The sequence below is a fragment of the Hippopotamus amphibius genome, chromosome X, assembly GCF_030028045.1.
Source record: "Hippopotamus amphibius kiboko isolate mHipAmp2 chromosome X, mHipAmp2.hap2, whole genome shotgun sequence".
Lineage (NCBI taxonomy): Eukaryota > Metazoa > Chordata > Mammalia > Artiodactyla > Hippopotamidae > Hippopotamus > Hippopotamus amphibius.
This window is the reverse complement of record NC_080203.1, coordinates 74,990,479-75,062,567: the sequence shown is the minus strand read 5'-3', so window position 1 is coordinate 75,062,567 and position 72,089 is coordinate 74,990,479. Positions and strand designations below refer to the sequence as shown.

Here is a 72,089-nt window from a genome sequence, read left to right as displayed (position 1 = left end):
ATGCAAATCTATAAAAACAGATTGACATTTCTGTGAGTGGATATTCTTTTATTTTGTCAAAAAATGGTTACAATTTTTGTGACTTTCTACATTCACAGAGCAGGTCAACACATGTAGATTAATTCTGTTTTATTAAAATCTGCACTAGGGGACAAACTGGAATTTATGCAACAATGCCCTGATGGTTTCAGGTGTTTTATTTTTAATTTTTGCAGACAGCATGACAAAAGTCATTCTTACCTTTGTTCCCCTTTCTGTAATGCATCCTTTTACTCTCAGCCTGCTTTTAAGTATTTTAACTTATTTTTGTTTCTAAAGCAATTAATTAATGGTGGGCCTTAGTGAGACTTTCATTCTGTATCCTGCTTGGAATTCATAGGCCTCCCTGGAGCTGTGAGTTAATCATTTTGCCTCATATTTGGAACATTTTCTACCATTAAATGCTCAAATGTTTTTCTGTCCCTTCCTCACTTCCTCTTTTTTCTTCAGTGACAACAATTACATGCAGGTTTGGTGACTTGATGTTGTCCCACAGGTCAGTGAGGCTCTTTCTGTTTTTGTTTGTTTGATTTTTTTAAAAGCTTTATTGAGGTATAACTGACACAACAAAATGCACGTTTACACAATTTGATTTGTTTTGACACATGACCCATGACATTATCTCCACAATTAAGATAAGAGACATTTCCTCATGCCCGTTGCAACCCCTACCCCCTGTTCTCCCTGACACTTCCCTCCCCATCACCAGGAACAAACTATTAGATTACTTTACATTTTCTAGAATTTTGCACAACTTATGACTGTCACTCACACACACACACACACACACACACACACACACACACACACACACATGTATGCACATGCATTACGGTATAAAGTTTTCTTGGTCTGGCTTCTTTCAATCAGAGTAATTATTTTGAGATTCACCCATGCATCAGTAGTTCACTACAATTTACTGCAAACTAGTATTCCATTTTGTAGATGTACAGCCGTTTACTTATGCCTTCACCTGCCAACAGACTTTGGGATGTTTCTAATTTTGGGTTATTGCAAATAAATCTGCCATGAACATCCATGTAGAAGTTTTATGTGGATGTGTGGTTTCATTTGGCTTGGGTAAATACCTAGGAATGGAAAGCCTGAGTAACATGGTAGGTGCGTATTTAACTTTTCAATGAACGACAAAAAAAAAAAAAAAAAAAGTTTTCCAAAGTGGTTGTGCATTTTACATTCCCATGAGTGGTATATGATGGTTCCAGTTCCTTCAAATCCTAGCTCACACTTGCTATGGAGAATCTTTTTAAATTTTAGCCATTCTAATAGTTGTGTAGTGCTATCAAATTGTTATTTTTAGTTGTATTTCTCTAATGACCAGGGATGTTGAACATGTGTTCATGTGCTTATTTCCCATCCATGTATGAATGGTGAAGTATCTGTTCTAGTCTTTTGTCCACTTTTAACTTGGTTGTTTGTATTCTTAACATTGAGTTTTGAAAGTTCTCTCTGTATGTTCTGGATAACTGTCCTTGATCAGATTTATTTGTGTTGTTTCTAAGAAAACCTGGCCCAACACAAGGTCAGAACAGGTTTTCTTCTAGATTTTACTTAAGCTTACCTTTAGGTCTGTCATCCATTTTGAGTCAATTTTTGCTAATATATATAATAAGAGATATTAATGCTCATATTTGAGGGATAGGCATATCCAATGTCGCTAGCATCACTTCTCGAAAAGACTACCCTTTCTACACTGAATTGCCTTTCTATCGATGCTGAAAATTAGTTGTCCTTATGAGGGTGGATTTATTTCTGCATTATCTATTCTGTTCCAATGGTCTATTTGTCTATCTTTATGCCAATATCACATTGTCTTGATGACTATTGCTTTACAGTGAGCCTTGAAATAAGGCAGTGTTGACTCTCCAAATTTGTTCATCTTTCTTAAGGTTATATTGGCTGTTTCTGGATCTTTGCAATCCCATGTGAAACTTAAAATATTCCTGCCAATTTCTACCAAAAAAAAATCCCTTCTGGAATTTTCAATGGGTTTATGTTGAGTCTACAGGTCAACTTGGGAGGAACCGACATGGTAACTATATTGCATCTTCTGACCAATAAGCATGGAATATCTCCCCATTTAAGTCTCCTTTCTTTTAAATAAATAAATTTATTTATTTATTTAATTTTAGAGGCTGCGTTGGGTCTTTGTTGCTGCATGTGGGCTTTTTCTAGTTGTGGCGAGCAGGGGCTGGCTCTTCGTTGCAGTGCACAGGCTTCTCATTGCAGTGGCTTCTGTTATTGTGGAGCATGGTCTCTAGGAGCACAGGCTTCAGTAGTTGTGGCACACGGGCTCAATAGTCGTGGCTTGCGGGCTCTAGAGCACAGGCTCAGTAGTTGTGGTGCACAGGTTTGGTTGCTCCACAGCATGTGGGATTTTCCCAGACCAGGGCTTGAACCCATGTCCCCTGCATTGGCAGGTGGATTCTTAACCACTGCACCACCAGGGAAGCCCATTAGGGCAGTCTCCTTTGATGTCTCTCAACAGCAGTTTCATGGTATATAGCTTGAAAGTGTTATCCCTACGTATTTCATATTTTCTGATGTGGTTATAAATTTATTTTTATTTCTCACTGCCTGGTACAAGTGCATACAAATACAATTCAGTTTTCTATATTGATATTGTATTATATCCTGTGACCTGGCTAAACTGACTCATGAGTCCAGTTTCTTTTCTTTGTGGATTCCCTGATTTTCTGTATATAAGACCATGGCAACTTCAAAGAGAGATTGTTTTACTTATTCCTTTCCAATCTGGGTCACTTTTATTTCTTTTTTTATTTTCTTTTTGCCCTGAGTAGACCCTCCATGAAAGTGGTGATTGTGGACGTCCATGCCTTGATCTCAGTGGGGGAATCATTCAGTGTTTCACCACTAATTAGGGTGTTAGCTGTTAGATATTTGTAAGTGTTCATTATCTGGTTGAGTAAGTTGCCTTCTCTTGCCAGTTTGGTGAGAGCTTTTATCATGAAACAGTGTTGGATTTTTTAAATGCTTTGTTAAGAAGATGATATGGTTTTTGTTCCTGGTTTTAGTTTGTTAGCATGGTGAATTACTGTCTGGTTTTTGAAAAGTCAGGTAACCCTTGTATTCCAAACCCCAAGTGGTAATGATGCATTAATTTCTAAATATATTTTGGATTTGACTTGCTGAAATATCATTTAGTAATTTTCCATCTTGTTCATGGGTGATGTTGGTCTACACTTTTCCTTTCTTGTAATGTCTTTTTCTGGTTTTGGTGTCAGAGTGATGCTGGCATTGCAGGATGAGTATGAAAATTAAATTAAAATTAATATGAAGTTATCTGAAAGAGCTTATGTTAAAATGGTATTATTTCTTCCTTGAGGGTTTGGTAACTTTCACCAGTAGAGCTATGTGGAGTTTTCTTTGTGGGACTATTTTTACTTATAAATTCAATTTCCTTGGTAGATGTAAGACTCTTCAGTTTATCTATTTCTTACTGAATGAACTTTGGCAGTTTGTGTATTTCAAGAAACGTGTCCATTTTATCTAAGTTGTCAAATTTATTGGCATAGAGTTGTTTGCAATGTTTCTTTATTATCATTTTAATATCTACAGGCTCTGTCATGATGCCATCTGCCTCATTGTGATGTTGGCAATTTGTGTGTTCCCTTTTCCCTGAACTGTTAACCTAAAGGCTTATCAGGTACAATGCTCTCCAAGGAGGTAGCTTTGGTTTCATTCATTTTCCCTATTCTTTTCCTGTTTCTGCTTTACTGATGTCTGCTCCGATCCTCACTATTTCCTTTCTTCTTTACTTTGGCTTGAATTCTCCCTCCTTTCTTAAAATGGCATCAGAGGTCACTGATTTGAGACGTGTCTTCTTTTCTTTATACGTAAAGAGTGTTTCTTGTAGACAACATATGGTTGGGTTTTGCCTTTTAATCCACCCTGATGATACGTCTTTGAATTGGTATATTTAGACCATTCACATTTAAAGTCGTTATTGATGTAGTTGGATTAACATCTACTATATTTGTAACTGTTTCCTATTCATTACATTTGTTCTTTGTTTTTTCTTCCCCTCTTTTTATGTCTTCCCTGGGCTCACTTGAGCATTGTATATGATTCCATTTTATCTTCTCCTTTAGCATATCGAGTACGATTTTAAGCTAATTTAAGTGGTTACCCTAGAGCTTGCAGCAGACATTTATAGCTAATCGAAGTCCATATTCAAATAGCACTACACTGCTTCATGTGTAGTACAGGTACCTTATAACAGAGTCTTCCCATTCCTCCCTCCCGTTCCTAATGGCAATACTGTCATTCATTTCATTTATCAGTGTGATATAGTTATTGAATACGTTGTTACTATTATTACTTTAAACAAGCAGTTATCTTTTAGATCAGCTAAGAATGAGAACAGTAAGTGGTTTTATTTTACTTTCATTGGTTCCTTCTTCTATGTTCTTCCTTTCCCTATATAGATCTGAGTTTTTGACCTTTATCATTTTCCTTCTCTCTGAGGAACTTCTTTTAATATTTTGTGCACAGCAGGTCTGCTGGCAATGAATTCCTTCAGTTTGGCTTTGTTGGAGAAAGTCTTTACTTTGCCTTCATTTTCAAAGGATAATTTCACTGGATATAGATTGCTTGATTGGCGGATTCTCCTCTCAACATTTTAACTGTTTCACTCCACTCTCTTCTTGTGCACATGGTTCCTGACCAGAAGTCTGATATGATTCTTATCATTGTTCCTCTATACTTATGGCATTTCCCTGCCTCCCATGGTTTCCTTCAAGATTTCATTCATTGTCTGTCCTTCTGCAGCTTGAATATGATACTCTAGGTTTTTTGGTATTTATACTGCCTGGTGTTTTCTGAGCTTCTTAGATCCATGTTTTGGTGTCTGTCATTAATTTTGGAATATTATCAGCCATTATTACATCAAATATTTATTCTGCTTCATTCTCTCTTTCTTTTCCGCCTGGAGTTCCAATTAAGCTTGTGTTGCACCTTTTAAACTTATCCTACAATATTTCAATGGTACGTTATTTTTTCCAAATTCTTCTCTTTGTATTTCAGTTTACAAAGCGTTTATGAACATATCTTTAAGCTCACTGCTTACTTCGTCAGTTGTGTGCAACAAAGATATTCTTCATATCTGTTAGCGTTTTTAGTTTTCAACATTTATTTTTGATTCTTTCTTTGAGTTTCCTTCCTTCTGCTTACAATACCCATCTGTTATTGCATGCTGTCTATTTCTCCCAATATGTCACTTAATATCTTCATCATAGTTGTTTTAAATTCCCTGTCTCTGTGTGTCTTTAAGTGCATAAGCTGTGACTGATGGCAGGCTCAGGGGAAAGACCCTAACCCTGTGACCAGTTGGTTGTGTGTCTCTGACAAGACTTTGGCCTCTGTTCTATAGAGCTCTCAAGGGAAAGCCTTATACCCTGTGCAATGTACAGGCCCAACAGGTGGTTGCTCATGAAAAAGCAGTAATTAGAGAATTTTAAAAATAAAAGACAGAAACTAGTGTAAAAAGCAGTCATGCTGAGCTCTACATTTATAAGAGCAGACAGCTCACTGGGACTCTTAAATGCCTCTGATGCTGCTGCTCAGGTTTCTTTCACACACATCCTGATCCTCGGGCTTGTGCATTGTAGGAGAAAACACCCGTGTTGTCCTATGGCACAAATGTTTGTGGGGAGTGGTGCTGAATGCCTCATCTCAAAACCTCCTAATAGGCCAGAGAGCACCATGATCTTACTGCTTCATTGTAAAACAGGCAGTGACTGTGGGTCCTCTAAGCACTGAAGCATATCAACAAGCCAGAGGGCTACTCTGCACTCTGCTATCCACTTAAGCCCAAGGCCTCTGAAGCTAATTGGGTGGCAACCACAGAGGATTTTCCTAATCCTGATGATATTGATTGGAACTCCCTGGAGGAGGATGCTGCTGCAGACTGAATAATGGACACCCAAGATATATACATCCCATTGCTGAACCTTTGAATGTCACCTTATATGGCAAAGACCTTGCAGATGGAATTAACTTAAGGATCTTGAGATTTGGAAACTGTGCCAGATTACCCAAGTTGGACCTTGGGTAAGTGCAACCACAAACAACCTTATAAGAGGGAGCTTAGGGATATTTGAGACAGAAGAAGAGAAGGCAGTGTGATCACAGAGGCAGAGATTGGAGTGATGTGGCCGCAAGCCAGGGAATGCCAGTAGCCACCAGAAGCTGGAAGAAGCAAGAAGGGATTGTCTGGTAGAGCCTCTTGAAAGGAGCGCAACAACCCTGCAGACACCTTGATTGTGGCCCAGTGCAACTGATTTCAGACTTCTTGCCTCCAGAACTGAGAGGAAATAAACTTCTGTTGCATTAAGCCATTAAGTTTGGGTAATTCATTAGAGCAGCCTCAGGAAACTAATACAGAAGCTCACCAACGTGTGTTGAGTAGAGACGATCCCCCTGAAGCATATGTTATAACCACCGCAAAATAAAAACTACAAGGGAGAGGAAACAGAAACAGAGGTCTAGGTTTGATTCGACTAGAAATTCAAATTTCATTAAGAGATTTAAGCAATTAGCAGATATAAAAGGTGCTGATTGGCTTCTGTGCCTATATAATGCTATCTTTGAATTAACTTTAAGTTCTACCAAGATGAGCCAATTGTCTGCCATATTCGTGTTCCTCAAATTAATAATTTATTATGGGTTCCACTAGACCTATGGAAATAGGTGCACAGTGTCCATTCACCTAAACATTCATGGGCATGGCTCGTGGCATTTTCCTTGCTCCATTGGGTGTCCATAGCATATAAAGCAGCTCACTCTACCGTTTTAGTAAAAACTGAGCATGCCTTCATGAACTAGAGTACATTGAGGGGGACGATTATTAAGGAAAATTGGTATAGTTCAATCAGTATATCACTATTCTAAGCACTCCAATGGGCAGGAAACCAAAGCCAGTCCTGAGCAGTCTCCTTTTGAAACCAACATCTGGCAGTTATTTCTCATGGGAGCACCTCCAAATTATAGAGCTTCCCCACTGCCTTTAATTAGTCAAGTGGCTATTAAGGTGGCCTTAGATGGCCTAGAATCAACTGACTGCTCATGACGAGGGTTCTGAGATCTCTCTCTTCACTTCCCAAGGTAACTACTACTGAGGTGAGTTCCCATTTCAGATTTTTCCTGCGCCACCTCCCACCACTGCAGAGCCCTCACCAGAAGACTTGGTATTGGGTGAGCCTGTTACCTGAGCTTCCCCACCTATCTGATTTGGAGTAATATCCCTGAGGAGCTCCAGATCTTCTATGACAAGCTCCCAATACCCAATCTCCTTTTCTCTTGAACACATCCCCATGGTACAGGGCCAACTGCCCTATTCCCTAACAAAATGCATGTCCCCAGGTCCCCAGTGACTTCCTGAGGAAACTCTCCTGTGTTAGTCCATTAGTTGTGGCACAATACCTTTTATGGCCTTGATTGATACTGGTTCCCAAGTTACATTAGTGATCCCCAGAAACCCCACTAAATTTAAAGGAAGAACCCTCTGAGTTTTCCAGGGCATTGCCAGACATAAGATGGAAAGTAAAGAAGTCTGCCTTACATCAGCCATTTGCACAATAATTTGACTAATTTTTCAGTGGTCACAGCTCCCAGCCCCCCACCCCCCCCCCCCTTGGATTTCCCTTTAATGGGATGGATGTTCTAAGTAGCTCAGTAGCCTCCTGGAATAACATTAACACTTAAGTCCATACTGTTAATCTCACCAAAGAGGACCCTGTAGACCCACCTCAACTCCTTACAATTGTTAATATGGCCCAATATAAATTGAAATAGTGCTTTCAAGGATTGGGACCCATTATACGAGATATATAAAGCAGAGGGATAATTACCTCCACTGTTTATGTTTCACAGTCCACTTTTGCTTGTTGATTAACCTGAAAAGAATAAATGGTGCCTCACAGTGGATTATCACAAACTTAATGCCACCATCTCACCCATTAAGGACCCCACATCTAACACAATTTATATGACCGAGGCCATTCAATCTTCAACTGACAGATATTTGCTGTTATAGATCTGGCTGATGCGCTCTATTTTCAAGGCCTACTGTAATACCTTCTAAGCCTCAGGTCACACTCACCCTTGAAATGACACAATACACTTTTAGTCAGTTGTCCATGGGGTACCTCAATAGCTCAACCATAGCATACAACCTCTGATGGCAATACCTTAACCCAATCCACTTGTCCCCAGATACCCAAATCTGGAACTACAATGCCGACATCCTCCTGCAAGGAGAATCAGTACAGACTCTCACACAAGACATAGAAACACTCACCACTACAGTTACTGAGAGGAGATGGGCTGACATTTGTTTCAAGGGCTGAGCACCTCAGTTAAATGCTTAGGCATCCTCTAGATTACTGAGGGTTGATGCATTCCTGATGTAGTTAAAAAGCAACTCTTAACTTTGTCATCCTTAACCACTCGCATGAAGGCCCAACACTATTAAGTCTCTGGCTCCTGGAGGCCGCATGGTCCCCATTTACAAACACTATTACAGCTTATTCACACAATCTCTCACAAACTGGCTCACTGTGAATGGGGCCCTTTAAAACAGAAGTCTCTAGAATCGGTATACCTCATTTAGTGCTCTCTGGAGACTCCTTTATGGTGGAAGCTCTGACAACCACCTCCTATGATTCTTGGAGCCTATGAATCACATATGATAGCTACCACAAGTTTCTCGTGGAATAGACTGCCCCTTTTGGTCCCACCTTATATATTAGAGCAACTTCTGCTTGCATACTAAGCCCTCCTGGAAATGGAGGCTCTCACAGGACTTGAGCTTATGACCCTCTGCACCAAGCTGCCTATTATACCCTGGCTCATGGAAGCAGCACCACACAAGCTTTGCATTGCAACCAAGGTCTTCTTGCTGAAATGGAATTAACACATACAGAGTAGAGCTATACCTGGCCCTCTACCCTGCAGGAAGAGGTAGTCTCCCTTATTATCATTTCCTGGCCAGATGCTATGGTGCTGGATGAGGTCACCTCTCTCTCAAAACCCCTGGCTACCTGAGGATCCCCTTGCAATCAACGGAGTGAACAGCAAAGGAAGTTCATATATTTTATGACATCAGCACCATCATCAAGTGTGATGGAACTTGTTGGAGGTATGCTGCTTTTTATCTCTTAAGCAGAATATCCCTGACAAAGGATGGCACCCACAATCAACACAATTGACCAAACCCCTCGAAGTTGTATTGGTTTTGGAGGATACACTGACCAACCACTGGTCTCAATTACATATCTTTACAGACTCCTGGGTCACTGCCAAAGGTCTAACGATTTGGTCTGGCCACTGGCAACAACAACAATTTCCCATTCCTATTCCCCTTTGAGGCAAATAATGTTGTAAATTCCCTGCCTTTCAGGTGGGAGAGATATGTATGTATGTATGTATATGTGTGTGTGTGTGTGTGTGTGTGTGTGTGTATGGGTGATGGATACCTCTGCCCACACCAAGGGTTATTCCACTGATGCCCAATTTAATGTCCAATCTGATAGATTAGTACAAATTTTAGAGACTAGGGTCAAACTTCCTTAGATGACACTGCAAATGCCATTTTCTTAAATTTGACCCAGTGGCCTCTTAAACTGTTCATAGAGGATTCTCTGCCCTTGAAGCTTGGCCTGAATGCAAAGGGCTTACCTCTCTCCTCTGCTATGGCCTGCATGGTGACAAGCTAATTCACCCTCTACAGGAAAATCTGACATTAGCAATATAATCCCTGGGGTGCCACCCCATGGGGAACCTTCCAGTATAGTTGTTGACAAGTAGGTTTTATTGAGCCACTCCTCCCCCAACCCATCACTGGTGCTGCTCATTATGTTTTTTTTTTTTTTTTTGCTCATTATGTATTGATCATGGTGAATATATATACCGACATCTTACTCATGCATGCTAGACATGCTACTGTTGAAGTGCACAGGGCCCCATAAGAAGACTCCTCATTCCCTTTGGAGTTCCAGATGTTACTGACAGTATTCAATGCACTCGCTTTAATTTTTCAAAATGCACAGCAAAAATACAAACTCTTGAACAAGGTGTTCTATGGAACTTTCGCCTTCTCTGTTGGCCCAAGGCAGTCACTCTTATAGGCTATCACAATCCTGCGCTTAAACCTTACAGAAAGAAGAAGAAAAAGTGCGATGACCAAAATGGGTCTTTCTCCTTCCTTTGGCCCTCATTATACTAAGTCACCAGACTTAGGGCCCCCTCCTCCATGTCAAAATGCACTGAAAACACACCAGTTGCCTTTCCTTGCTCTCTGTGGTGACACTTGGCATATCAGTGTTTGCAAAGTTCATATTGGGGTAGACATTGCTCCTTGTCTGTCTTCTCCTTTCATCTACCTCTTTTTCTTTCTTGTCCCCATCCCAAGTCAGATGAAAGCTCCACCAGGGATGGATTGCCAGTTCTGATCCAGAGTACTGAATGCCCTCTGGCATCTGCTACAAATAGTCTGGCACCCTGATAATGATATTGATGATGTACCTAAGGCACAAGCTTTGTCAAAGTTTTCTGGCTACCAAGGACATTTAATTAATTCCGACATGATGATCTCACTCAGGAAGTAGAGATCATCACTCCAGGACCCACATCCACAAGAGTGTGGATCGCAGAGAGAGTCAAGAAAGATTAAAATGGTTGTTATTCAAGAGCACCCTCTGCCAGGGAATGCAGGCTACCCCTAACCACACAGACCAGGAATAAGGCCATCAAGCGATCCACACTATTGACCAATCTGGTTCACCAGCCCCACGTGCCTCAGGTTGTAGCATCCACATGGCTCATATGCTATTATTTGGCCTTCTGGCTTTTCATAGCTTAGCTATGCCTACTTTGGGTAATATTCTGGGCCTGGGACTCCACAGGCCATTGAGACCACTCCACCTGGAAACAGGAGAGCCAGCCATTGGACTGAATTGCAGCCATGCTGACTTCCACACTTACTTGACCTCTTCAATATCACTGCCATAGCCAGTCACTAGATGGAATGTAATTTCATTCGCACCTCACTGGCAATATTTTCTACAATGTTCAAAGCGGCCTCTATAGGCTATTCAAAACTCAAAAGGAGTCACACACCCAGGAGGAAATCTACATATTTGTGGCATGCCATACTCTTAAGCATCTTGAATTAATGCCAAGCCCTCACCTCTCAAAATACATGTCAGATCACTATGAAAAGGGTGATGGAAAGTCTCGTGTGGGGACATATGCAACAGGCTCCTTGGAGATTATTATATCCCCAATAAGATGCCAAGATAGAGATCTCTTTTGCTGTTCATTGTGTGCCTCGTTTTCCCACTACATTCATACATTTCTGCGACTCTGGGACAAGCAACATTTTATGCCTTAATGTCCTAAATTTGGCCCAACATTATTACAAACCCAAGTGAAGGTTATGACCTTGCCCTCAACCAACTCCCTCATGGCCTAATGGATCATCAGATGACCTCAGCTCAGCTGGTGGACTCCTCCCCACTTAATACCTCAGCCCACAAATGGACTCATTCCCCATCCGACTCTTGGACTCATCCCAGATTGAATCTTCCAAGCCCTCATTCCACCCCCTATCAAACATCTCCTGCACCCCTCATACCTCTTGCTGCTCTTCCCAACTTTCATTCTTCCCCAATTCAGCCACAACCACCACAGGCTACTCTCCCTTCTGCTTCGACCCTCACACCTCCTGACTTCTGCTGTTCTATTCACACTCCCTAACACACCATTATCCGCCAAGTAATTTTTATATAAGCCTCAATGAACAAACAGCCCGTGTCTTAAAGCATACCAATTGTTGGGCATGCCATAAAGGCACCCTCTCAACTGCCTGGCCATATTGCAGTCTGTCCAGCTGATCTTAAGGAAACCTTCACAATAGCACATTCCATCCTCTCATCAAACAAAATACCTGGCCACATCTCCAAACCTGAACGGGGATAGTTCTCTGGGACTTCCCTTTAAAATACCAACTGCAACTATTCAAAATGGCTCCCTATGATGCCCTGACCAAAATGTTTACTGGCAACATGTTAATTCTTGTTTGCTCATGCAAAATGCTAAGTTTAAGTCTTTAGCCTCTGAGGTTTATTGCTTTCATTGTCCTAAATGCTTTTCGCTTCTGCTTTTACTTATCCTCCTACCTCAAACTTCTCCTCTTAATTTGACTTACACCATCTGTAGCTTGGGGTCAGATATGCTCTTTTAGGCTCATGCCCCTAAACAAACTGCATCAGTCTTGTCCCCACACATGAAGCATGCTTTGTTCTTACCAACTGAGCTAAATCTGCTGACTACATTGGGAATCACTGATGCTGCCTTAGGAGCCCACAATATTCTACAACACAGCTAAATAATGAGTGCCAATTACAAAATGTTCAAAATACTATCCAAATAGATGATTCAAAGTGCCACGACCCTCAAAGTCCTAATTGAGGGCCAAGGCTCTTTGGCAGATATGGCTGTTGATAATCACCTAGCCTTGGACTCTCTACTGGCCAAACAATGGGGTGTTTGTTTTCTCGATGGTAGTACTTGCTGCATGTGGATAAATGACACCGGCAAACTTATTCAAATAGCTCAACAAATAAGACAACAGGTTAAGATGGTTAATATCACTCAGATGACTTTTAAATTGTGATAATTTATTCAAGACATTAAAAGTACCTTTCTAAGCATTTCTAAGTGTACAATTCAGTGGCATTAATACAGTCATAATATTGTGCAACCATCATCAGTACACATTTCCAGAACTTTTTCATTATCCCAAACAGAAACTCTGTATCCATTAAAAAATACCTCCCCTTTCGCCCCTCACCCCAACCCCTCGTAACTTCTATTCTGCTTTCTCTCTCTTATGAATTTGATGGACTATTTAACATCATTAATTTTTCCAGCATATGAACATGGAATATCTTTCCATTTCTTATTGTCTTTCTCAATTTCTTTCAGCAATGTCTTGTAGTTTTCAGTGTACAGTTCTTTCACATCCTTGGTTAAATTTATTCCTAGGTATTTTATTCATCTTCTTGTGATTGTAAATGGGATTGTTTTCTTAATTTCTTTTTCCGCTAGTTTATTGTCAGTGCATATAAATGAATAGATTTTTGTGTATTGATTTTGTATCCTGAAACTTTACAGAATCATTTATTAATTCTAACAGTTTTTTTGTGGGTGTTTAGGTTGTTCTATTAAAAATTGTCATCCATAAATAATGACAACTTTCTTTTTTTTTTCCAATTTGAATGTCTTTCATTTCTTTTTCTTGTATAGTTTCTATGGTTAGGACTTCCAATCCTATGTTGAATAAGTGTCGCAAGAGTGGACATTTTTGTTGTGTTTCTGATCTTACCGGGAGGGATAGGTTTTTGTTTTTCATCGTTGAGTATGATGCTAGCTGTTGGTATGTCATATATGCCCTTTATTATGTTGAGGTATGTTCCTTGTATAAACATTTTTTGAGAGTTTTTATCATGAATGGGTCTTGAGTGTTGTCAAATGACTTTTATACACCTATTGAGATGATCATATGATTTTTATCCTTCATTTTGTTAATGTGGTGTATCACATTGATGATTTGTTGATGTTGAGCTATCCTTGCATACCTGGAATAAACCCCACTTGATAGTGGTATATGTCTATTTTAATGCATTATTGAATTCAGTCTACTAAAATATTTTGAGGATTTTTGCATCTATGTTCATCAGAGATACTGGATTGTAATTTCTCTTGTGTTGTCATTGTGTGGTTTTGGTATAATGATAATGTTGACCTCACAAAATGAGTTGGCAACTGTTCCCTCCTCCTCAGCTTTTTGAAAGAGCTTGAGATATCTATGTACTAATTCCTTGAATGTTTCATAGAATTCACCTGTAAAGTCCTGGACTTTTGGTTTTTGGGGAGGTTTTTGATTAGTGTTTCAATCTTTTTACCAGTGCTATCTTTATTCGGGTTTTCTATTTCTTCATTATTTAATCTTGGAATGTTGTATGATTCTTAGAATTTGTCCTTTTTTTTTTCTAGGTTGTCTAATTTGTTGGTATATAGCTGTTCATAATATTCTCTTATAATCCTATACATTTCTGTGGTATCCATTGTTATTTCTCCTCTTTCATTTCTGATTTTGTCAGAACCTTCCATTTTTCTTTGCAAGTCTAGCTAAAGTCATCAATTTTGTTTATCTTTTCAAAGAACCAGGTCTTAATTTTATTTATTTTTTTCTATTGTCTTTTGTCTTTTCAGACTACTTCATTTATTTCTGCTCTGTTCTTTTTTTTTTAATTTATTTTATTTACTTATTGGCTGCATTGGGTCTTCGTTGCTGCACACGGGCTTTCTCTAGTTGCTGCGAGTGGCGGCTACTCTTCATTGTGGTGCGCAGGCTCCTCATTGTAGTGGCTTCTCTTGTTGTGGAGCACGGGCCTTAGGCATGTGGGCTTCAGTAGTTGTGGCTCACGGGCTCTAGAGCACAGGCTCAATAGTTGCGGCGCATGGGCTTAGTTGCTCCGTGGCATGTGGAATCCTCCCAGGACAGGGCTCGAACCCACGTCCCCTGCATTGGCAGGTGGATTCTTTACCACTGCGCCACCAGGAAGTCCTGCCCTGTTCTTTTTAAATTTTCATTATAACTGTTTTATTGAGATATAATTCATATAACATAGTTACCTATTTAAAATGTATAATTCAATGGTTTTTTAGTATATTCAGAATTGTACAACCATCACCATAATCAATGTTACAATATTTTCCTCACCCACAAAAGAAACATCTTGCTCCTTTCAGCTCTGTTCTTTAGTATTTCCTTTCTTCTATTGACTTTAGGCTTCTTCTGCTCTTTTTTTCTAGTTTCTTTAGGTATAAGCTTAGATTGAGGTTTTCCTTTTTTCTTGAGATAGGCTTATATTGTTATAAACTTCTCTTTTAGTACCAATTTTGCTGCATCCCATAGATTTTGGCGTGTCATATTTTCATTTTCATTTGTCTTCAAGTAATTTCTTATTTCTCCTTTTATTTCTTTAACGATCCATTGGTTATTCAATATCATCTTGTTCAGTCTCCACGTATATGTGATTTTTCCAGCTTTCCTCTTGTAGTTGATTTCTAGTTTTATACCATTATGATCAGAAAAGATGCTTGATATGATTTTCAATCTTTTTAAATTTATTGAGATTTATTTTGTGTCCCAATATTTATTGAGAATATTCCATATGCACTTGAGAAAAATATGTATTCTGCTGCATTTGGATGGAATGTTTTATATAAATCTGTCAAATCCATCTGATCTAAAATTTCATTAAAGGTCACTGTTTCCTTGTTAACTTTCTGCCTGGATAATCTATTCATTGATGTAAGTAGAATGGTAAAGTCCCCTACTATTATAGTGTTGCTGTCATTTCTCCCTTCAGGTCTGTTAATAATTGCTTTATATATTTTGATGCTCCAATGTTAGGTGCATATATATTAATAACTGTTATGTCTTCTTGATTAATTGTCCCCTTTTTTATTACATAATGTCCATTTTTGTGTCTGGTTACTTTTATTGACTTGACGTCTATTTTATCCGGTATGAGTAGGGCTATACCCACTTTCTTTTGCTGCCATTTGCTTAAAGTAACAACTTCCATCCCTTCACTTTGAACTTATGTTTGTCTTTAGAACTGAGATTAGTATCCTGGAGGCAACATATAGTTGGGTCTTGTTTTTTAATCCATCCAGCCACTCTAAGACTGTTGATTGGTGAATTCAATCCATTCACATTTAGGGTGATTGTTGATACATGAAGACACACTATTGCCATTTTATCTTTTGTTTTCTGGTTGCTCTGTATCTCCATTGTTTCTTATTTATTTATTTATTTATTTATTTATTTATTTATGGCATTGGGTCTCTGTTGCTGTGTGTGGGCTTTCTCTATTTGCGGTGATCGGGGGCTACTCTTCATTGCGTTGCACGGGCTTCTCAGCGCGGTGGCTTCTCTTGTTGTGGAGCATGGACTCTAGGCACGTGAACTTCAGTAGTTGCAGCATGCAGGCTCAATAGTTGTGGCTCACAGGCTCTAGAGTTCAGGCTCTGTAGTTGTGGTGCATGGGCTTAGTTGCTCCGCAGCATGTGGGATCTTCCCAGGCCAGGGATCGAACCTGTGTTCCCTGCACTGGCAGGCAGATTCTTAACCACTGCACCACCAGGGAAGTCCTCCATTGTTTCTTTTTCCTTGTGTTTCCACATGCCATTTTAGTTTCATGGTTTTCTATGATTTTTTTCTTAGTTTCCTCTTTTTTATGTTTCATATCTCTGCTCTATATTTATGTTTTGTGGTTACTATGAGGTTTGTATAAAACATCTCATAGATAAAATAGTCCTTTTTCTTCTGATAGCATCTTATCCTCATTTGTTTATATTGGTTGCATCCTTTTCCTCTTCTCTTTTTATTTTTATTTTTTTGTCTCAAATTATCCCTTTTTATGCTGTGAGTTCATTTCCAAATTGAAGTAGGTACGGTTATTTTTACTATTTTTTCCCTTTTAACTTTGTGCTATAATTGTTTAATAACCTATTGTCATGTAGAATTGCAATTTTTTGATTCTGTTTATCACCTTACTCAAATTTTTGAGTATTTTGCCTTTTTTATGTAGAAATGTTTCTTTCAACATTTCTTGCAAGGCAGTTCTAGTGTTGATGAGTTCATCAACACTTTTTTTGGTCTGGGAAAGCCTTTATTTCTCCTTCATATCTGAATAATAACTGCCAGACAGAGTATTCTTGGCTGAATTCTTTTCTCTTTCCAGATTTTGATTATGTCATTCTACTCTCTCTGGACTGTAGAGTTTCTGCTGAGATAGCTACTGATAGCCCAATGAAGATTCTTTTGTAAGTTACCAAACTTTTTTCTTTATCTGCCTATAAATTTTTCTTCTTGTTGTCAACTTTTGATGGTTTCAATATAGCATGTCTTGGAGGCCTTTTTGCATTGTGGCAGTCAAGTGTTCTCTTGGCTTCATGGACTGGTATATCCAGTTTTTTCCTTAGTCTTAGGAACTTCTCTGCGTTTATTTCTTTAAATCAACTGCTCCCTTCTTTCACTCGTCTCTTTCTGGGATACCCTTTATTTCAATGTTGCCCTACCTAATAGAGTCAGATAGTTCTTATAGAATTTATTCTTTTTTAGATATTAATTCTCTCTCCTCTTTTATGTGTATCATTTGTAGACATTTATATTTGAGCTCACTAATTCTTTCTTCCATATGGTATGCTCTAATTCCAGTGTTTTCCAATGCATTGTTCATCTTATTTACTGAGTTCTTCAGCTCCAGAATTTCTGTTTGGTTCTTTCTTAGAGTTTTCATCTCTTTGATTAAGTATTTCTTTTGTTCATTAATTTTACTCCTGGGCTCACTGAACTGCCTTTCTGAGTTTCTTTGTAGCCCCTAGAGTTTCTTCATGACAGCTATTTTGAATTCTCTATCAGTTAGATTGCACTATTCTGTGACCTTAAGTTTAGTTTCTGGAGAATTGTCATTTTCATTTTGTGATACAGTGTTACCGTGGTTCTTCATAGTGCTTGATGTGTTGCTCCTCTGCTGGTGCATTTGAAATACTGAACATCTTTTTTCTTTAGGTAAAGTTTTTTTTAGTTTTATTTTTAAACTTCATTCTAAAGATTCAACAGGTTAGTAGTTAGAGGCCTTTCTTTTGTTTTCCAGTAGCTGGCGCTATGGCACAAGTTTTTGGTTTTGCTTACCTTTGCTGCCTCTGGTTATGTTTAAGACTGGCATTTTCTATTCCCCACCATCTATGTCACAGGCGTCCGGTGCCCTTGTTGTTGCTGTTTATGCCTCTGGGGTCATTGATGTCTTGCTGATGCTGGTGTTACTAGCAGCATGGCCTGGGGCATCGGGATGCCAAGCTTTTTCTTTGCATCCAGGGTCTCCCGGGTTTCAGGCACAATAGCTGTTGGGAGAAGGGGAAGGTTGACGGGGAGCCAAGGTCATGGGTGCCTCTGTTGTGTCTGGGTTGTCAGGTTTGCAGGCAACTCTGCTGCAGATGGTAGAGGGCAGAGTTGTGAGCACTTCCATGACTGGACAGTAGAGGTCAAAGGCCTGACTAACCCTGCTGCCTGGTTCCCTGTGGCCATAAGTGCTGCTGTGACTGGTAAGCTGGAATTGTGTGTGCTGCCTTTCCTGATGCTACTTGGATCTCAGAATCTGTGGACTCAACTGCTATGGTCAGGGGTCCAGGATCACAGGCACCGCCTCTGCTATTCCCTTGGTTCTGCTTCCTCTATGTGTTCCAGTCCTCTCATTTTAGATGTACAGATGTGTGAAATTCTCTGTCATCCTGCTGTGTTGGACAGGGGCACCTTTGTTGAGTCATGGATGTTTTACTGCTTATAGGTTGAAGGGGAGAGACAGAGGGAGCATCTCACTACATCATTATGCTGATGTCATCTATTTTAGAAGTATGTTATTTAATTTCTGATATTTGGATATTTTCCAGCTCTCTTTCTGTTATTGATTTCTGGTTTAATTCTGTTGCTGTCCAAGAATATACATTGTATAATTTCTATCCTTTAAAATTTCTGAAAGCGTGTTTGGTGGTCCAGAATGGGATTCATCTTGGGGAATATTCCTCATGTATGGAAGAAAAATCTGTATTCTGCTGTTGCTGGATGGAGTATTCTATATACATTAAACAGGACACATTCATTGATAGTGCGCTTCAGATCACTGTATCCTTCTTGATTATCTGTTTCCTTGATTTATCAATTACTAACAGAGTGATGCTGAAACCTCCAGCTGTAATGGTATGTTTGGCTAATTCTTTTTTCAGTCCTATCAGTTTTTGCCTCGTTTTTTAATGCGCCCTTGTTAGATGAATACATGTTTAGGATTGTCACGTCTTCTTGGAGAATTACCCCTTTATCATTATGCAGTGTCCTTCTTTCTCCCTGGTAATCTCCCTTATTCTGAAGTTTGTTTTCTTTGAAGTTAACATAGTTACTGCAGCTTCTTTTGGAGTAGTGATAGCATGGAGTATCTTTTGCCATCTCTTCCCAATTGATTAAATTGTGGTAAAATATCATATATAATTTACTATCTTGGCCATTTTTAAGTGTACACTTTAGTAGTATTGATATTAAATACATTCATAATGTTGTGCAACCATCACCACCATCCATCTCCACAACTCTTTTCAGTTTATAAAACTGAAACTCTATACTCATTAAACTATAACTTCTCATTCTTCCCTCCCTCAGCCCCCAACAACCACCATTATACTTTCCATTTTTGTCTCAATGATTTTGACTACTCTAACTACCTCATATAAGTGGAATCATACAGTATTTCTCTTTTTGTGACATATTTATTTCACTTAGTGTAGTGTTTTAAAGGTATATCTATGTTTTAGCATATGTCAGAATCTCCATTTTTAGGTTACTAAATAATATTCCATTGTATGTATATACCACATTTTGCTTATCCATTCTTCCACTGGTGGACACTTAGGTTGCTTCCACATTTTAATTATTGCAAATAATGCTGTTATGAACCTGGCTGTACAAATATATCTTCAAGAGTCTGCTTTCAGTTGTTTGTGGGTGTATACCCAGACAAAGAATATTTGGATCCTATGGTAATTGTTTTTTTTCTTTTTTTTTTTTTGAGGAACTGCCATACTGTTTTGCATAGCAGCTGTACCATTTTACATTCCCACCAACAGTGTATAAGGGTTCCAGTTTCTCTGCATTTTCACCAACACTTGTTGTTTTCTGTTTTTTCTTCTTTATAGTAGCCATTATAGTGAGTGTGTGTCAGTACCTTATTGTAGTTTAGATTTGCATTTCCCTTATGATTACTGATGCTGAAAACCTTTTCTTGTGCTTATTGGCTATTCATACACCTTCTTTAGAAGTATGTCAATTCAAGTCCTTTGTCAATTTTTTGAATCAGGTTGTTTTAGCTGTTGTTGTTGTTGTTGTTTAGGTTGTTTAGGTTGCTGTTGTTCTTTACTTTTAGTTCTCTGCATATTCTGTATTATTAGTCCCTTATAAGATATATGATTTGCAAATATATTCTCCCACTTTGTTGGTTGTCTTTTTATTCTGTTCACACTATCTTCTGATGCACAATTTTTCAAAAAATTTTTATGAAGTCCAATTTGTCTATTTTTTTCTTTTATTGCCTGTACCCTTGGTGCCATATCTGAGAAATCATTGCCAAATCCAATGTCTTAAAGCTTTTGTCCTATGTTTTCTTTTAAGACTTTAATAGTTTTAGTTTTTACATTTAGGTCTTTGATTCATTTTGAGTTAATTTTTGTATATCGTGTTAGGTAAGTGTCCAATTGAAATTTTTGCTTGTGGATATCCAGTTTTCTCAGCACCATTTGTTGAAGAATGTCCATTTCCCCATTGAATAGTCTTGATACCTTTGCCAAAAATCATTTCACCATATATATAAAAGGGTTTATTTGGGAGCTTTCTATTGTATTCCATTGGTCTATATATCTGTCCTCATACCAGTACCACAGTGTTTTGATTACTATAGCTTTGCAGTACTTTTTTAAATCAGGAATTGTGAACACTCTAGCTTTGCTCTTTTTCAAGATTTTTTTTTTTTGGTCTATTCAGGGTACCTTGAGATTTCATATGAATTCTATGATTTTTTTTTAATTTCTGCAAAATGCAATCTTTGAGATTTTGTTAGGGACTGCATTTAATCTGTACATTGTTTTGGGTAGTACAGATATCTTAATAATATTGTCTTCCAATCCATGAACTTAGAATGTCCTTCCATTTATTTATGTCTTCTTTAATTCCTTTAAGGAATGTTTTATATTTGAATATTTACGTGTTTAAACAAGTGTTTAACCTCCTTGGTTAATTAATAAGTGTATTTTTCTTTTTGATGCCATTGTGAATGGAAATGTTTTCATAATTTCATTTTTAGGTTGTTAGAGTATATAAATGCAACTGCTTTTTTATGTGTTGACTTTGTATCCTACTGCTTTGCTGAGTTCAAATAGGTCTTTTGCGGAATCTTTAGGATTTTTTACATATAAGATCATACCCTCTGCAGACTAAGATAAATTTACTTCTTCCTTTACAATTTGGATGCCTTTATTCTACCCCTTTACTTTTAACCTACCTGAGTCCTTGTCTTTAAAATGGATTTCTTTGAGACACCATATAGGTGATTCTTTTTCTTTTTTTGCTTGAGTTCACAACCTCTGTCTTTTAAGTAGTTTGTTTAGACCATTCAAATTTAAAATGATTATTGACAGTGTTGGGATAAAATTAACCATGTTGTATCTGTTTTTTTTATTCATTGCATTAATTCTTTGTTTCTTTTTTCTCTGCCTTATCTGCTTTTAATTGAACATTTTATATGATTCCATTGTATTTTCTTCTGGTATGTCATTTATACTTCTTTAAAAAAATATGTTTAGTGGTTGCTTTCGAGTTTACAATAAATATTTTAACAACTTAAATCCACCTTCAAATAACACTATATATACCTCTTCACATGTAATGCAGTAACTTACCACAGAGTATTCCCATTCTCTCTATTGTCTTTTGTGATGTTCTTGTCATTCATTTTATTTTTCCACTTAGTATAATTACTCATACATTGTTTTTATTACTTTTTTATAAAAATTTTCTTCCAGATTAAAAACAAGAAAAAATTAAAGATTTCATTTTTCATTCATTTATTCCTTCACCAATGTTCATCTTTTATTTACACAGATCCAAGTTACTAAGTGTTTTGTGGTGGCCCCTAAGAGTGTGGTCAACCTCCAGACACCTAAAATTGGTTTGAATGTCAACATTGATAACATAATAAACACATCAAGCAGGTATTAGTAGGTTTCTTACTCATACAATTGGCCTTCCTGAGGAGAGCATGAAAGACACCCAGTCTGGTCTAGAATGGCTTCAATGAAGGGAGGGGTAATTATTGTCTTTATTGTATTTAGGGGGTGGGGATCAAATGAGAGTTTCCACATATAGGCCAGGAGTTTGCATGGTTTGAATTTCCCCATAGGCACCAAGGCACAGAGCAATCAGTCTTTTTTATCTGCTTGTCCAGATATGAGGCAAGAGGTAAATGAGGAGGTTTGGATCCTGAAAGTTATCAGTAGTCAAACACTAGAAGGTGTAGTCATATCTCTTATTACAGTACACTTTTGATATTTTGCTGTTGACCAAAGTGTGTCATGTTCTATTTAATTGAATTTGTTTATGGAACTCTGCAGGGTTTGTGGCCTGAAGCCAATAAGGAAGATGAAAGTTCTACTGGAGGCCTTGTCCAAGAGCCTGATGTTGTATATTTTGAGAAGAGAAATGAGTGTTATGGTCTTTCTTAGTAATGTGTGGAATGTCAAAGGGAATAAGAAGATTTTTGGTATAACCTTGCATAGTGGTTTTAGTATATTGCTAGGGACTGAATTATGTGTCCCCCTCCCCCAAATTCCAATGTTGAAGTCTAATGAACACAGATACAAATACAGTTAACATAGTGACTGAATTTGGAGAAAAGTCCTTTAATGATACAGTATTTAAAGTTAGAAGAGGTCATATTGGTGGGGCCCTGATTGCATAGGTCTGTTATCCTTATAAGAAGAGGAAAATATGCCAGAAGCACACACATACAGAGAAAAGGCCATGTGAATTCCTTCTTGTTGTAAGGCTGAATAATATTTGATTGTGTGTGTGTGTGTGTATATATATATATATATATATATATATATACACAATACCACATTTTCTTTATCCACTCATCTGTGAAGAGAGAGTTGGGTTGTTTCCATATCTTGCCTACTGTTTTCACCAAACACACAAAAAAGGTAACTTTGTGAGGTGATAGATATGTTTTCAAAAATAAAGAAAAGGCCATGTGATGACACAGTGAGAAGATAGCCATTTGCACACCAAGGAGAGAGTTTTCCTCAAAGAAACAAATTTGTTGGCACCTTGATCTTGGACTTAAAGCCATCTAATCTTTAGTATTCTGTTATAGAAGCCTGGACCAACTTTCATATGTATATATACATATATAAACACACACACACAGAGAGAGAGAGAGAGAGAGAGAAAATATGTGACCCTGAATTATATTTGGGGTATCTGTGAGGCAAGAAAGTTATAGAGTTCTTTACCCTCAAGTGGGAAACTTTGGACAAGAAATTTTTGTTATTGTAATTGCTCAAGCCAGATGGCTGAAGAATCTCCTAATAATGAACAGGTAGGGCTTATTGTTGACCAAGGCATCCTCTAGTGCTAAGATAACTGCCTAAAGTTTGGTCAATTGGGCTGACCCTTGGTTTCTGTCCTTGATCACTGATGTCCCACTTATGGGATTAACAGCAGCAGCTCTCCAGCAGGCACCACCACATGTGATGGCAGTGATGCCATCTGTAAAGCATACGGACTCCCTTTTCCAATCACCAAATTTTTCTCAAAAGGATCCCAGGTAGCCAGTGAATCTGAGAGAGGTGTGATCTGCCACCATTGCATTTGGCAAAGAATTGAGGATGGGATAAGCTACTTCTTTCTGTAGGTGTGATATGGCAGTGAGTCCAGGTTTGGCTCTTTCATTTAAGTATCGCTTTATTTCAATACATGAGGCTCTGTGGTTGTGCCAAGTCACAAGTCCATGATTCAAGGCATAATGGGCAGCTAAGTGAAGACAGTCTTAGGCTCAGGTCCATGAAAGCCACATTTTCCAGAAGGGGTCAACATAAAGCCAGCAGTTGTTAAGTTAATGGTGTATAATACAGGGACAAGGATATAAGTTTTGCGGTTTTTTTTGGTTTTTTTGTTTTGTTTTGTTTTGTTTTGCAACAGAAGCCCATGGAAAACTTGTGGCCATCACTGGTAGTCCAGAGACTATAAGAGACATAACAAGAGATTGTTAAAGCCTCTAGAGTGAAAGAGCCTCTGTGGGTACTGATGGAAGTTCCTGTTGTATTACAATTTGGACTGAGTCTAGAGTGTCCCCAACCCCCAGTAACAGTCCACAGCCTATTAGAAACTGGGCCGCACAACAGGAGGTGAGCAGCGGGTCAGTGAGCAAAGCTTCCTCTGCCACTCCCCATCACTCCCCATTGCTCACAGTACTTCCTGAACCATTCCCCCCATCGCTCTCATTACCACCTGAACCATCTCCCCAGCCTGATCCCATCTACGGAAAAAATGTCCTCCACGAAACCAGTCCCTGGTGCCAAAAACGTTGGGGAACGCTGGTCTAGAGACTTTTGTTGTAGGATTCCCCATTAATCAAAGTGGGCTGATTTGTGAGTAACAGCATAAAAGGGCTTAAGTGAAATTTGTACATGAGGAAAATGTTGCTTTCAGAAACCAAAAAGGCTTAATAAAATTTTGACTTGTGTTATGCTGTGAGTCAATAGTCATTTCTTGACAGTTTTAGGATTGGAACACCACTTAACTATCCAAATATTGCCAAGAAATTTTACTGAGGTGATAGGGCCTTCTATTTTATGTTGGACAGTGACTCATCCTTTTCTATGGTCTCCTTTATGAATGTTTGTATGTTTTGAATATGTGCATCAAATGAATTTTCTCAGAGGAGGGTGTCACTAATAAACTGTCCTATCTGTGATCCTGGAAAATTTTGGATGAGGTTAATATATTGCCTGAAGAGACTTCCCTGATGGCACAGTGGTTAAGAATCCACCTGCCAATGCAGGGAACACAGGTTCAATCCCTTGTCCGGGAAGATCCCACATGCTGTGGAGCAACTAAGCCTGTGAGCCACAACTACTGAGCCCATGTGCTGCAACTACTGAAGCCCACATGCCAAGAGCCTGTGCTGTGCAACAAGAGCAGCTACCACAATGAGAAGCCCGTACTCCACAACGAAGAGTAACCCCCGCTCGCCACAACTAGAGAAAGCCCAAGCACAGCAATGAAGGTCCAATGCAGCTAAAAATATGAGGGTGAGTCAAAAATTATCCGTACTCTGGCTGTAAAATTTACAGAAGTTTTAATATAACTGATATGCAGATAATTTTTAACTCACCCTAGCAAATAAATAAATAGGAAAAAAATAATACAGGACATTAATGAAATAAAATATCCTTCCTTAAGGAGCTGGCACATGAACTGAGGTTTAAAAAAACAAGTAGGATTTAAATATATATATATATATATATATATAGCCTTAAAATACTGTGTGGGATGGCAGGGCTGTTGGGATTCCTCATGGGTACTTGAGTAAATGTGTATTGTGTCCCTTTAAAGGTGAAGGCAAACTGTGACTGAGAGGCTATTGAAATAAGCATGGAATAGAACATATTAATCAAATCTACAAAAGAAATATGTTTTCATGTTTTTGATTTGCAGGAGACAGTAGTTTTAATAATATTGGATATGAGAGGCTTTACTCAGGAGTAACATAGCATTAAGGTTGTGTGATAATCTACTGTTCAGTGTCATTTTTTTTTTTAATCAGTCTTGGGCATTGCCTAAATTGGGATATTAAAGGGGAAGACAGTAGAAATTGTGACTTCTTCCTTTAATAAGTGTTATATAATGGGATCTTAACTCCTAAATGACTTAATCTACACTGAAACATATTAACTATTTAGCCCAGAGGAAAGGCATGGGGTCCCATTTGTTTTAAGCTTATTCTAAGTGGCAAAGACTTTATTTTATTTTATTATTCTTTGGCTCAGACATGCTTTCTAGGTCAATGGGTACTATAAGGAATATAGACAAGGCGATTGTTTCAGTTGTTAAAATGAGGCATACCTGTTTGTTTGTCTTATATTTTATGTTTGGAATCTCCTCTCCCCATGTATAACTGTAACTTAAATTCCATTATTCATTAAGGCCATAAAAATTTGTCAATAAGTCCATCTCTTTGTATGTTAAAGTTAATTCAATATCTATATTCTAGAAGCACAAAAGGTAATCAGTACCCTTGTTAATCTTTTTATTGCATACATTCTTTTAGTAAATTTTGGATATTCAATTGTGTCAAATAATAGACTTTTGTTTTAGTTTTTGTTTCGTCCCCCTTAAACAAAGTTTTTATTGTTTGTTGGTTGTTTTTTTGTTTTTGATCTCTACTGGATATACTTTGGAGAGTGTCCTCACTTTTTTTTTTTATCATATTTAGACTTCTTTCTCCAGAAATTCTCAATTCAGTACCATCAGGGGTAGGGGTCTTCCATGGTAAATGTTATTTTATTGGATTTAAGAACTTCAGGACTGAGTTGGTTTGAATTAACCATGTGTCATGATATTGTCATGACACACAACAGAAAGCAGTATTTCTGTTGGTTCATTTTCCAGCTGTGCAACAGGATGATAGTATCCCTCTGTCCTTTGAGAGGAGCAGGGATAAAATATTCATGCCCACTTGCATAAGGATCTGGCCACAGGGGGGCTATGAGTGTTTCTCCCTTGTATTCCTGAGGATCAGAATTTTTGTTGGGACAGGGCATAGACAGCAATAGTAGCAGCATTTAAGGCATTGAAGGTCCTAGTGAGCTGTTTGTTTGCTTCTAGGAGTATGGGCCTTGGCATGCCACATAGTGACTACCCTTCCTCACATGTACCGTCACCCAATAGGCCAGTTTAGCTTTTCCACTGAGTGCTCTATAGGATGGGTTCCAATAGCTGGTGGAGACACACAACCAATAGTCACAGAATGAGTTGTTCCTCTGAAAGTTCTGTCAGTCATGGTTTATGCTGGATTTGAGACATGATTCAATTCAAGACACATAGATGGGTCTTTGCTGAGACACACAATCCAGAGTCACTTTAAGGACGACATAAATCCCATACTCCTGCCCATAAACATAGATTTTCAAATTTTCTGATTTAGCTTAAATCTATAATAGAGACGTTAGAACTTAGCAAATAAAACACTGTGCAGCATAACTCAAAGTCACTAGCAGGCAAGACAGTTAACAAGACAAAAGGTGGGAAAGAAAGATACAGCCCCCCTTCATGTGGTGGTGGTAATCACCTAGACAACCCTGCTTATGTGATTTTGTTGTGATTTCTGCAATACCCACCCATCTAAAATTGATTTAAATGTTGAGAGTGATTAAGGCACACATGCATCAAGAGGGTATGAAGATACTTATTACTAATATAGTGGGACTTTCTGGGGAGAAGAGGGTAGGCACATAAGATGATATAGAACGGTTTGAGTTAAGAGAGAGACAAGAGGCTTTGGTTTTACTATAGTTAAGAAATGGTGCCTAGAAATAGACTTCACACCTTACACAAAATAATAACTCAAAATGGATTATAGACCTAAATGTAAAATACAAAACTATAAAACACAGGTAGAAAACACAGGAGAAAATCTATATGACTTTGGGTTCAATGACAAGGTTGTAGATACAACACCAATAGCAAGATTTATGAAAGAAAAAGTTGATAAGGTGTACTTGATTAAAATTTAAAATATTTGCATATAAAATACACTAGAGAATGAAAACACAAGCCACAGATTGGGAGAAAATATTTGCAAATCATATATCTGATAAAGGACATGAATCCAGAATATTCAAAGGGCTCTTAAAACTCAACATGAAAAAAAGAAAAAAAACCTCAACATGAAGAAAAAAACCATAGTTATAGAAAGGAAGATCAATGGAATAGAATAGAGAACTCAGAAGTAAGCCCAAACACATATGGGCACCTTATCTTTGACAAATGAGGCACAAGTATACAATGGAAAAAAGACAGCCTCTTCAATAAGTGGTGCTGGGAAAATTGGACAGCAACATGTAAAAGAATGAAATTAGAACACTTCCTAACACCATACACAAAAATAAACTCCAAATGGGTTAAAGACCTACATGTAAGGCCAGACACAATAAAACTCCTAGAGGAAAACATAGGTAGAGCACTCTATGACATAAATCAAAGTGGGATCCTTTGTGACCCACCTCCTAGAATCATGGAAATAAAATCAAGAATAAACACATGGGACCTCATGAAACTTAAAAGCTTTTGCACAGTGAAAGAAACCATAAACAAGACTAAAAGGCAACCCTCAGAATGGGAAAAAACAATTGCCTATGAAACAACGGACAAAGGATTAACATCCAACATATACAAGCAGCTCATGAAGCTTAATACCAAAAAAGCAAATAACCCAATCCACAAATGGGTGGAAGACCTAAATAGACATTTCTCCAAAGAAGACATACAGATGGCCAACAAACACATGAAAAGATGCTCAACATCACTCATCATCAGAGAAATGCAAGTCAAAGCCACAATGAGGTATCACCTCACACCGATCAGAATGGCCATCATCACAAAATCTGGAAACAACAAATGTTGGAGAGGGTGTGGAGAAAAGGGAACTCTCCTGCACTGTTGGTGGGACTGTAAGTTGGTACAGCCACTATGGAAAACAATTTGGAGGTTCCTTAAAAAACTACAAATAGAACTACCATATGATCCAGTAATCCCACTCCTGGGCATATACCCAAAGAAAACCATAATCCCAAAAGAAACCTGTACCATAATGTTTATTGCAGCACTATTTACAATAGCCAGGACATGGAAGCAACCGAAATGCCCATCAACAAATGAATGGATAAAGAAGATGTGGCATATATACACAATGGAATATTACTAAGCTATAAAAAGGGATGAGATGGAGCTATATGTAATGAGGTGGATAGAACTACAATCTGTCATACAGAGTGAAGTAAGTCAGAAAGAGAAGGACAAATATTGTATGCTAACTCACATATACGGAATCTAAAAATGGTACTGATGAACTCAGTGACAAGAACAAGGATGCAGATACAGAGAATGGACTGGAGAACTCGAGGTATGGGAGGGGGCGGGGGGTGAAGGGGAAACTGAGACGAAGTGAGAGAGTAGCACAGACATATATATACTACCAAGTGTAAAATAGATAGTCAGTGGGAAGTTGTTGTATAACAGAGGGAGTCCAACTCGAGGATGGAAGATGCCTTAGAGGACTGGGGCGGGGAGGGTGGGGGGGAGTCAAGGAAGGGAGGGAATACGGGGATATGTGTATAAAAACAGATGATTGAACTTGGTGTACCCCCAAAAAAATAAAAAAATAAAAAAAATTAAAAGAAAAGTAGTTATTTTTAAAAGTTATTTATTTATTTATTTATTTATTGTTTATTTTATTAGCTGTGTTGGGTCTTTGTTGCTGTGCGTGTGTTTTCTTTAGTTGCGGTGAGTGGGGGCTACTCTTCATTGTGGTGTGTGGGCTCCTCATTGCTGTGGCTTCTCTTGTTGCAGAGCATGGGCTCTAGGCATGTAGGCTTCAGTAGTTGCAGCACATGGGCTCATTAGTTGTGGCTCATGGGCTCTAAAGCACAGCCTCAATAGTTGTGGCGCACGGGCTTAGTTGCTCTGCGGCATGTGGGCTCTTCCTGGAGCAGAGATCGAACCCATGTCCATTGCATTGGCAGGCAGATTCTTAACCTCTGCACCATCTAGGACACCCAAAATCCCAGTTTTTAAATGTGCAAAAGATCTGAATGTAGAGATAGTCAGTACATAAATGATAATTGACAGAGTTGGTAGTAGGGAGATGATAGATAGATAGATAGATGGATAGATAATAGATAAACTGTGTATACACGGTTTAGTTTACACACATATATTTCCTACCTTTGTCTGCTGAAAGGACCTAGAATAAAAAAAAAATACCACAGTAGGAAAAAGCAAATCTAGCACTCAGATCTTGGTTTATAATACCAATGTCCAATAAAAGGAAACAAGGCTTCTAGAAAATTGGCTGATTCTAAGGATGGGGCAGAACATACACAAGATGACATTGGAGCATCTTGTAGTGCCAGAAAGAAAGGAAGTGCATGAAACAAAATAATAGCAGTATATCAATGAGAAACAGGAGCCAGTTGAATGAGTTCCCAATGGCCAAAGCTGGAACAATATGAGCCAGAGAACAAACAACACAGCTTTGGATTATAGCCCAAAGTAATATTATCCATGAGTCCTTACTTATGTAAAAAAATAAATAGGGAAAACAGACAGATGTATAATGCATAAAAATTCCAAATAATGTATGTAGATACCAAACTCCCACCCCCCACCCCACTTCAAGCAAGTGGAACATAACTCCCCATTCCTTAGGTGTGGGCGGCTCATAGTGACTTCCTTTTCAAGGATGCAGATTTGAAAAGGGTGGAGTGGGTAACTTTACAATGAAGAAACTTGACAAACAGGTAGGTGATGAAGGGTAACATAATCAGTAATAGGTTGTTATGATGTGATGAAAATGGTACTTTGCCTTTGTGGTCTTACTCCCCAAAACTCATAACCACAGTCTAATTATGAGAAAAAACATCAGAAAAATCACAACTGAATAATGATCTACAAAATAGCTGACCAGTCCTCCTCACAACTGTCAAGTTCATTAAAAACAAGTGTGAGAAATTATCACAGCCAAGAATAGCCTAAGGAAGCATGGGATCTAAATGTAATGCGATGTCCTGGATGGGCTTCTGGAATAACAACAATGAAAAAGGACATTAGGTGAAACCTAATGAAATCCTAAAAAAGTGTGGACTTTAGTTAAAAATTGTATATCAATATTGGCTCATCAGTTGTGTCAAATGTACGATAGATGTTAATAACAGGGAAAACTGGGTGCAGTGTAGATGGAATTCTCTACTATAATTGTGGCTTTTTTGTAAATCTAAAAAATATTCTAAAATAAAGTAATTTTTTAATGTAACTTATTTAGCTGATTAATGAACTTTTGGTAATTTCAGCATACTTTCTGCTGTTATATATTTGTGCACGTGCACATGCATGCACGTGCGCATGCACACACATACACACACACACACATCAATGACCATCATTGGAGTCTTTGATAGGGATGCTAGTCAAGTTTCTGCCTAGGAGGGCAGAAAAAGGCATAATCTCTCTCCTGAAGTTCAACAAAGAATTCCTTGGAGTAGTGACTGCTGATTTAGGGTTTACCTGGATATGTTGGAGTTAGTTTAGCAAGGACATGGAGGAAGTTCTTCTAGGTACCTTGAACCATAGCATGTTGTATCAAGTCAGTCTCATGTGGCTGAAAAGCAAGACCCAAGGAGAAGAGTTTGGAGAGATATTCAGGTGCTTGAGGTCAGAGGACTTAGTGTGACATTGTATAGTATTCTGCCTTTATCTTGGAGATGAAGGGAGTACCCTGAGGGTTTCACAGGTGACTACTGTCTTCTGGTGAAAGGAAGTTGTAAAACTACTTTCTTCATCCATGTTCTGATTTCCTACTTCAAGTATGGGCTGGGACATTTAATTTTACTCCATCCAAAGGAAGAGAAGTGCTACACAAGGTCAATGGCACTAATTGGAATCAGTATCACTAGTAAGTGTGCGAGCAAACCTAGAAGCTACAATGCTGTCAAGGCTTTTTGGTGACCCATCCTTCCCTGAGACCAGAGGCAAGTTTGGAATTGGGACTCAGAGCTCATGGTCTCTTCCAACACCATAAGAGGTAATCTCTTCTTCTCTACCCCCCTCCAACCTCTCTTGAAATTCTTGGAACAATCAGAACAAGGTTGAAGAGAATGAAGCCACTCCACTTAGTCCTATTTAATGTGAGCCAAAGGAGTCCATATGGCTACCTGTGCCTGGATCAAAGTCTAGTTGTGTTTTTGCTATAGCAGCATCCCACAGCGTTCCTGCTTTCCCTGCAACAGATCACCCTTCTTTTTTTCTCTCCCCCTCCTCTATGTTTCCCAGTCACTACCTGTGGATTTGACTGAAAGATTAAAAATTTTTTATTCTCTCTCTCAGCTGGTTTCTCCACCTCTAAAATAAAATGTTTGGACTAAGTGATAAAATACAAGGGAATTTCTAGCATATATAGTTGATGACTATGAATCTCATTCCTGGAACACTGTTCTTGGGCATTTTTGAACTAGTGGGAAGTACAACGGAGTCACTCCATTAACACCTTTAACTCACCTTATTTAATTTCTTTTGTTGAGAGAGAAGGAGAGAGAGAGAGATTTGAACAAATAAATAGACAAAGTAATTGCCTGCTGGTCTATTCTCTGATTGTTTGTCTCACAGTGAGGATAAGAGTATGAAATGTCAGCTTTCTTACCACAGGATTGTACACACAAAATTTCAAATAGTATACATTAAGGGTAATTCAGTAAACTTCATTTAAGGGTCACTTTTGTATCCATGACTTTTGCCTTGTGCCCTGACTTTATGACCTAACTATTGATTGAAATGCAGTCCGACTTGTTTTCTACTCCCCTTTTCTTTATAAGCTTGTCTTTATTCTCTGGAAGAAGGTCAGGACTCTAGAATCAGTTCAAATCCAAGTCTCCTTTTAATAATACAGACAAAATACTTAGGTTTACAGCTGCAGAAGTGATTGCTTTCTGCTACCTTATGTACTAAGGAAGAATACTTGGTCACAAACAACAGTAGCTGGCATGGAGGAGGGAACAAGTTGCCATGGTTAGATACAAATGGCATATACTGAAACCTCTCTCTACCCCTGCTGGTCAGGTGACCTCGAGCCAATCACATAATCTCCCTGAGTGTAGGTATCCTCATTCCGAAAATGAGGGTAACAATAATTCTTTTCTCATAATAGAAATCTCTAAAGATACAAACACCTCCCATATGTCAGTAGCTGTGAACATCATCCCCACAACTACCCAACGAGGTAGATTATAATATCATCCCCATTTTATACATTGGGAAACTGGTGCTTAAAGGGGTTAAGCAACTCCTCCAAGGGAGTGGTGGACCTGGGACTTCAACCCATGTCTGTCATGCACCAAAGCTCACACTCTTAACCACTGTGTCATGTGTACTGCTTCTCTTAGTGGCTGTGGGATAAACAAATGAGATAATGCCTAGCTAGAACAATATTCAATAGAAAAAAGGTGGCTAACAAATACTTGTTATTGTTCTTGCCTGTGCCAGCACCTCCTCCCTCAGGCAAGTTCACCCCAGCATCACCAATCAATGAATGCAAAATGTTAATATTTATACTCTTGCAAAACTTTTTTTCAGTTAACATATTCCATACATCTCTCTGCAGGGGAACAGCTTCATGATGGTGCCCCAATGACATTGCATGTATTCGCATAGACCAAATAGGCAAGACATAAATGCAATAGAACCTAAAGCTTTGCAGAATGCCCTGTGATCCTCCTAGAGCATGGAAATATAGGAAGTTTTGTGAAGAGTTGTCAAATGGCTGTTTCTAATCCACCTCCCTATCTTGCAGAAAGTTCCTTATCTTGTGGGAGGCTTCCATGAGTTTCCCAGCTGTCTTCATGGTTCCAGTGAGTCATGGGACTTTCCACCTTGCCCCCATGTAAGGTACAGCTATAGACTCTAAAATAGCTTACATATAGTCTGGAGTAGGCTCCTCAATAACACAGTGATCCTCTGTCCCCATCTGGCCCCTTTGGTTCAGTGTCATTCTTAGAACAAGGATCTCAGGGAGCTGACACTGTGCTGATCTTGCTTTTGTTGTCTGTGTAAATAATAAACAATCTGTGGAAGGCTAAATAATAGCCCCCACAAAGACATCCTTGTCCTGAACCCAGAATCTATGAATGTTACCTTATGTGGATAAGGCACTTTTCAAATGTGATTATATTAAATATCTTGTGATGAGGAGATTATCCTGCATTATCCAAATGTGCCCAATATAATCACAAGGGTCCTAATGAGAGATGAAGGAGAGGGAGGCAGAGCAAAAGGTGATGTGACGATGAAAACAGAGAGGAGTAATGTGCTTTGAAGGGACCACAAGCCAAGGAATACAGGCAGACACTAGAAGCTAAAAACGAATCTCCAGAAGGAACAAGTACTGGTGACACGTTGACCTTAGTCCATTTAAACTGATTACAGACTTGTGATATTTAAAACTGTAAGAGAATAAATTTGTGTATTTTAAGCCACTAAATTTGTGGTATATTGTTATAGCAACAATAGGAAACTAATACACTGAGTAAATTTGGGTTTGTTTTCTCCTTCAAAACTAAGTCTATGCCCATGTAACACTCTTCATTTCAATTAATATTGTGTCAGGATAAGACAATCTATGACATGGTAACAACCAAGTCTAAATCTTAGTAGTTTCCAAAAGTAAAGTTTATTCTTCATCTCATTCTATGTCTATCCACATTTGGCTAGGGTGTCTGCTCCAGTTCTCCACTCCAGAGCCCAGATTGATGACATATCTACCATGTGCAACATCACCTTTCACCACAGCTAGAAGCAAAGAACATGGTGGCTTGTGCACTGGTTAAATTTCTGTACTTCTATTAATATTTTATTGTCCAAAGTAAGTCACATAACCACATTTAACCTCAAGAGGGCACACTTACCATTTGTACATAAGTCAATAGGGACAGGGGAAGTCCACTAATACTTGGTGCAGCACACTTATTACCACAGCCAACAATTATTCACTTTATTTTTTTAACAGCTACATACCTTTTGATAGATACAAATGATGTGCTTTCTAAGGTCTATTTTGAATTAATTATAGACTTAAAGGAAGTTGCAAAAATTGTACAGAGAGGTCCCTTGTACCCTTCACCTAATTTCCCCCAATGGTTATATCTTAAATTATTATAGTACAATATGAGATCAGGAAATTAATACTAGCAGTCAGTGTGTACTATAATTCAATCTTATCACATATGTAAGTTCATGTAACCACCACCACAAACAAGACACAGACTTATTTTATTTCATTATCTCAAAGATATTTTGTGCTACTCTTGTCTCACCTGTCCTCCAGCATCCCTACATCCTGGTAATCACTAATCTATTCTCCATCTCTATGATTTTGTCATTCTGCAAAAGCATAAATGGAATCATACAGTAAATGGCTTTTGATATTTCCTCTTTTCCCCACTCATACAAATGCCCTTGAAGTCCTACCAAATTTTTGTATCAGTAGTTCATCCATTTAATGGCTGAATAGTATTCTAAGGTATAGATGTACCAGATTGTTATCCATTCACCCATTTAAGGACATTTGGGTTGTTTATGGTGTTTGGCTTTTGTGAGTACAATGGCTATGAATATTCATATATAAGAAGTTTTGTATAGACATAAGCTTTCGATTCTCTGGGATACATACCCAGAGTGCAATTTCTGAGTCATGTGTTAAGTGTATAGGTTTTGTAAGAAACTGCCAAGCTAGTTTCCAGAGTAACTACCACTTTACATGCCCAGCAACAATGTATGAGGAATCCATTTACATCACATTTTCACCAGCATCAGGAGCTGCCATTTTTTAAGCTAAAAAGCATTTTATATTTTATTATTACTTTTAAATTGTGCACTAAATATTCTTTATTTCATTAAAGTTTATAATAAACTTATATACATAGATATAGATATACCTAATTTTTTTCCTGGGAGCTGGTTTTTGAACATTTGCCAGTGCACCACTGACCTCACTCCTCCAAAATTGAAGTTAAAAGTTTTGTTACTACATCTGACTGATATATTTAAGGTGCTGAAAGAAAAACAATTAACTACCAAGGGTACTCTGCCTGGCAAAATTATCTTTCATAAATGAATGAGAGACAAAGATTTTTACAGGCAAACAAAACCTGAGGGAGTTCATTACTATTAGATCTGCCTTATAAGAAATGCTACAAGGAATCTGCAAGCTAAAATAAAAGGATTATAATTAATACCATGAAAGCACATGAAAAATACAACATATTGGAAGTATAGTCAAATACAGAATACTCTAATACTGTCATAAGGTGGCATATTAACCTCAACTCTAGTATAATGGTTAAGGGACAAAAGTATTTTTTAAAACTATAGTTAAAATAATTTGTTAATGAAAACACAATATAAAAAGGGTACACTGTGGCATCAAAAACAAAAAGGGGGGGAAATGTAATCCAAGTTAAATAATTTCAGTGAAAAATAGACTGTTATATCTTTAAGATGTTTTATGTAAGCCTCATGGAAACCACAAAGCAAAAATCTACCAAAGACTCACAAAAAATAAAGAGAATCAAAGCATACCACTATAGAAAATCATCAATTCACAAAAGGGGGCAGCACAAGAGGAAGCAAGGAACAAGAAAACTACAAAACAGCTAAAAAACAATAAGATGGAATTAGTATTTACTTATACTCACTCTAAATGCAAATGGATTAAGTTCTCCCATCAAAGGCTGTAATCTATGGATTAAAGAAAACAAGACCCAAATATGCTGCCTGCAGGAGATGCATTTCAACCTTAACAATCATATAGGCTCAAAGTAAAGCAATGGAAAAAGACATTCCACACAAGTAGAAACCAAATGAGGTCAGGGTAGTTTTACTTATATCAGAAAAAAAGATGTTAAGTTAATAACTGCAACAAGAGACAAAGAAGGTGATAATATAATGATGAAGGGGTCAACTCATCAAGAAGATATAACAATCATAAATATATATGCACCCAACATCAAAGCACCTAAGTATAATAACCAAATGCTAATAGATCTGAAGGGGAAAATAGACAGCAATACAATAATAGTGGGGATTTCAATATTTCACTTTCAACAATGAACAGATCATGCAGACAGAAAATCAATAAGAAAACATTGGACTTGAACTATACTTTAGACCAATTAGACCTAATAGACATATATGGAAGATACCATTCATCAGCCGCAGAATACATATTCTTCCCTAGTGCACATAGAACATTCCACAAAACAGATCATGTGATAGTTCATGAAACAATTCTTAGTAAATTTAGGAAAACTGAAATCATACCAAGTATCTTTTCTGACCACAATGATATAAAATTAGAAGTAAATAACAGGAGGAAAGTTTGAAAAGTTATAAATATGTGAAAATTAAACAACATGTTTTGACCAACCAATGGGTCAAAGAAGAAATCAAAGAGGAAAAGAAGACTTGAAACAAAAGAAAATGGATACACAACATATCGAAATATATGAGATCCTGCAAATACAGTTCTGAGAGGGAAGTTTGTAGTGATAGACACCTACATTTAAAAAAAAGAAAGAAAGGTCTCAAATAAAACTTACCACTACACCTTAAAGAACTAGAATAAGAAGAACTAAGCACAAAGTTAGCAGAAGAAAGAAAATAATAAAGATCAGAATGGAAAAAAGATGAACTACAGACCACAAAAACAATAGGAAAGATCAACAAAACTAAGAGATTTTCTTGAAAAGATGAACAAAATTGAACAAAATTATGTTAGACTAAGGAAAAAAGAGAGAAGACTGAAATAAAATCAGAAATGAAAAATGAAACATTAATGTTACAGATACAAAAAGATTTATAAGAGGTTACAATCCAAATGAATTGGACAGACTAGAAGAAAATGGATACATTCCTAGAAACATAAAATCTACCAAGACTGAATTATAAAGAAATAGGAAATTTGAACAGACCAATAATGCATAAGGAGATTGAAGCAGTAATCAAAATTCTCCCAACAAAGAAAAGCTCAGGAACACATAGTTTCCATGGTGAATTCTAGCAAGTATTTAAAGAATTAACACCAATCCTTCGAAAACTCTTCTTAAAAGTTAAAGAGGAGAGAGGGAACATTCCCTAATACAATCAATGAGGCTAATATTACCCTTACAGCAAAGCCAGATTAAAAATATTACTAGAAAATAAAACTACAGGAAATATCCCTAATGGCTATAGATGCAAAATTTCTCAATATGTAGTTAGCAAACCAAATTGTATGGCACATTAAAAGGATTATACACCATGATAAACCAGGATTTATCCCTGGGATGCAAGGACAATTCAGTACACCCAAATCAACAAATGCAATACACCACGGTAATAGAATGAAAGAGAAAAATCATATGATCATGTCAATAGATACAAAGAAAAACATTTGACAAAATATAACATCCATTCATGATAAAAAATTTCTCAACAAAATGGGTATAAAAAGAATGTATCTCAACATGATAAATGATATATATGACAAGCCCACAGCTGACATCATAGTTAATGGTGAAAGGATAAAGGTGTTTCCTCTAAGATCAGAAACAAGACAAGGGAGCCCACAGTCAGCAACCATATTCACACAGTATTTAAAGACCTAGCCAGAGCTAGTGGGAAAGAAATTAATTAAGGCATGAAAACTGGAAAGGAAGTAAAATTGTCTTTGCAGTTAAAATGATCTTATATATAGAAAATCCTAAAGACTCCATTAAAAACCTGTCAGAACAAACAAATAATTCACTAAAGTAGCAGGATACAAATTCAAATACTTAAAATAAATTTAATCAAGGGGTGAAAGATCTGTACACTGAAAATTATTACTTTGATGTAAAAAATTCAAGACACAAATAAATGGAGAAATATTTTACTTAGAAGAATATTGGTAAAAATGTCCATACTACCCAAAGCCAGGGTTTCAATGAAACCTCTATCATAATTATGATGGCATTTTCCACAGAAATAGAAAATATCCTAAAATAGAATGGAACCAAAAAAGACCCCCAATACTCAAAGCAACCCTTGGAGAAAGGAACAAAGCTGGAGGCATCACACTTGCTGATTTCAAACTTTACTACAAAGCTATAGCAATCAAAACAGTATGGTACTGGCATAAATATAGACACATAACCAATGGAACAAAATCAAGAGCCCACATATAAACCTTCACCTACATGTTCAACTTATGTTTCACAAGGGAGTGAAAAATACTCAGTAGGGAAAGGATAGTCTTTTCAACAAATGGCATTGGGAAAACTAGAAAATCATATGCAGAAGAATGAAATTGGACCCCTATCTTATACTGCTCTCAAAAATTAATTCAAAATGGATTAAACGTTTAAATTTAAGACCTGGAACCCTAAAACTACTAGAAGAAAACACAGGGGGAAAAACTCCTTCACACTGGTCTTGTTGGTGATTTTTTAAAATATAACACCAAAAGCACAGCAATGAAAGCAAAAATAAATGGGACTACATCAAACTAAATAGCTTCTGCACAGCAAAAGAAACTATCATCAAATAAAAAGGAAACCTATGGGATGGAAGAAAATACTTGCAAATTATATCTTGGATAAGAGATTAATGATCAAATAATAAGGAACTCACATAACATAATTTAAAAAACAGGGATTTCCCTGGTTGTCCAGTGGGTAAGACTCCGCACTCCCAATGCAGGAGGCCAGGGTTTGATCCCTGGACAGGGAACTAGATCCCACATGCTGCAATGAAGATCCCACATGTGGCAATAAAGATCTCATGTGCCAGGCTTCCTAGGTGGCCCAGTGGTTGAGAATCCGCCTGCCATTGCAGGGGACACAGGTTCGATCCCTACTCCAGGAAGATCCCACATGCCACGGAGTAACTAAGCCCGTGCATCACAACTATTGAGCCCATGTGCTGCAACTAGTGAAGCCCACGTGCCTAGAGCCCATGCTCCGTAACAAGAGAAGCCATGGCAATGAGGGGCCCGTGCACTGCAAAGAAGAGTAGCCCCCACTCACCACAACTAAAAAGAAAGCCTGTGCACAGCAAAAAAGACCCAACACAGCCAATAAATTAAATAAATTAATTAATTAATTTAAAAAAATCTCATGTGCCACAACTAAGACCTGGCGCAGCCAAATAAATAAGTATTTTTTAAAAATTAAAAAAGAAATAAAAAGCACACAATCTGATTTTTAAAATGTGCTAAGGACTTAGACATTTCTCCAAAGAAAATACACAAATGGCTCAACATCTCATTATCAGGGAAATGCAAATCAAAACTACAGTGAGATATCACCTGAAACCTATTAGAATGTCTATTATCAACAAAACAAAACAAAACAAGAGGTAAGTGTTGGCCAGGATGTGGAGAAAAGGGATCCCTTGTGCACTGTTTGTGCAAATGTAAATTGGTAGAGCCACAATGGAAACCAGTATGAAAGTTTCTCAAAAAATTAAAAATAGAACTACCATGTGATTCAGCCATCCCACTTCCAGGTGTATATCAGAACCTTGAAGAAATATCTGCATCACATAATATGGAAACAACCTAAGTGCCCATCTACAGATGAATGGATAGAGAAGTGATATATGAATATTATTCAACCAGGGGAAAGAAAGAAATCCTACCATTTGTGAAGACATGAATGGAAATTGAGGGCATTATGCTAAGTAAAATAAATCAATTAGAGAAAGATAAATACTGTATGATATCACCTATATGTGATATCTAAAAAAGTTGAATTCACAGAAAGAAATAGAGAGTAGAATGGTTGGCAGGGGCTGGGGGTGGGGGAAATGGGGAGATGTTGGTCAAAAGGTACAAATTTCCAGTTATAAGATAAATAAGTTCTGAGGAACTGATGTACAGCATGATGATTATAGTTAACAATACTGTATTACATACTTTAAAATTGCTAAGAGAATAGATTTCAATGTTCTCACTGCAAAAAGGAAGTGATAATTTTGTGAGGTGACAGAGGTGTTAACTAATGCTAGTATTGTAATCATTTTGCAATATAAAAGTATATTAAATAAACATGTTGTATATCTTAAACTTATACAATGTTACAGTAAAATATATCTCAAAAAACTGGAAAAAAAATGACAGGTAAAATTCAATGGCATTTAATGTATTCATTATGTTTTGCAACCATCTCCTTTATCTACTTTCAAAACATTTTCCTCATGCCCAAATACCAAGCAGTCATTCTCCATTTTCTCCTGTCTCCAGTCCCTGACAAACATAAAGTTGCTTTCTGTCTTTATGGATTTGTCTATTACGGATATTTCATGCAAATGGAATCGTACAATATATGACTTCCTGTGTCTGGATACTTCCACTTAGCATAATGTTTTCCTGACTCATTCACACTATAGCATTATCAGTATTTCACCCCATTTTTGGCTGACTAATATTTCAGTGCATGGATATACCACATTTGTACTCATTCATTGGTTAATGGGCATCTGGGATGTTTCCACCTCTTGGCTATTGTGAATAGTGCTGTGAATGTTCATTTACATGTATTGATTGAATAACTTTTCCATACTTTTGTTTACGTACTCAGGAGTGGAAATGCTTGGGCATATGAAAATTCAGTGTATAACTTTTGAGGAACTACCAAACTTTTCCACAGTGGCTTCACTGTATTACATTCCCACCAGCATGAATTAAAGTTCCAATTTCTGCAAATCTATTACAACACATTTCATTTTTTTCAAATTATAATGATTCTAGTTATGTGAAATAGTATCCATTTGAGATTTTTTGAATTCATTTTAATTTATTTAAAATTTTTCAAGTTTAGTGAGGTATAATTGAGAAATTTAAAATATATTTAAGGTGTACAACATATTGTATTGATATACATTGTGAAGTGATTACTATGATTAATCTAATTAACATATACAACATCTCACATAGATACCTTTTTTTTTTTTTGGTGTGGTTAAAACTTTTAAGACCTACTCTTTTAGCAACTCTCAAGTATACCATTCAGTATTATTGACTATAGTCAGCATACTGTACATTAGATCTCCAGAGCTTATTCATCCTGCATAACTGAACCTTTGTAACTTTTGACCACATTTTCTCATTTTTCCCACCCCTCTTCCCTGGCAACCATAATTCTACTCTCTGTTTCTATGAGTTTAACTTTTTTAGGTAATACATATAAAACAGGAAAAACTCAGTCTTTCCTTCCTGTTGTAGGAGAAAACCTCAGTTCAATCTATCTCCTGCATGTTTCTTTTACTACTCACACAAGACACTTCACTTCTGACACTTCTGGTCACCAAATATATGTGGGTTTTCCTCAAAAAAACAAGCAAGGCTCTGACACCAGTTGGGTATCCTACAATTTAACTCCATTCTGACATTATCTACCCAGAGATAGTATCAGATCCCACAGGTTAAGGGCTCAGTCCCACAACAGTGTGCACACACACACACACACACACACTTCAGATGCCATATCCCAGGTTATTACCTATGCTCTGGTCAAGCAGCTATAAATAGGAGATTCCAAAGACCCCCTCCTTGGGTTTGATTAATTTGCTAGAGAGGCTCACAGAATTCAGAAAAGCACTTACCTATACCAGTTTATTAAATAATATAATAAAGGTTAGAGATGAACAGCCTGAAGAAGAGATAACATAGGGTGAGGTCTGGGAAGGTCCTGAACACAGGAGCTTCTGTCCCTGTGGAGTTGGGGGAGGGTATCACCTTTCAGGTATGGATGTATTTGCCAACCTGGAAGCTCTTCAAACCCCACACTGTTGGGATTCTATGGAGGCTTCCTCATGTAGGCAGGATCAATCATTAATTTAATTTCCAGTCCTTCTCCCCTCTCTGGAGAAATGGGGATTGAGGCTGAAAATTCCAAGCTTATAATCATGGCTTGGTCTTTCTGATAATCAGCCTCCATACAGGAGCCATCCAGAGTTGTCTCATTAAAGCAACATGTGTCTCCTGGGCTGCAGTACTAAGAAATCCCAAATAAATACCTTTTTATTTCAATCAGGTCTCCATTTTTGAAATTTTGGTTAAGCATACTCTTGACACATTTATCAATTAAACATAAATTTGTGGATTTATTTCTGGTTATCTATTCTATTCTATTGTTCTATATGGCAGTTTTTAGGCCAGTACAACCTGTTTCAATTACCATAGCTTTGCAGTATAATTTGAAGTCTGGTAGTGTGATGCAGCCAGCTGTGTACTTCTTGCTCAAGATTGATATGGTTATTCTGTGTCTTTTGTGTTTTCGTATACACATAAGGATTTTTTTTTCTATTTCTGTGACAAAATGCCATTGGAATCTTGATAGGGATGGCATTAAACCTGTAGATGGCTTGGGTAGTAAGAAAATTTTAACAATATCAATTCTTCTATTCCATGAACAAGGAATTTCTTTCCACTTGCTTGTGTCTTCATTTTCTATTATCAATGTTTTACAGTCTTCAATGTACAGATATTTCCCCACCTTGGTTAAATTTATTCTTAGCATTTTATTTTTTGATGATATTGTAAATGGGATTATTTTCTTAATTTATATTTCAAATAGTTTGTTGTGAGTGTATAAAAACGCAAAACATTTTGTATGTTTATTTTGTATCCTGCAACTTTTTAAAATTCATTTACTACTTATAACAGTTTTGTGACCTCTTTAGGATTTTTGATATATAAGAACTATTATGTATGTACATACAAATAGAGGCAATTTACTTTCTGAAATAGATGCTTATTTTTATTGAAATATAGTTGAAGTACAATATTATGTTAGCATCAGGTGTACAACATAATCATTTGATATTTGCATACATTATGAAATAATCATGATGATAAGTCTGGTAATCATCTGTCCCCATACAAAGTTATTAGAATATTATTGGCTATATCTTATGCAGGATATTGCATCCCCATGACATTTATTACATAATTGCAGAATTATACCACTTTATCACCTATACCTATTTTGCCAACTCCCCATTCGCCACCCTCTGGCCACCACCTGTTTATTCTCTGTACCTAGGAGTCTTTTTTCATTTTGTTTTGTTTTTTTTTGTTTTGTTTTTTAGATTCCACATATGATATTATGCAACATTTGTCTTTATCTACCTGACTTATTTCACTTAGTATAATAAACTCTTGGACCACATTTATGTTGCTGCAAATGGCAAGATTTTATTTTCTTAATGGCTGAGTGACATTCCTTCATACATACATACCATATCTTCTTTATCCATTTGTCTATTAATAGACACTTAGAATGCCTCCATATCTTGGCTATTGTAAATAATACTCCAATGAACATTGGTGTGCACATATCTTTTTAAATTATTGTTTTTGTTTTCCTCATGTAAATACAAAGACATGAAATTCCTGTATCATATGGCAGTTCTATTTTTAATTTTTTGAGTAACTTCCATCCATACTGTTTCCCATAGTAGCTTCATTAATGTACAATATCAGGAACAGTGCATGAGTGTTCTTTCTCCTCCAAATCCTCGCCAACATATGCTATTTGTTGTCTTTTGATGTAGCCATTCCAACAACTGTGAGGTGCTGTCTCATTATGGTTTTGATTTGCATTTCCCTGATGATTAGTGATGTTGAGCATCTTTTCATGTGTCTGTTAGCCATCTGTGTGTCTTCTTTGGAAAGATGCCTATTCAGGTCCTCTGCCATTTTAAAATTGGGTTGTTTGATGTTTTGTTGTTGAGTTGTATGAGTTCTTTGTATATTTTGGATATTAATCCCTATCAGATATGTTGTTTGCAAATATCTTTTCTCATTCTAGGCTGTCTTTTCATTTAGTTGGTAGTTTCCTTCCTTGTAAGAAAGCTTTTTAGTTTAATGTAGTCCCATTTGCTTATTTTTGCTTTTGTTTCCCTTGCCAGAAGAGACATATCTAAAAAAATATTGGTTAGGCCAATGTCAAAGAGCACACTGCCTATATTTTCTTCTAGAACTTTTATGGTTTCAGGTCTTACATTTAAGTATTTAATCCATTTTAAGCTTCAGTTAAATATGGTGTGAGAAAGTAGCATATTACTAGGCGAAAGAAGCTCAGTTGAGAAGGCTATACCCTATAATATTTCAATTAGAAAAAGCAAAAATATGGAGACAATAAAAAAATCCCCTAAGACAGGAACAAGACAAGGAAGTCTGTTTTTGCCACTTCTACTGAACATAGTGATAGACATTCTAGGTGGACATATTCAGCAAGAAAGATAAACAAAAGACATCAAAACTAGAAATAAAGAAGTAAAGTTATCCTGTTGACAGATGACTTGATACTATATGTAGCAAATTCTAGACACTCAACAAAATAACTCTTAGAGATAGTAAATGAACTCAGCAATTATTGCAGGTTACAAAATTAACACACAAAAATCAGTTGTGTTTCTTTCCCCTGAAATGAATGATCACAAAAGCAAGTTAAGAAAACAATTCCATTTACAATAGCATCAAATGAAAATGGGAATAAATGTAATTGAGGCCAAAAAAAAAAAAAAAAAACCCTTCTACACTGAAACTTACAAAACACTGCTGAAAGAAATTTTAAAAGACGTAAATAAATGGAAATGCATCTTTGTTCATGGACTGGAAGACTTAAAATTCTTAAAATCACAATATTACCTAAAGCCAATCTATAGATTCAATTCAATTCTTATCCAAATTCTTATCGTATTTTTTTTTTGTAGAAATAGAGAAACCCATTCTAAAATTCACACAGACCCTCAAGGGAACCCAAATCTTGAAAAAGAAAAACAATCTTGAAAAAGAAAAATAAAGTTGGAGGTCTCACATTTTCTGATTTTGAAATTTACTACAAAGCTACAGTAATCAAAACAATATGGTCCTGGCATAAACACAGTCATATGGACTAATGGAACAGAACAGAAAGCACAGAAATAAACTTTTGGATTGATTTTTGAAAAGGGTGCCAAGATCATTCAATGTAGAGAGGACAGTCTTCTCAACATAAGGTGCTGAGAAAACTCAGTATCCACATGCAAACAAATGAAGTTGGACTGTTTATGCAATATACAAAAACTAACTGAAAATAGACTAAAGACTTAAACATAAGTGCTGAAACTATGAAACTCTTAGAAGAAAACCCAGGAGAAAGGCTTTATAGCTTTTAGATTTTATGACTATTTGTTAGATGACACCAAAAGCACAGGTGAAAAAAGGAAAAAATAGATAAATTGGGCTCCATCAAAATTAAAAACTGTCATGCATCAAAGGTCACTCACTGGTGAAAAGAAACCCTGCAGAATGGGAGAAAATATTTGCAAATAATGTATCTGTTAAAGGATTGGTATCCTTAACATTCAAAAACTGCTACAACTCAACAACAACCAAAGACCAAACAACCCAATTCAAAAATGTACAAAGGATATGAATAGACTCCTTTCCAAAGAAGATATACAAATGGCCAAGAAGCACATGAAAAAAATGTTCAATATGACTCATCACATTGGGAAAATGAAAAATCAAAGCCTCTACGAGGTACTACTTCACTTAGTAGTATTATCAAAAAATTGACAATTAGTTTTGGTGAAGAGGTGAAATATTGTAACTCTGGTGCATTGCTCGTGAGAATGTAACACAGTGCAGTCATTGTGTAAAACAACATCGCAATTCTGTAAAAAACTAACATAGAATTCCACTTCTAGGTATATACCTGATAGAATTAAAGGTATAGACTCAGATGCTTGCACACTAGTGTTCTTAGCAGCATTATTCACAATAGTCAAAGGTGAAAACAACCCAAGAGTCCATCAATATATAAATGAATAAACAATTTGTAGTATATACATACAAAGGAACATTATTCAGTCTTAAAAAAAAGATTAAATTCTGAAACATGCTACAATATAGGTGAACCTTGAAAACATTATGTTAAGTGAAATAAGCCAGACACAAAAAGACAAATATTGTATGAGTCCACTTCTATGGAGTACCTAGAATAGGCAAATTCACAGAGACAAAAGGTATAATAGAGGTTTCCAGGGACTGAGGGGAGAGGTAATGGGGACTTGTTTAGTGGGTACGGAGTTTCTGTTTGGGATGATGAAAAAGTTCTGAAAAAGGATAGTGATAATGGTTGCACAACATTGTGCTTAATATCATACTTAATACCACTGAATTCTACACTTAACATTGTTAAAATGGTAAATTTTTGCCATATATATTTTATCCAGTTATAAAATGTGCAAAAAAATGAATGACATTTTACTGTAGAGCAAGTCCAGATTCAGAAGAAGGGGCTAGAATTCTATACTTCTAAGGTATCACTCATGTGTGAAGAAAACTGATATTTTCAAATAATCAAGGACTCAGAAAGTTTAATACACATAGAATCTCTCTGAAAAAAATACAGACAAATGTCCTCTAGTATCATGCAATATTTTATTATAACTCTGTACTTATCTGAACATACTGCTGAATAGAAGGTGGAAAGTTATTGCAGTAACTATAAATTAAATGTATTATACAGTCCATGGAATTCAAAGGAAAAATGGAAAGAAATAGAGAAAACTTATATCTTACAAAGTGGGAAATCAAGAAATGCTGCCTAAATTTATTATTCAAGAAATAAAGCTCTAAGTGTATGTAATGTTATAAATGTTACTAATATGAGCAGTAAAAAATTTAAGGTACTGAGACTTGGAGATGACCGTAAGGAATGAGAGCTAAATTCCTTATCTTTCACGGTGGAGAATCAGTGGAATAAGCAGAATTGATATTGATAATTCAAGTAATACTGATATATGTGCATATTTTAGAGTTAATCAGGTAACCACTAAAACAACTTGACACAAATATTGTCATTATGTAGAAATAACACTAAAAAGGCAGAAGAGAACAATTACTAAGAAAAAAAATGTTAAACTGAAAAAGTTTTATTCATGGTAGGACAAAGTATGTTTGATACAGTTTTTATGTCTGATTTATCTTTTATCCATTCCTCCTTAAAAAAATTTAGAATTTGTTTTCTTGACTATTAATTTTAGCTAATTGAAAACAAAATAAACTGATTGGCAGAAGATATGACTCTTTTATAATGCAATAAAATGACTTTGCTCACATAATACCCAAATATACTTTGCTGATCCAAGTATGACATGAATTTTCACAGTTCTAAGGTAAGAAACTGTAATTAATTACAGTCAATTACTAAACTATGTATCAAGTCAATATTTTGAATATACTGTATTTATTTTTATTATTTGTCCACATATGAAATTATCCTTGGAGATAATATTGCTCATTTAATGCATCTCTTCTCCCTTATAACTTAAACCAGTTCTTACTTGCCCTCCCCTGGTTCTAAATTACCTCCCCTATTCATGTGCAAAGTAATTTAGATCCTAATTTCTTCAAATGTGTATATTAATATTCAATTTTACCAATAAACAAAAGGCCCTCTGGTTACCAATTCCACACCTAGAGAGTAGTGTGAGATTATAATTATTTATTTATTCCTGTTACATGTACTATAATATTACTGAGTTTCTATGTGTAGTGCATTAGGATAAGCATTTACCATACCATTTACTAGCATTTGACAACTTTGTTAGCATAGATGTAATTTAGTGAGGTAGTTGTAATTTACATACCCATGATAGAAAGCAAGCTCTATGTAGGAAAAAATACATATTGAAAAAATACTTACTGAATCAAAGAAAGAGCTGAACAGGTGAATTTGAAAGCTCTAGGAAAGCAGAAACCAGGCAAGGAATCTGAACTTCAAGTTTCATGAAGATGGAACTGTGGTTAGCTGCATGGCTTGGACTAATTTCATCCTAGTGCTGCCACTTGAGACAACAAGGTTGTCTTCCTTAGATTCAATTGGAAAAATTCTAGGGACGGACTCAGATGGAACTGACTTGAGTCACATGAGCACTTCTGTGGTCAGAGATACAACCTCCACTAAAGTCAAAATTCTAGGAGTGGGAGGAGATGCAATTTTCCAAAAGGAAACAGATAATTGCCAGAAGGGGGAGATATCCTAGGAATACAAAATATATGTATGTAAGGATACTTTACACATGAGAAAACCAGAACTTAGTAAGTTAAACCATTGCCAAATAAATCATGCAACTACTAAGTCATGGAGTAAGGTAAGAATCAAAGAGTTGTTTTCTCACTATAAAACTCATGGACTTCTGCCAGGGAAAGAGGAGTTAAATAAATTATATATCTACTACTGGATTTTAAAGGAACGCACACACATTCTCCAATACTGCAGTATACCACCTGGAGTATTATATCTTTTGAGAATCAAATAATCAGACTAGACCAACCCGTTTTTTTTAGCATTTTTAGCCATAAAGTACTTTTTAATTAATGTATGTACCTTGTTCTTGTAGTCGTAACACTATTGCACATCTAAATAGACTACAGTATAATGGAACATAACTTTTTTAAACTCTTTATTGGAGTATAATTGCTTTACACTGTTGTGCCAGTTGTTGGTGTACAACAAAGTGAATCAGCTGTATTTATACATATATCCCCATATCCCCTCCCTCTTGAGCCTCCCTCCCAACCCTCCCTATCCCACCCCTCTAGGTCATCACCAATCATCGAGTTGATCTCCCTGTGTTATGCGGCAGCTTCCCACTAGCTATCTATTTTACATTTGGTAGTGTATATATGTCAATGCTACTCTTGCACTTGGTCCTGGCTTCCCCTTTGCCCTCCATCCCATGTCCTCAAGTCCGTTCTCTACATCTGCATCTTTATTCTTGCCCTGTCACTAGACCAACCAATTTTAAAGATATCTAATTGTGAAGGAAAATGGCTTTTGCAATATCCATTCACTAGTGGGTCCTAAGTACACTTTTTGCTGAATAAGTTAGGTTGGTAGACCCTTTTGCTATCCCATTATCTATACAAGCTATATGGACTCAGATGTGAACAATATCCCTTTACTTGATTTACATCTGGGACCATACACATAGGTCTTTGTATATATAACAGATTTTGGCAAATATATGAGATGGGGGAGGTAAGTGTATATTGCAGTAATAAAAACTTAAAATTAATACACGTTCCTGCTTTAAAAAGGTCCCTTATACATTTCTGCCACCTCAGGCTCCAGTCTCTTTACATTCTAATGGGTCCTATTTCTCATTTCTCTCTTGAAATTAACCAAGCCATTAAGAATGCAAATAGTTATAAAAAAAAACAACCAGAGCAGAAGCAAATTCCTCCCTATATTTTATGTAGAATAATCCAATCCTCTTTATTAAGCTCTCTTTCCAAAGCATTGCCAGAGGCCCAATTTTTATGCCCATGAGAGCTACATGCATGTGATAAAAGCATAGATTAAGAGGAAGTCTCCCTCCCACCATTATAACCTCATTCCCTTCCACAAAGGCAACCACCATTACTATGGTCTCATGTATCTTTCCAGAAGAGTACAGAATCAACACATGATCATTATGTGATCAAATCCTTTTATAGTCTTTTTTTAATTTTACCAAAATGATAGTATAATATAGTGTTCAACATCTTGCTATTTTCGCTTAACATTTTACCTTAGAAATTGTTCTTCATTGGTGTATATAGTTGTCTCATAGTGTTTAAGAATATCTGCTGTAGAGATGGACCATAATTTATGTAAACAGACCTTACCAATGGACTTGAAACTTTTCCCATTATTTTACTATAGCAGTACTACAATAAATATCCTTGAGCATGTACTTTTGCAAAAGTAGTACATTTGTAGGATAAATTCCTAGATGTTATCCCATTCGTATTTAGTAAGACAGATATTGATTAATATAGTTAACAAATATTTATTGAGCATCTACCTTGTGCCAGGCACCATTACAGGTACTTGGGATACATTGATGAACCAGGATCAAAAATCAATGAACATCAATGAACAAAAATCCTTGCTCTCACAAAGCTTATATTCTACTGTGAAAGGACAATCAACACTACAAATAACAAGTAAATCATAAAGTGAGTTAGAAGGTGCCATTTTCTATGGGGGAAAGTCAAAGCTGGGCAAGAGAAAATTGTGAGTACATGTAGGAAGCACATATAATTTAAAAAAGGGTGGTCAAGGCAGGCCTCATTGAGACAGTGATATTTGAGAAAGGTTAGAGATATTCATGATATCTAAGGAAGCACTTTCCAGACAAAGGAGAGTCAAATGTTATTATTTTATTTCACTAACCACATCTGTTTTAGGTTTTCTGTGTTTCTTTTTTCTCCTTATTTATTATACGGTATTTTTTTTTTAGTTTGAATCTTTCTTTTGATAATTTGGCAAATTTGCCTTTTTTTCTGGTTGTTACATTGATTTCTTGAAAAAGTATCTATTGACTTGTTACCATGAGCAATGATAGGGAAAAAATCAGTATCTAATTTTTGTTGATTATATTGTGTTTCTTAGGGCATCATTTAAATATATACTTATGTGTCTGTTACTTACCTTGGCAGATTTTTTGATCCCCAGCTATAAAAGAAGAAATCACCCTTCTAGTCCCAACTTTTGCTAGTTATATTATGTTCACATTGATAGTGCTCATAAAATTTAAACTATCTTCTGTTTAACTATATGTGTTTGTAATCTTAGTCCTAAAGTTAATTTAATGCTCACCATTGGTACTTTTGCATTAGATCCTCCATTCATTTTTTTTTGGTGGCCTAAAGTTTATCATTCTCCTAAAAAGGCTCAAGAGAACTCTGTTTCTCAAGTTCTTGCATGTTCAAAAAATGTGTGAAAAAATTTTTGTGCAGGGAGCAGGCAAAAGATGTGTTATACATGTTGAGTAGGAAAATGCCATCTCCAATGTTTGTGACTATACTTGTGAAAGATCAAGTTACAGTCTAGTGACTGTATTTCTCATTGAATCTCTGGCTAATCAATGATTGCATTTAACTCCTGCTTCTGATTTGCTATTTCGCTCTCAGAGAGTTTGCAAAAGCCTTAGAGGGCAAAGTTAAAAACAATAGACTTGAATAAGAAGTCTTAATATTAGAAAACAACATTTGCCTACTTCATTATGTAAATTAGTAACCAATGACCAACATTATAATAGTTAAATTGTGTTCTCATACATTGGAATACTACATAAGCATTACTAATTAAGTTATTAAAATTCAGGAAAACACTAATGCTATAATGGTAAGTTGTTTTTTTTTTTTGGCACACGGGCTTAGTTGCTCCGTGGCATGTGGGATCTTCCTGGAGCAGGGATAGAACCCATGTCCTCTGCATTGGCAGGCGGATTCTTAACCACTGCGCCACCTAGGAAATCCGGCAAGTTTTTTTTTAAGCAGGATACAAAATTGTATGCTTGTTAACAGTTAAAGTGGGGTTTGGAGGAAAGTATTAGTTGGTATTGTAATTAATTCTTCCCTGCTACATTTACTACTTTTTCATTTATAAAATAAATACTACAGAGGTTAATACTTTTAAAGTGCTTAGAACAGTGTCTGGCACACAGAAATAGTACAATATAAGGCGTTTAATAAAAAGTAGTGAATTCATACGTGTATGTATTTTGGCAATGAAAGAACATGATTAAAGGTTACTTACAACAGAACCGATGTTCCTCTAGTTCCTCTTAAGGCCCCTCTTCCTGGACAGGGTACTAAAGTTTACGCAAAATATATCAAAATCACAAAACCTGAACTTCAACAACCTCATGGCAAGGAATGCTCTTTCATCTCTAATCAGCTTCACCCGTTCATCCTCTGCTTCTCTGTCCTCTAGACCTTTCACTCACTGTCCTTACCTTCCTGACCCCTCCTCTGTCCTCTCCAGTCTTTTTCCTTCTCCCTTGCCAAGCCCACTCCAATTTCTCCCAGGCCTTGTCCAAAGTGGGTTCTGGCCCCACCTCTCCCTCTCCAGCATTCTATTAACCCTCACCCCTCTAGCTAGTAAGCACACTCACTGCTCCTCGAGCTTGGAAGCCCTTTATTCCCCTTTCCTTGATGAACCCATCACTGCTTGTCCCTCTCTTTCCTTCTTCCCCTCCCTCTTTTCTCCTCCTTTGGCACATTACCACCCCTCTCAACCACTTCATGCCTTCCCTCCTTCATCTATTTCTAACGGGGGGACCCAGAGCCTCACCATGATTTTAATGGAGTCTAGGCAGCTTTACCTTCCTGATTCCTTTCCTCTGTAACATTCATATGTACATAAATAAATAATGTTTTACATCTCTTTAGGTATAAGACAAAAATAGTCTAGGATAGTTTATTATGTACACATTGTTATTATTATACTATTCATTTTCTTCTGATTTTAAAATAAATCAGAACATTATTGTAGACTCTTAAAAGTGTAGTGGGCCCTAGGAACAGTGCATACTATACCCAAAGGATAAACCTGATCTGCTAATACCTCCCAACCCAATCCTCCACCTGGTACTTAAAGGGACAAGACCATATCCTTAACTTCAATACCCTCAGAAGAAACACAGTGTTTAACGTTTGTATTAATTTTATTTTAGAATGAACAAACATAAGGAAAAAAGCTTAACTGATTATGTAATTTCCATGAAAGAGAGGAACATTCCAGAAAAGAAAATGCATATTTTAACTCCACTTTGCAGAAGTACATGGCACAATTTTTGGCAGGATTTATGGGAAATGGTTTTAACTATACCTCACTGATGAACAATAATACAACTGGGTTTCTGAGTAGATCACTATATCACATAAAATACAGAAGCCTATAAACAAGTTAACAGTCAATAACAATAAATGTAGGTTTGCTACAAATGTTTATTCTTATGCTAGTAGTTTCTCAAATTACAAATCACATGCATTTTAGTATAACTTGCTGCATTTCTATAACAAAGAATTGAAGGTACAGCTAGTGCAAGCAGAGTATAGCCCATTCACCAAGAAGGCTGGGGAACAGGGGCAATCTCACTTCGCTTTTTCAAGGAAAAAGTTTCAAGTCTCCAAACAGATTTATCTCAGTTATCAATTCTGGTAATTTTTCATAGCTAGAAACTAATAGCAACCTGACAAAAGCCACGGATTCACAATAGCAAGGTATTCATACACTTAGAGAATTCACTGCCTTCTACATTTCTTTAAAAAATTTACACTACTGGAGTGCTAGATGGAATGCATTGTTAAATATATTTGGACACAGTTTTACACTAAGAGTACCAGGAAGAGACAACACTTTAAGACTGTAAGTAACTCACGGTTAAGTTTTGGTTACTGTAAACGCAGGCAGGCTCTTAACCTGGAGGCCCACATACACCAACCTCCCTGGTTTAGTGATTAATATCTTCTACCTGGGAGTCCAGGCTTTGACCTTTAGCACCCTCAACAGCAGCCACCCTGTTCTCATGAGTGACTTTGTCATAAACCAGGTCATTACATTCCCTGATCACCCCCTCTTGCTTGGTCTCAAGTGCTTCTCCTGTGAAGTATAGCACAGCTCTAGGGATGACAGAGGTGCACAAAGTGTGAGCAATGAAGATGTCTTCCTTATCTTCATAGACATCCAGACCCTACCGGAGAGCACTGAAGAAATTGAAGAAGGACTCTCAGGGAAATAGCTGGGTCACTGTGTGCATCAGTCCCCAAAACCTGTGCCTCTGTTTCTTCAGGACCATTTGCACAGTGACATTCTTTCCCTCCTTCCAGTCTATCTTGCAGCCTATGCAATGCTCCACTGCAGATCCTCTAAAGGGGTGGGGGGTCAGAGTAATGGAGCTTAGACTTGAGCGTGTAAGTTTTGGTCAGCACCTCATTTGTGAAGTAGTCGTTGGGTTCAAAGTGAAATTCCAGAGTGAAATCAAGTGGCTTGTCGGGTTTTGAAAACTTGACTTTTCCGTCTCGCATGAGCTTCAGAATGGGCTCGTCATATTTCTGAATCAATGGAGAGACCTCCTCAACGTTCTTTAAAACCGTGAGCCAGAAATCGGGGATCCCCGTAGGCTCCTCTTTCTCTTCGTCCACATTATGTCCCTCGATTCCTCCATACTCCCCAAACACCTCCTCCACATCCTTGAAATCTTCCTCGCCATATTCCTCCAAATCCTTATACTCCGGATTCTCCTCCAGACCCTGCATCTGAGCATTAGAATGATCTTCCACCTCATTATAATCACAGTCCTTGGCCTTGGACTTCACCTCACACTCCTCTTTCGTGGGCTCGTAGAGCGCATTGATGATCTGGCGTCTCTTTTCCAATAAGGGCCCATAGACGCTGGCAAATTTCCTCTTGATGGAATGAAATTCCTTCAAGTACTTGGCTTCTAGGCCTGCGGACTTGGTCTGAAGCCTTTTGAGAGCATACACTCGGTACTTAACTGCCAGAGGCAGGCTCTCAGTAAAGTCCTCATCTAAGGAGTACTCCATCAAGGCCTGTGGAGAGGTTTCGGCTGCTGCCGCGCCGATTAATGGGCCTTCTTCACCGGCTGCACCCTGTTCTCCAAGCCCTTCCATCATTAGCTTTTTCACAGAAAAAAACTCACCAATGTGGAGTAGACAGCTGTTGGTTGAGACACCCGGCACCAGCTGGCGCTAAGATGGAGGCAGAAGCGGAAGCAGCTGAGGCTGCTGCGGAAGGTAGACTGAGGGGGAGGAAGCAGCGGAGGGACAGGAGAGCTCAATACCAAAGCAAGCCTAAGGCTGCAGCTCGAGCAGCCCACTAAACCGCCTTTCTCACTAGCTGCTTGAGCAAAAGGAGGAGGTGCCGCAAGCCTATTTTGCAGAGGATGACCCTCTAAACATTTTTTGCTTCAAAGCTCACCTTATTTGCTGTGCAGCTGTGATCGACAAACTCTTGTCCAATGAATGATCAGATCCATCACGTTTCCAGCGCCACCCCCTCTTCCCAGCGGTAGCGGCTCCAAAATTTCTAGACCCGAGGCTTTGAGGACAATCTAGTAGAGGTGGAACAGGTTGAAACTAACGTATATCTTAAGTAAACCTGAGAAAACTTTATCTTAGAAAAGCAAAAAGTGCAGGCTACGGGAGTTGTTCGAGGCGTGAAACGTGACTTACAATAGATCTAATACGGATGGCCATTAATAGTGTTGTTCAATAATCTTTTCTATAACGTATATGCTTTCTTTTTAATCCCATGTTTAACGAATATTACAGTTAAAAAGATTCCAAAAGAGCTCGTGTGCAGCTATAATGTCAACTGATTACAAAAGCAAACAAAGGAATGTCTTTAGCTCTTCGAAATTAATACATTATTTTATCTCCTACTGTAAGGACACATGTGCAGGGCAGGAGGTGGGGGAGTCTTTTTATATTCAAATACACGAAGATGAGATAAGGGGATAAAACAGTAAAATATTAACAATGAAGATCTTTAAGCAATGTTGACTCCCTGGAGATTTATTTTCTAATTTTGGATTTTCAGAATATCTATGAAGAGTGTACATTCTTTTAAAGTTGTATCGACTCATAACATTTACTAGGGAAGAGTGAGATGAGATGGAATGGGGGTGGGGGTAAAGGAGGGCCTATGGTGACCAGGGCCCACAGTTATATGTATGACTAGTTAACACTTTACACCTGAATTATCAATATCCCAGAATACTGCTGCTGAATTGCAAATTACCCTTTCTCCATGCTGGCTCTTTTGGAGGTAAAACAAAAGAATACTCAAATGTGAAGTAATATTCCTGAGAGGCAAAACATTTGCCTTGAAATTCTGAATAAATTGTAAATATTCAATGACTTGGCACTAGGGTAAAAGGTAAAGACATGGTAATGTATTAACAAGATGGAATAAATTTCCTGTGGTAGGGAAAACAACTAGTTTTTTCTTGTCCACACTTCAATACTGATCACATATAACTTAAAGATTTTTATTTTGAAAGAGTATTTGTTATATTCCAAATTTAAGTTAACTGTTTTTTTGTGTGTGTCATATTTCCAAAAATAATGATAGAGTGTTAGTGTATTTCTTTCCAGGTTTTTAAATTGTGTGTGTGTGTGTGTGTGTGTTTTAATTTAGAAAACTGTAAACACTGTGTTATTGTAGTGCTTCTTCTCACTCTACCACACAGCCTCCCTTTTAGATGATAGGTTTCTAAGGATGGGTGACTGGTTGTTTTATTGTTGATGTGGTGCCTGTGCTACTTTCCACACACCCAAATTTCCACTTTAAAAACTTTCTTGATAATAGTGAGGGAAAAGAAGAGGAGGGGAAGAGGAGAAGAAATGGGAGTAGAAGGAGAAAGAGAACAGGATAGAAATTCTTCTCATTGGGCTAAAAGACCCATGGTAGAGAGTCACAAAAATTGGAAGGTCCCAGAAGCTGCCTTGTGTAGAGGTTGGAGCAAAGAGCTTAAGCAGAATATAAAGAAAAGATTTTGCTTCCCTCAGCAAATATTATGTAACTATTTAACCAATACAGTTCATCTCTCTGTCTGTCTGTCTCTGTGTGTTTGCATTTGTTTGATTAAAGCAGATCTCATTTAAAATAGACTGAAGGGAAAAGGTTCAAATAACATATGAAGTTTCAGGCTCATGTGTCAGTCCAATGGTTCTATAATTATGAGTCCTACATTGCTTGTTTCTGTTTTAAATTCTATAATTAGAAAATTCCTCTTCCTTTTTTGACAGATATAATACAAGCTCATTTTAGAAAATTTGGAAAGTAAGAGACTTGTAGTAGATAATAAAATCACTAGTAATCTCACCATTCTGAGAGAACTAATGTGAATATATTGATGCCTTCCCTTCTTTTCCTCTTTGGGTGTGAATAACAAATAGAGATTTTGAAAAATTGGGATCATATAGTATTGACTCTTCCATACCTGCCTTTTTTCCCATTTTAGGCTCCTATCAAAAACATCTTCCCATGTCAATAAATAGTCTTCAGAATTATCATTTTAAAGATTAGTCATTGATATTTAAGTGATTTGAATAATTTAATAATAATAAATGAATAAAAATAAAAGGTAGATTCGTTCATGTGACTTCAAGTTTGCAAATTTCTCTTTATAGCCATATAAGCAGTCTTCAAACCAAAAGGGAAATACCTGATTACATTACACAAAATTAAACATTGCCATGAAGTACCCAATATGTACTATGAGCCCCAATTTTTCTTTTTTCTAACTTCTCCTTTAGTCTAGCTAGCTATCTACACACACACACACACACACACACACACACACACACACACTCTCACACACAGCTAATTGCATAGACAGTGTAAAAGGTGACAAAGACTCTCTCTTTGACCAAACTTTAGACAGTTTCCTCTAAGCCCTCTTTTTGACTAGGCCTTTTCAATATTGACCTCAAGCCTACCTGGTCTGATTTTAGTAAGAATCCTGCTAAGCCAGTTTAGAGAGAAACCTCCCACCATTGATATCTGATCAAATTCCTCACCCCCCACCACCCCCCAGGTGATAGCTGATCACCCTGGCCTGTCTTCAGCAAGAATCCTTTTAGATCAGTTTAGCAAGAATTACCCCTATCTTTGATGTCTTAGTAATTTTCCATCCACTTACCCCTCCAACCTGCTCCTTGGCTATAAATCCTCACTTGGCTATAATCTGAAGTTGAGCCAGATCTCTCTCCCCTATTGTAACAGTCTTAATACCTATCACAATAATCCTGAATAAAGTCTTCCTTACCATTTTAATGAGTGTCAGATTAATTTTTCTTTAACAAAGGTTAAATAACACAGAGCCAATAGTTGCTACACCTGGAGTTGTGGAATTCGGAGTAATTTCAATGCTTTGTTCTATTTGTTTATCAGTATTTCCTAACTATATTTTCACAATTCATACTCAAGTTGCACAATTAGAGACATGAATAAATAAATGTATAAATAAGTGAATGAATTAGGGGAGAATAAAGAAGAAGCCCAAGTCTTTCCAATAGTAAACAAATCATCTCCCTGCAGAAAGAGCTCAACTCACCAGAGAGATTCAGGCAGTTTGGCCACAGTAAAATAATCAGCTACCTTCAGTGTCTTCTGTCCATAGCAGGCCCCAGTTAACTTATACTTTTGCTTTGACTATATGGCTTAAGTATCTTGCACACCCTAAGAATTTCAAAACATTTGCTGCCCATCACCTAATTTCTAGAGGACAAGTAAACTAAAATTTTTAGACATCTATCATCCTAGAAATGTTACCAGCTGGCTTCAACTTTGAGAAAGGAAACTGGTTTTCAGAGAATTAAGAAGGGTAAGACACAAATTCTCATGATATCCAAACGCAATGACAGAAACACAAATAACACTATTGAACTACTTCTGTTTAAACTTACGGTTCTACTTGCAATTACTATATTGTTCCAAATGAAAATATGAGTTATGCACATTACAATTATATAAAATAGGTAGAAAAGATTTTTGTTTGGCATGCATTAATGATTCAATACCTACTGCTCTTTCCTTGTAAGTGTTTTTTCCCCTAAATTTCCATGAGCACAAATATAGCTTACCAGTTTCCAAACAGTACAGGTTGCTTTAGCTTATCTTTCACCTAACTATGGAAAATTTTGCCTCTTTTATAAATATCACAGAATTTTAATTAGCTGACAATAAAAGTCCTACATAGCCTTATAATAATTCTAATTTCATAAGAATAGAATAAAATCAGAAAAACAGGTTGACCCTCTAACTTACATTAAATTAGAATAGTGACACGAGTATTGGATGCACATTTTCTGGCATTGTTTTTAATCTATCTATCTATCTGTCTGTCTGTCTAGACACACCCTTTAGCTGTGTGGCACATTGAAGTAGATACGCCAAACACGGGACAAACTAAATCATATGGATATATATCAAGATATCAAGTTTTGAGAAATTAATCCATGGTTTCCAAAAAATCCAAAATCTCCAGTGAATTGACTAAATTGTCTTCTAATGACAACATAGCTGATACAAATATGTCCCGTTTGAAATTTGCATAACAGAATGAAGGAAATGAAAGTCAATGAGGCTCTAAGTTTGACTTCTTTATGTATAGATATCAAGTACTTTCACTGGGCTTTTAAATCCCCAGTATACTCATACCACCTCACCACCAAAAACAACTATCCCACTAATTGACCTCCCAATAACATCTTCTACAAAATAAACAAATGGACGTTTGTTTCCATAGACAAAGTCACACCATTCTTACATCTTACATAGATTATGTTTAATGGATGTTCCTGTTGTTAACCACATACAAATAAAAAAATGAAAACTCTACTTACTTACAAATTTAGCTAATTTTTTATGTTACAACTTCCCTGTCCTTTATGGCCTTACTATCATTTAAACTCAAAATGAACTTTTGGAAAATAAAAGACCATTTATTTCTAACTTACAGATAGAAACTACTTATTTTTCCAAAAGCACCCAAAATCTTTTTTCTAAGTGTGTTTTATAAATGCCTTTTTTGTTTGGAGCTGGGAAATTTTATTATAAAATCCACACAGCATATTTTCCCCTCTAGCTTCTCCACCTGGAAAATGATGCCTTGGGTCAGATGGTGAATCAGTAGTAATGTTGGAAATAAATCACAGATCTCCTGAGTCCCTTTCCACATTCTATCTATACTAGTTAAATTTATAAAAATCATCTAGGAAAGTTTATCAGAATAATTCCAACAATAGGAAAAATTGCTACATAGCATAAATCTGAAAAAAAGAAAAGCAGCTACTGACACCAGGACTTGGTCTGGCACACAAGTAGTTCTTGGTGCTCTCCTGTTGAATATAAATAATCTTACAACACCAGCATAAAAGAAGGCCACTCTGTGACAGTAATGAACCAAGATAAAAAGGACATGACTTAGTAATAGTGTCTGAACAGAGAAAAATATATCGACATTGTCCAAAGCACAAAAATGACTGAACATGCCCCTATCCTGGCCTATATGAGTAAATGATGCTACTTTACCAATTAGTTTTAGCCTTTTAATCGCCCTTATTTTTATTTTTTTATTTTTTTTAATTTTTTATTTATTTTTTTGCCCTTATTTTTAAATAACACTTTTTTTTTTCGTTTTAAACATACACAATACATAGGAGACTTGTTTTACTTAGAGTGGAAAATTATGCCAGGGACAAAGTCAACACAAAGAAACAAACAACAAAAAGTAGCAAGAAAGAGAAATGGGTAAGTGCAGCTCCGCGAGCCTGGCAGCTCTTTCCATCAGGGTTACTAGAGGCCGCGGGTGTCTGTCTGGTGTCTGTCCATCCTACACATGGAAATGGAGGTGGATTAAATTCATCAGGTAACTGTTCTAACATGGAAAATTTGCAGATGTCAAGTAGCTCCATTTAACTTAAAAAGGACAGACAAAAGTAAACCATTCCATAGGCTGAAAACAAACAACAAAAACAAACAAAACTACGCTGTTTTTTCTCCCCAAATGAAATCCACACAAAAGGTCCTGTGTGATTCCAAAATTTCCAGAGTAGAAATGGAGTGATCTGAAATGTCAAAGAAGACCCCATTATTTTGTAAAGAAAGAAAGTACACCTCAAAATATTCTAATTCCACATGTGAACAACAAAATACTGTCTTGTCTACTGGTGGCGGCAGGGTGGCTCCAGCCCAGCATGTCCGCTCGCACCAGACGCGTCCTCCCTTGGAAGGACTGTGAGTCTCTGCTCGGAGCTGAGCTGAGCTGAGCTGAGCTGAGCACTGGGCAGGGAGCCAGAGCCGGAGCCCAGCTTTGCTGCGTTGTGTGGTTTTGTTCAGGGATGACTTCAGTCTTTAGATTAAGGAGTTTTAAGGCCATCTGGGTTTGTGTTTCCAGTGCTGAGGTGAAGTCCAACCGCAGGGCCCTCTACCCACCGAGGGAATGCGCTCCAAGCGTCGGTGAGAGGCAGTGTCTCCTTTTGGCACCACAGAGTTGACATTAAAGTGAGAAACACTCTCCCGGCCGCTAGTTCTGGACGCCCTTCTCCCGCACGGCCGTCGGCGGTGCGTCCACACTCAGGGCGATGACAAGGCCCTCGCCATCTTCTGTCTTGACCCGCTTCAGCTCCGGCTGCTCCGCCGGGTCGCTGTTCTGGCGCTCGGTGGGCAGGGAGGCCGACGCCGAGGCGTGCGTTGCCAGCATGTGCAAAGGGACTCGCCGCTGCATTGTTCACCTGGCCGTGGATGGCGGCGGGGATTGGCACCACGTGAGTCCCGTTTTGTGTTACAGTTTTTATTGGAAGCTGGTGCTGACCTAGAGGTGCCTGCTGCACTATGGTGACCGTCTGGACAGGGGTGGTCTGTGACGTCTGAATGATCCGGCCAGCAGCACCTAGTGTGGCATGGCTAATCGCAGGAATAGGTTCTACTTTCACTTTTACTTCTCTGTGGTCTCCGTTCTCTTGTGGCTCTGTCTTAGGAGGGGCCAGCATGGCCGCCTGAGTGACCACAGCCTGCCCTGCGACGGTGTACGTGTTTGCTGGGGCCAGTCCGGCCACGCTGGTGACAGACACCGCTGGGATCTGGTGGACGACGTGAACCGTCTGCACGACAGGCTGCTGGGAGGTCGAGGTGGTCACAGGGGCAGCGACAGTGTAGGTGACAGGCTTGATCGTCGGTGGCAGTGGTCGCTGCACGGCGATTAAGACGGGCTGACTAGACAGAGGTGAGCCTGGTGCACTCTGGGCAAACCGCGCCTCCTGGATGACTGCGAGTTTAGGCTGTGAGGCACCAGGCTCGGGCTCCAGAGGGGCTGGTGAACCTTCCCTTGACAGGCTCTCGGGGGTCTGAGCGCCACTGGAGTGAGCAGACAGCACTCCAGCATGATTGGGAGAGGCTGGGGCACTTCTAGACGAGAGCGGTCCCAGAGGGGTTCTAAAGCAAGGCACGCCCCTAGGCCGTCTTTTCCTAAAAGCCTGCTCTATTAATTTGCTTTCAGAGGCAGGATCTATCCTCCAGAATGAGCCTTTGCCTGGTTCTTCCTGGGAACATGGTACTTTGATGAAATAACGATTCAGAGAGAGATTGTGGCGAATTGAATTCTGCCAGCCCTTGTCCGCAGTCCTGTAGTAGGGATAGTTTTTCGTGATGTGCGTATAAATTCCATTTAGGGTGAGTTGTTTATCAGGAACCATCGTAATTGCTTGTACAATTAATTGTGCATAGGAATAAAGTGGCTTTGAATCATCCTTTGGGCTGTCTCCACCTGAAGCTTCCTTCTCATTTTCTGGCTGTGAGTTGTCGGCCATTAAATTGAGGTCAGATGGTATCACACGGCCCATTTTGTACCCTGAAGACCCTGCTCCCCTGGGGCTGGATGGACAGGAGTTCGCAGCACTGATGGTTCCTGTGGGGGAGGGGAGGGGGCTGATGAGGTGGGCCATGGTGTCTGGAATGTTGATGGTCAGCGGCGAGATGTGAGCCTGCATGGGCTTCACCGGGGACTCGGGCGCTTCCTGTTTCTCCCTCTTCTCACTGGACAAGGCAGTGAACGTGATCTTGATATTTGTGCTCGGGAACCTGAACGTGCACACGCGCGGCAGCTGCAGCGGCGGCGCCCCGCGCCTTTGGAACACGCCGCCCACGAACACGCCGTTCTTGCCGAGGCAGCGCAGGTAGAAGTCGCCGCCCGCGTCGGGCCCAGACTGCGCCGACGGCTCCGGGGCCGCCCCGCCATGGCCGCCGCCGCCCGGGGGCGTGAAGATCTCGAGGTGGCGCCGCGAGATGAAGCTCGAGTGGCCCATGCTCACGTCCACCGAGCCCTGCGACGAGTTGCGCCCGATGGTCACCGAGCGCTTCTTCATCAGGTACTCGAACTCGCGGCCCTCGAGGCGCGCCACGGCCCAGCCGCCCGCGGGAGGCCCGCCTGCCCCCGGGAGTGTCGCGGCCGCCGCCATGGGCCTGCGAGGGCCCGGGCCGCCTTCCGCCGCCGCCACGGAACAGAGGGCCGAACGAGGCCGCCGGCCGGCGAAAATAACACTTTTTAAAAGTATAAAGTCAAAGGAACAAAATTGTGCCATTTGTAGAGATGTGGATGAACTTAGAGTCTGTCATACAGAGTGAAGTAAGTCAGAAAGAGAAAAACAAATATATATTAAGGAATATATATGGAATCTAGAAAAATGGTACCAATGAACCTATTTGCAGGGCAGAAAAAAAGACACAGATGTAGCAAATGGACTTGCGGACTCGGGTCGGGGGAAGGGAAGGGTGAGACAAATTGATAGAGTAGCATTGACATATATACACTACCATGTGTTAAACAAATAGCTAGTGGGAAGCTGCTATATAGCACAGGGAGCTCAGGTTGGTGCTCTCTGATGACCTAGAGGGGTGGGACAGGATGGGGTGGGTAGGAGGGAGGTCCAAGAGGGAGGGGATATATGCATACATATAGCTGATTCACTTTGTTGTACAGCAGAAACTAACTCAACATTGTAAAGCAATTACACTCCAATAAAAATAATAAAAGTATGAAGTCATAGAATTGCCTCCACCTCCTGACATCACCCAATCCAGAGTAAAGCCTAGCTTGCTTAAATCTTTACCATAATCACCTGAAACAAATGCAAATCTTATAATGAATCCTTTTGAACATCCATTGTATGGGGGTGTTTAAAACAACTCCTAAATTCAGAGTTTCGCTACTGATCATAGGACTCAGCATATAGTGATACTGACAGCCAAGATATATTATAGTAAAAGGATAGGAATAAAAATCAGCAAAGGGAACAGGCCTATGGGTCAAAGGCTAGAGGAGACCAAGTACAAACTTGCGAGAGTCCTCTTTGAGAGATGTCTCACCATACTCGATTTCTCTAGCAATGAATTGTGACAACACCTGTGAAGTGTTGTCACAGGGAAGCTCACTAGAGACTGAGTGACCAAGGTTTTGATTGGGGGCTGGTCATATAGGCCCCTAATGTGGCCTCTCATAAGGGTACTATCTGCCCCAGTCTGGTCCATTAACACAGTTTAGTCCTTGTTTTTTTAAGAAGACTGTCTGAAGGTGATCAGTTCCAAAGAATTTTGCTTGTCCATGATACCAGATACGCGACTCCCCCCTCACCCTCCCTATCCTGGCCCTCTAAGTCATCACCCATCATCGAGTTTATCTCCCTATGTTATGCAACAACTTCCCACTAGCTATCTATCTTACATTTGGTGGTGTATATATATCAAAGCTACTCTCACTTTGTCCCAGCTTCCCCATTGCCCCCCATCACCCTGTGTCCTCAAGTCCATTCTCTACATCTGCATCTTTATTCTTGGCCTGTCACTGGGTTCATCAGTACCATTTTTTTAGATTCCATATATATGAGTTAGCATACAGTATTTCTTTTTCACTTTCTGGCTTACTTTGCTCTGTATGACAGACTAGTCCATCCACCTCACTACACATAACTCAGTTTCATTCCTTTTTATGGCCCAGTAATATTCAATTGTATATATGTGCCACATCTTCTTTATCCATTCATCTGTTGATGGGCGTTTAGGTTGCTTCCATGTCCTGGCTATTGTAAATAGTGCTGCAATGAACATTATGGTACACTTTTTTTTTTTTTTTTTGGATTATGGTTTTCTTTGGGTATGTGCCCAGTAGTGGGATTGCTGGGTCATATAGTAGTTCAATTTTTAGCTTTTTAAAGAACCTCCAAACAGTTTTCCATAGTGGCTGTACCAATTTACATGCCCACCAACAGTCCAGGAGGGTTCCCTTTTCTCTGCATCCTCTCCAGCATTTATTGTTACTAGATTTTTTGATGATGGGCATTCTGACTGGTGTGAGGTGATACCTCATTGTGGCTTTGACTTGCATTTCTTGAATGATTAGTGATGTTGAGCATCTTTTCATGAGTTTGTTAGCCATCTGCATGTCTTCTTTGGAAAAATGTCTATTTAGGTCCTCTGCCCATCTGTGGATTGGGTTATTTGCTTTTTTTTTATTATTATTTTTTTGGGAGGTACACCAAGTTCAATCATCTGTTTTTATACACATATCCCCGTATTCCCTCCCTCCCTCAACTCCCCCCCCACCCTCCCCGTCCCAGTCCTCTAAGGCATCTTCCATCCTCGAGTTGGACTCCCTTTGTTATACAACAACTTCCCACTGGCTATCTATTGAAACAGTTGGTACTATATATATGTCTGTGCTACTCTCTTGCTTCGTCTCAGCTTCCCCTTCACCCCCAAACCCCCCCAAACCTCGAGTTCTCCAGTCCATTCTCTGCATCTGCGTCCTTGTTCTTGTCACTGAGTTCATCAGTACCATTTTTAGATTCCATATATGTGAGTTAGCATACAATATTTGTCTTTCTCTTTCTGACTTAATTCACTCTGTATGACAGACTCTAGGTCTATCCACCTCATAACATATAGCTCCATCTCATCCCTTTTTATAGCTGAGTAATATTCCATTGTATATATATGTTCCACATCTTCTTTATCCATTCATTTGTTGATGGGCATTTCGGTTGCTTCCATGTCCTGGCTATTGTAAATAGTGCTGCAATAAACATTATGGTACAGGTTTCTTTTGGGATTATGGTTTTCTTTGGGTATATGCCCAGTAGTGGGATTACTGGATCATATGGTAGTTCTATTTGTAGTTTTTTAAGGAACCTCCAAATTGTTTTCCATAGTGGCTGTACCAGCTTACAATCCCACCAACAGTGCAGGAGAGTTCCCTTTTCTCCACACCCTCTCCAACATTTGTTGTTTCCAGAATTTGTGATGATGGCCTTTCTGATCAGTGTGAGGTGATACCTCATTGTGGCTTTGACTTGCATTTCTCTGATGATGAGTGATGTGGAGCACCTTTTCATGTGTTTGTTGGCCATCTGTATGTCTTCTTTGGAGAAATGTCTATTTAGGTCTTCCACCCGTTTGTGGATTGGGTTATTTGCTTTTTTGGTATTAAGCTTCATGGGCTGCTTGTATATTTTGGAGCTTAATCCTTTGTCCGTTGCTTCCTTGGCAAATATTTTCTCCCATTCTGAGTGTTGTCTTCATGTCTTGTTTATGGTTTCTTTCGCTGTGCAAAAAACTTTTAAGTTTCATGAGGTCCCATTTGTTTATTTTTTATTTTATTTCCATTAATCTAGGAGGTGGGTCAAAAGGATCTTGCTTTGATTTATGTCAGAGTGTTCTGCCTATGTTTTCCTCTGAGAGTTTTATAGTGTCTGGCCTTGCAGTTAGATCTGTAATCCATTATGAGTTTATTATTTTGTATGGTGTTCGAAAGTGTTCTAATTTCATTCTTTTACATGTAGCTGCCCATATTTCCCAGCACCATTTATTGAAGAGGCCGTCTTTTTTTCCACTGTATATTCTTGCCTCCTTTGTCAAAGATAAGGTGACCATATGTGCATGGGTTTACCTCTGGGATCTCTATTCTGTTCCCTTGATCTATATTTCTTTTTTTGTGCCAGTACCATACTGTCTGGATCACTGTACCTTGTAGTATAGTTTGAAGTCAGGGGGCCTGATACCTCCAGCTCGATATTTCCTTCTCAAGATTGCTTTGATTATTCGGGGTCCTTTGTATTTCCATACAAAATGTAAAATTTCTTGTTCTAGTTCTGTGAAAAAAGCCATTGGTAATTTGATAGGGATTGCTTTGAATCTGTAGATTTTTTGGGTAGTATAGTCATTTTTGCAATGTTGATTCTTCTAATCCAAGAAGATGGTATGTCTCTCCATCTGTTTGTATCATCTTTGATTTCTTTCATCAGTGTCTTATAGTTTTCTGCCTACAGGACTTTTGTCTCCTTAGGCATGTTTATTCCTAGGTATATTATTCTTTTTGTTGCAATGGTAAATTGGAGTGTTTCCCTACTTTCTCTTTCTGATCTTTAATTGTTAGTGTATAGGAATGCAAGAGATTTCTGTGTGTTAATTTTGTATCCTGTTACTTTACTAAATTCAATGATTAGGGCTAGCAGTTTTCTGATAGCATCTTTAGGGTTTTTTATGTATAATATCATGACATCTGCAAAGAGTGACAATTTTACTTCTTTTCCAATTTGGATTCTTTTTATTTCATTTTCTTCTCTGATTGCTGTGGCTAACACTTCCAAAACCATGTTGAATAATAGTGGTGAGATTGGGCACCCTTGTCTTCTTCCTGTTCTTAGAGGGAATGCTTTCTGTTTTTCACCATTTAGAATGATGTTGGCTTTTGGTTTGTCATATATGGCTTTTACTATGTTGAGGTAATTTCCTTCCATGCCCATTTTCTGGAGAGTTTTTATTATAAATAGATGTTGAATTTTGTCCAAAGCTTTTTCTGCATCTATTGAGATGATCATATGGTTTTTATCCTTCAATTTGTTAGTATGATGTATCACATTGATTGATTTGAGTGTATTGAAGAATCCTTGCATTCCAGGGATAAACTCCACTTGATCATGGTATATGATCTTTTAAATGTGCTGTTGAATTCTGTTTGTTAGTATTTTGTTGAGGAGTTTTCATCTGTATTCATCAGTGATATTGGCCTATAATTTTGTATTTTTGTGACATCTTTGCCTGGTTTTGCTATCAGGGTGATGGTGGCCTCATAGAATGAGTTTGGGAGTGTTCCTCCTTCTGCTGTATTTTGGAAGAGTTTGAGAAGGATAGCTATTAGCTCTTCTCTAAATGTTTGATAGAATTCACCTGTGAAGCCATCTGGTCCTGGACTTTTGTTTGTTGGAAGGTTTTTAATCACAGTCTCAATTTCAGTGCTTGTAATTAGTCGGTTCATATTTTCTATTTCTTCTTGGTTTATTCTTGGAAAGTTATACCTTTCTAGAATTTGTCCATTTCTTCCAGGTTGTCCTTTTTTTTTTTCTTTTTCTTTTTGATGTATAGTTGCTTGTAGTAGTCTCTCATGATCCTTTGCATTCCTGTGGTGTCAGTTGTTACTTACCCTTTTTCATTTCAAATTCTGTTGATTTGAGTCTTCTCCCTTTTTTTCCTGATGATCTGGCTAATGGTTTATCAATTTTGTTTCTCTTCTCAGAGAACCAGGTTTTAATTTTATTCACCTTTGCTATTGTTTCCTTCATTTCTTTTTCATTTATTTGTGATTTGATATTAATGATTTCTTTCCATCTGCTCACTTTGGGGTTTTTGTTCTTTTTCTAATTGTTTTAGGTGTAAAGTTTGGTTTTTTACTCGAGATTTTTCTTGTTTCTTGAGGTAGGATTGTATTGCTATAAACTTCCCTCTTAGAACTATTTTTGCTGCATCCCATAGTTTTGGGGTCATTGTGTTTTCATTGTCATTTGTTTCTAGGTATTTTTTGATTTTCTCTATCATTTCTTCAGTGATTTCTTGGTTGTTTAATAATGTATTGTTAAGCTTCCACGTGTTTGCATTTTTTACAGTTTTTTTTCCTGTAATTTATATCTAGTCTCATGGTGTTGTGGTCAGAGAAGATGCTTGATATGATTTCAATTTTCTTGAATTTACCAAGGCTTGATTTGTGACAGAAGATGTGATCTATCCTGGAGAATGTTCCATATGCACTTGAAAAAAAAGTGTATTCTGTAGTTTTTGGATGGAATGTCCTATAAATATCAATTAAGTTGAGATGGTCTAATGTGTCATTTAAAGCTTGTGCTTCCTTATTTATTTTCTGTTTGGATGATCTGTCCATTGGTGTAAGTGGGGTGTTAACGTCTCCTACTATTATTGTGTTACTGTGGATTTCCCCTTTTATGGTTGTTAGCATTTGCCTTATGTATTTATTGAGGTGCTTCTATGTTGGGTGTATAGATATTTACAATTGTTCTAACTTCTTCTTGGATTGATCCCTTGATCATTATGTAGTGCCCTTCCTTGATTCTTGTAATAGTCTTTAGTTTAAGGTCTAATTTGTCTGATATCAGTATTGCTACCCCTGCTTTCTTGTGACTTCCATTTGCATGAGATATCTTTTTCCATCCCCTTACTTTCAATCTGTATGTGTTCCTAGGTCAGAAATGGGTTTTTTGTAGACAGGATATATAGGGTCTTGTTTTTGTATACATTCAGCCAGTCTGTGTCTTTTGGTTGGAGCATTTAATCCATTTACATTTAAGGTGATTACTGACATGTATGTTCCTATTACCATTTTCTTAATTGTTTTGAGTTTGTTTTTGTAGTTCTTTTCCTTCTTTTGTGTTTCCTGCCTAGAGAAGTTCCTTTAGCAATTGTTGTGAGGCTGGTTTGGTAGTGCTGAATTCTGTTAACTTTTGCTTGTCTGTAAAGCTTCTGATTTCTCTGTTGAATCTGAATGAGATTTTTGCTGGGTAGAGTACTACTGACTGTAGGTTTTTCTCTTTCAGGACTTTCGGTATATCCTGCCACTCCCTTCTGGCCTGCAGAGTATCTGCAGAAAGCTCAGCTGTTATCATTATGGGTTTTCCCTTATATGGTATTTATTGCTTTTCTCTTGCTTCTTTTAATATTTTTTCCTTGTGTTTAATTATTTTTAGTTTGATTAATATGTGCTTCGATGTGTTTCTCCTTGGGTTTATTCTATATGGGACTCTCTGAGGTTCTTGGACTTGATTTACTATTTCCTTTCCCATGTTGGAGAAGTTTTCCACTATAACCTCTTCAAATATTTTCTCAGACCCTTTCTTTTTTTCTTCGTCTTCTGGGATGTCAATGATTTGAATATTGGTGTGCTTAATGTTGTCCCTGATGTCTCTGAGACTGTGTTCCATTCTTTTTACTCTTTTTTTCTTTTTCCTGCTCTGTGCCAGTTATTTCCACCATTCTATCTTCCAACTCAGTTACTCAGTTATTCTTCTGCCTCAGTTATTCTGCTATTTATATCATGTAGAGTATTTTTAGTTTCAGTTATTGTGTTGTTCATTACTGTTTGTTTGCTGTTACTTCTTCTAGATACTTATTAAATGTTTCTTGTATTTTCTGTAATTTGTTTTTGTGTTTTTGGATCATCTTTACTATCATTACTCTGAATTATTTTTTCAGGCATTTTGCCTATTTCCTCTTCATTTATTTGTTCTTATGGGTTTTTATCTTGCTTCTTTTCCTGCACGGTGTTTCTTTTTTTTTTTTTTTCTCATTTTGTCTAATTTATAGGATTTGCTGTCTCCTTTCCCTATGCTGCCCAGTAGTAATTCCTCTTGTTTCTGTTCTCTGCCCCCCTATGGTGCTGTTGGTCCTGTGTCTTGAATAGGCTTCCCGATGGGAGGGTCTGGTGCCTGTTTTCTGGTGAGTGGATCTGAGTCCTTTCTCTCTGATGAGCAAGGCCTTGTCAGGTGGTGTGTTTTAAGGTATCTGTGAGCTTAATATGGCTTTAGGTAGTCTGTGTACTGATGGGTGGGTTTATGTTCCTCTCTTGTTTGTAGTTTGGTGTGTGGTATCCAGCACTGGCAGTTGCAGGCAGTCGTGTGAAGCCAGGTCTTAGACTTAGAGGCCTCCATGAGAGTTCTCTGAGTTTAATCTTCCCTGTGGCTGAGGACTCTCTAGTGGTCTAGCATCCTGGACTTGGTGCTCCCTCCCTCCCCAGAACCTCTGACTTGACTTCTGTTTGAGGAATCTAGACTCTAGAGGTCACTGGTCCTGGCTTTTCCTATTGTACTTCTTGAGAGACTGAGGGCTACTATCCTTCTTCCCATTTACTGAAAAGAGAGTTAAGTCATTTGGCAACTATATTTTCTTTAATAGGAGTGAAGCTAAAAATGATGACTTTTAAAATTTGGTGTCTGTCAGAGTTTATCATACAGGGATCTAGGCATCTGCATTTTTCTCAAAGCTGCCAGGAGGGACAACCAGCCCCAAGGATGTGTGATGTAACATCGTGAGAGCTCTTGTGGCTTTGGACCTTGATGGGCCTCAGACTGGGGGCCCAGGTTCTGTGCCAGAAGCCTGCACACCTGAAGCTGGTGCTTCTGGAAGGCTATCTGACAAGGATTTTAAAACAGCAATAATAAAACTGTGTAAACAAGCAAATAGGAACATTCTTCAAACAAATGACAGAACAGGAAATGACAAAATAGGAAATCACACTAAAACAAGTATAAAAAAGAATGAATTGGAAATTATAGGCCTAAAAAATACAATAACCAAACTAAAAAAATTAATAACCAAACAACAACTGACTGGACTGGCTCAATAGTAGCCTGGAGTCTACAGAGGAAAGAATCAGTTAACTAGAAGAAAAATCAATAGAAATTACCCCATTTAAACAACAGAGAGAAAAATAAACCAAGAAATTAAATACAGTCCCAGACACTTGGCAGACACTTATGAAATAACCAGTCTTGATACTCTCAGAGTCCTAGAAGAGAAGAAAGAATGTAAGACTGAATACATAGTCCAGGAAATGATGGCTGAAATTTTACCATATTTGACAACACACAAACCTAGAGATTCAAGAAGCTCAGTGAACCCTAAACAAGATAAACCCATAATGTCCATAGGGAGATACTACACAAACTTCTAGAAACAAAAGACAAAGAAAATATCTTGAAAAACGCTAGAGAAAAATTGCAGATTATCTGTAGGAATACAACAGTGGAATTGACACTGGATTTCTCACATAAAACCAGAATCCAGAAGGAAGTGTC

General features: G+C 37.8%; 1 protein-coding gene and 1 pseudogene across 1 annotated transcript; both read right to left on the bottom strand.

The window, feature by feature from the left end:
* Nucleotides 1–53,884: 53,884 nt before the first annotated feature.
* On the bottom strand, nucleotides 53,885–55,067 carry LOC130841484 (nucleosome assembly protein 1-like 2; annotated as a pseudogene).
* A 6,334-nt stretch (nucleotides 55,068–61,401) lies between these two features.
* Nucleotides 61,402–63,338, bottom strand: LOC130841847 (forkhead box protein K2-like). The gene is given in 2 exon segments (XM_057718418.1): nucleotides 61,402–61,672; nucleotides 61,674–63,338. Coding segments are annotated over 2 exon segments (1,836 nt in total). The 5' UTR covers nucleotides 63,324–63,338; the 3' UTR covers nucleotides 61,402–61,486.
* Nucleotides 63,339–72,089: the final 8,751 nt, after the last annotated feature.